The sequence below is a fragment of the Phallusia mammillata genome, chromosome 3 (genome assembly GCF_965637545.1).
Source record: "Phallusia mammillata chromosome 3, kaPhaMamm4.hap1.1, whole genome shotgun sequence".
NCBI classification, from domain to species: domain Eukaryota; kingdom Metazoa; phylum Chordata; class Ascidiacea; order Phlebobranchia; family Ascidiidae; genus Phallusia; species Phallusia mammillata.
In genome coordinates this window covers 15,365,167-15,436,197 of record NC_137254.1, presented here as the reverse complement: position 1 = coordinate 15,436,197, position 71,031 = coordinate 15,365,167, and the positions used below count along the sequence as shown (strand labels likewise).

The following is a 71,031-nucleotide window of genomic DNA, read 5'->3' as shown; positions in this document are numbered from 1 at the left end:
AACCTTGAATTTTAAATATTATTTAATGATCTTGGTGTCCATACTGTTATCCTTTCCAGAAGTCTTCATTCGGTTTCGTTTGACTTGGTTTCTTGTGTAGAAATGGCAAACGATACCATGTCTATGTTCGAAGAAAAATATTCTTGCCTGTGAATAGCTGCAAAACAATTTTTGAAGAAATACGTCAGATTTGTGCCACAAATGGAATTGCCATAAACATACCGATGGACCAAAGAGATTATAAAACATGATGAAACTTCGGCAAGTCATGTGACTATTTGCATTGTTAAGCTGATTTTAGTTTCGTACGACGTTCCGCTTCAGTGCATAGAAGTTTTGCACGTTTTTCGCTGATTTTGTATTAGTAAGATAGCAGACTACAAGTTAATAATAAGCGCGATAATTGGTCTTCTCGGGGTAGATATAGTTTTTAAACACAATGCGTTGGCATGCTTTTCTTGTTTTTCTGAAAATCAGTAAGAACTAGAAAAATATCGCTATAAAATGACTGAAACATGGGTCGAAATTTTGTTAGACGAAGAAGACAAAGAACAAAAAAGTTATCAGTAAGTTTGTTTTGCAATTGCTTAACCTTGACGAAAACAATGAAAAAATTCTTTTTTAGATGTGATGCGTGCAATCGAACGTACAAGACAATTAGTGGTTTGATTTTGCACAAGAAAGCAGTTCATGGTAGGTTTGACAGGCTTGTTATACATTTATAGGTGTAATAATAGACCATGGTGGATATTTTATGTAAATTTGTTTACACCCAGATTCAAAAAGTGAAGTGAATGAGGCAAAAATACAATCTTGGTGGTCTCAAATTGGAGGAAAAGAGGAAGAGTTGTCTGGCAGTGCTATGTTATATTTTCTAAAAGTATTTAATTTACACCCTTCAGGAGATTGTCTGTTTTAAAAGATGGTCTACATTTGATACCATCCCTGTTTAAAATTGTGCACTTTCATACTGTAAAAAAAATGTTTGATTGTTATATGTCATCAACCCCAAAAAATTATGATTTGTCATCATCAGTTGACTTGTCTAAAGATGATAAGCATATTGTTGAATATATAGGTGGTTATATTTTGAAAAGACTTTCTAAAAAAACACTTTCTACTAGCATACAGTTTATTTTGCAAAGTTTGAAAGGGGATTTTTCTTCAATTTTGGCAAAAAAACAATGACAAGTATGGTCAACTAGTTGTTCCAAATAAAAAATTAACAGACATGTTGTTGTATTTGGAATATAACTTTCGCAAACATAGTGGTTTTGAAGATGTCTTGTTGAATGTCAATTGATGTGGATATGTTGAAACAACTGTTTCCCACTTTACTTGACAATTCTGTTCTTTATGAGATTGTTGTGAAAATTTGTCGACAATACATAAAAATCCGTTGCTATCAAAAAGTTAAGAAGTTAAATTTCACACTACACTTAAATTTTGATCAAAATGTTAGTTTGCGAAAAAAAAAAAATTATGTTTTTTTTTAAGATTTTATCTTTTACATTTCCATTGTATGTATGTTTATGAAAAATATGTTGCTAATTTTATTTTTTCTAGAGCACTATTGATAATATGATCTTTTTTGATATTTACAATGTTTCCAAACAAGCAGCAATGTAGTCACCTGAATAATTTCACCATCCATGTTACCTGAATAATTTGTATTTTTTAATACAGGTTAGATTTTTTTTAATGTGTAACGGTTCTGACATGGTAAACAACTGACTATTGTTATGGTTTACCAAAGGTGATCTGCTGAGGAGCTTGGATTTTTTTCTTTTTTCCGAAGGATTGTGTAAAACAGGACCATCCTTCCAGTCAATGCATCGCTTCACATTAGATCCTTTAACCGATTTAATGTTTTCAAACTGAGAGTATTGATTTAAATCTGGCATTTCTGAACGTCGCCCAATTTGCCTCATTGCACCAAAGTAAGCTTCAAGTGGATCCTGGTTGATTCTTTTTGTCAGAACATAGCTTCCTTCTGGACTCGCCTGCAAAAGATACGGCACCATTTCCACCATTCCTTTTGTTGTAGCAACCAACCCTGTGTAGGTTTGCCATGACAAAAATTTCATGGATTGCTCCCTTAAATTATTGCTCTCGGCATTGGTCCTCCACTCATAAACTTGACAAGAAAGTGTTAAGCAGCCAATCTAGGCGGGGTCATTATTTTTGTTGAAAGGTTTTAGATCCGAATTGTATCCATAATTTAATCATGTGTTCATCAAATCGAACCACCTGTTCATCAATGCAGCAAACCAAGCACTTGCTGACATCTGTGCTGCATAACACACCCTCATTTTAGCAAAACTTTTGGAAGAAAAGTGTGCCTCTCCTTACTTGCATGAGCGCAATTCATTGGACTTGAATAGATATGGCACTTTTTGAAAGTGCTCCCACAGAATGAAGTGGTCTTTAAACTTTAACATTTTGGTTCCAGTTGCAGAGCTGGACCTGATATTATTACATGTTGTTTTCAAAAGATGTGGTGGATCACAAATAAGAAAAAGTGGAACATCTTGGCTGTACAAATTGCAACATTTGTAAGGAATTTCCAGATTTAGATTATTTAAGTTGGCAAACATTTTTCTGTTGCACGATGCACCATCAGCAATCAGGCCTGGAAAAATTGAATAGGATTGATCGGGCATAAAACTGCAATGCATGGGTTGCAGCAACTTGGTTTTGACCGCGACAAGAACCTAAATCTACAAATCCAATCATGGAATCTGAATTTGCATCGTACACAATTGATTCTTTCACTAAGATACAAAGATAAACAATAGTTCCAAAAAATTTAGAGATTTCAGAATAAATACCTTTAGAAACTGTTAAAAAGCGTTGGTGTGGTAGGAGTAACTGACATTTTTCTTCAAGATCATTAATAACATGTTGTTGTATTCCGGGTGAAGTTCGATAAACATGTCTGTAGCAATATTGGATAGCAACTTATATTTTCTATGTGCTTATGTCATGTTGCCTATTAACCTGTAGTCATTTAAAGTCCTGGCACTTGGCAAGCGAAGAATACCACTGCTGCGAAGTTCATTGTATGCAGCTTTGCTTTTACTTGCCAAACTCAAACAAAACCTGATTACAAAGCTTTGTTAAGTGGTAATAAATAAATAAATGCCCATATGTTACAAATATTCCCACTTTATAATTTCTGGGTGATATCTTTCACCACTTGCATTTTTCTTGTTCAGTTTGATTTGTTCCTCCCAAAAGATTTTGTGGAAATCATCAACCTCACCTGCTTGAGTTGCTACAAAATGTGTATAAAATGCCTAAAATGTTTGGTCAGCTGTGACATCATTAAAAAATGTCATACCACTTTCTACTATCATTTGAAAATCATTAGACATGTCATTGTCTACTCTACACCAACACAATCCTTGTCTTGTTGCAAAAAAGCCTTTACATCTTCTTCTAGTTCAGAAATTCTATAAAATAGTTAACTACCTGTGGTAAACTATCAACTTGTTTTCAAAAATTGTTACCTCTTGGTTTTTACTCTTAATGTGCCCTGTACTCTTTCTTTCAAACAATGTCCTAATTGCACTTTTTGTAATGTTGTGTTTTTTGTGTTTTTCAGATACTTCTGTCTTCTGTTATTGTTACGGTTATCGTTCATATCTAAGGATGAACAGTTGGAACACTGCGTTGAACCAGTAATAAAAATGGAGCAAGCTGATGAACTGCAGGAAAATACATTTTAAACAATGCAAGTTTTAATGTTTTACACAAAAGGGAATATTAAACCTCACCGGTTTGCTATAATTTTCACACAGGGCATCAAGTTCGTACTCAGTGGGTCTCCCTGTTTGGTGGTGTAATGTGGGACGGAACCTAATCCTGTGCTTCCTTGACAAATATTTGATGCTGATATACTTTCAAGAAGTTGGCTCATGGTTACACTCCTGACACAAAACTTTTCGATGTGACTGGCTTTACCTCCCCATCCATAATAACTGGCATTTACTGAAAATTCGGAATTAACAGCAACAAAATATTTGGACTGATCATGGTCATCTTTGAAGACTAAAAACTGAGGAGTCAATTTTCTTTCGGATGGTGGTTGCCTGACACTTTTTTCATTTTTAAAACTTTTCTGGGGCATATTTTGTGTTGGAAGGCTTGCAATCTTCAGCTGTTTGCGGCTGGCTTCTATTAAATAAAGCAATTTTTTTTTTAAACTCAACTTTGGTACTAAAATTACCAATAAGTTGAAACTGGGTAAAAAAGCAAATACCAACTTGTAACAATGTCCGCTGGTTTGAAGTGGATTTCACAAATTCTGACGCTGTCTTTTTTGTATAGCTCCTTGATGTGTTGATCGCTTCTATACCCAAGAATTATTTTTTCAAGGCTATCAGCCCATTGGAACTGGGATGAATTTGTATATTTTTTGTTTGGAACATGAAATGAAGTGAATTGTGGTGTCCGGTTGTCGCATTGTGGCAGACAGCAAAGCTTAGACATATTTTATGATTAAATTATTACCTAAAAATAGAAAGTTTTAGAACTTATTCGCTCTGTTAGAGCTCATCAGATTGCCTGGCAGGCAATGAAAGTTCAAATAAAATGGTCAAAAATACACTTACCTTTGTTGCTTTCAGTGATTTGTAGCTAAACCATAGTTTAGGTTTCCATTGAAAATAAATAAAAAATGCTTCTTGTTTTTGGTCGGAATTCTAAAATACATCGGTGAAAACTTTATGAACCTGACAAATAGGCTCTGACCCAATTTGCTTTATATTTACAAACAATTGCTCTTCCTTGTCGCACAAAACCTGTTTCAGTACGAGGTATAATCATACCACCGTGAACAATCTTTTTAAAGTTTGTTTCTTCTGCATCAGAGATGGAAACATGTGATGACAATTTCGTATCGTTTTGCGCGCTATACGCTTAACCGTTTACATTTTTAACCAAAAATAGCGCAAGAACACAAGCGAACTACAACAAAATGCTGAACAAACTTATATGCACTGAACCGTGACGCAGGACGAAGGAAAAGCCCTAAAAGTCCATTGTTACGTCAGAGGTTCCACTCATGTTTTTAATAATCTTTGGATGGACAGAAAAACTAATGTGCAGCCTCCTGACGTGGAGGCCTATACTAATGTGAATCAATTTATAAACCTTATTATCCCCATGTTTGTGAACAACTTAAAAGTAGGTTTGGAAGTCGGTTTAAAAAAGCTGCAGTCATTAGTCGCCATACGATTCCATATATAATATGAAGTAGGTTGACGCTTTTTTTATTTTCGGCGACATAATTGTTTCAGTTTTAGGGTTATTTAAACGCCGAGCCGAAAAAGGAGTTGCAGGAATTGGTGGAGTTTTATTCTATCCCATCGTATTGGCTGACATGGAAATGTGACACTTGCAAAACTAAAAAGACCAAATAAAAGTCTTTCGGCAATGGAAAACGGCAACCTAGTTTTTTACCAAATCTCCGAGTTCGTTTGTAGGTATTTGTTTACGCTTAAACGTATCCATAATTGCTAAGCTTCATTAATTACAAAACCAGATATTATCGACGATACCCGTCAGTACAGCATCGACTGAACGGTCTTTTCCAACTCTTCCTCGACCAAAAACTTACCTGCGGAACACAGTTGGCGAAGACTGCTTGAATGGCTCACACTTCCTAATGTACATTATGAAATTGAAGGGCCCACTGAAGAAGCTATTGAAATGTTTTGTGTAAAGTTTGATATTGTGAGGTGTATTTTTGTTTATTAAAGAATTCATCCGTCTCGGCACGTTTTACAGATGCTTCTTCGTTTCAGAATTTTGAAATTCAGTTCATTAGATGTTTGTCTTTACATTTTGAAGACACAATCGTGCCAGTCCCTAAAAGGGTGTTGTGTGTTAATTGTCACAGAACTTCCGGACAGAACGATTTGTCAAGTTGTGGTGTTCACATTCGGATGTATGCAAAACGGTTTGATGCAGGTAAAAACCTTGTGCAGCCTGCTTCCGCATTTTCAAATCGCCTAGGTATGTTTTACCGCATCTCTGGTAACTGCATTCAATGGATTATGTGTGTGAAACAAGGTATTCACCAACTGTCTTGACACAATTAAAGTTAATTCTATCTAAGACAAAGGGTTTATTTGCACTTAAATGCTACACAATCTACAGTTGTGCAAGTAATAGACAGAAATGCAATTCATTTAATTTTTAGTTGCGTTACAATAAGCCAAAAATAGTAATTCCGTTTTAATTGCTTGGATGTTAGTGTAAATCTAAACGTGTAAGCATTTCAGTTGAACGCCTGAGTTTGTTTTAACTGTTAAGGAAAGGCAAATATTGAAAGCTCAACGGTGTGGTTAACCAATAGGCCTAGGGCGGTTGAAAAACTGCTCAATAGGTGTGGTTCTAATACATCCAGTTTCATAGGGCTACTGGCGAGGCATCTGGGTTAACAAAAATGCCAACATCCACAAATGAGAGGCCTCATGGGTATGGTTTAAATTCCTGTGCTAGGAACTCCATTGTAATATCCTTGCAATGACAAACACGACACTACAAACAACATCACAACCTTTGTTTCTCTTCTCTCTGTCAAGTACAATAAACAATTGTTTTACCAAAAAAATATTACACATGCAAAATTCTTGTACGTAACTAATCTTGGAAATGCTCCTTAGCGCCAACTATCCCAAATTCCCAGATCGCCGTGTTGCGAATTCCTGTGTTAGTAGATCTACCGAAAACAGGCTGCAACAGCAAAACGACTATACAACGGATTTACATAGGACGTTTCTTGCCAAGTGCCTAAGAAAAATGGCAGAGATAGGATTTGGACCAACACTTGCAGAAGTGCAGGAATTCGTGGTTACAAATGAAATCAACACACCAGTTTCTGACTCAAAACCTGGCTTTGATTGGATACTAGCATGTCTCACTCTAAAACCAGTAGGAATGCTGCAGATTGCAAGAAAAAATGTGACATCGGGTCCATTTGTAATGTATGGTTTTTATGAAATGTTTTATGAAAAGAGTACCACGTGTTAGCTGTGAGTTGTGCCATTATTATTGTTTAAGGCACATCTTCACAGCACCTTGAGAGACAAAACTCTGTTCACACTTGATGGTGTGAGCGAGTCCGAATGGATAATGTTGATGTGATTTACGATTGGTTGATACAATTTGTGGAAATGACTGCCCCCATCAGACCTCGCTGGCCACCTGTCCCATATGTCCTTGCAGACTATTCAATCAGCAATAAAAAACAAAATTTCTATTTTAAAGTTGCCGGCCCTCTGTACAGATGTCGTACAACCGTTGGATGTTTTGCACCTTTGAAATGCTATATTTCGAAGAGGTACTTAACAAACAGGTGCCGGTGAACCTTTGGCCTGCAGACTTTGTTTGAGTGAAGAAAATTGATTTTTTGCCATAGGAGTGTTTCCAGTGGATGAAAAAATTTATATGGTTGCTCGTTTAGATCAACTCAAGCTCAAGACCAACAATGTGTGGAAAATTGCTGGATAAGTCATGACGGGTCTCCTTTTCTAATTCCACAACAAAATATTCCTGCAGACAGGGAGTTCGTAATAGTGGAGGCAGACGGTGAACATGCAGGTACTTCAGGCAAAACAAACATATGCACCACAAGGAATGAAATGTCAAGTAATGTTGGAATTCGCTAGTTTTGAAAAATGAAGATGTCGTAAGTGATCGACGTATTTGCATGATAGGTCTGACCAAATCTACAAATCCCTCAGTCAACAATGCAACATGGCCTTCTTTCGCTTGCATCTAAAATACTGTAGTCTCGTTTTCGGAACACTATACACGGACTTGAAAAGTAATTTAATCATAAACATTACTGCCAAAGAACTGGTGTAATAAAATACATCATGCATACGTTTCAACAATCTCTGTTGTCATCATCAATGCAGGTTGTCAGCCGAGCTGTGGAACACGGTATGTGAAGAACGGCGGCGTTGACAAAAAGATAAGGACCGGAGAAATGGGACATGTGTTGAACGACGCAGGTGCATGGAAACCGTGTCAATGTTGAGCTCCGGGTCATGCTATTGATGTGTTCTTGGCGCTCTTTTATGGGAAAAGCACGTGAAAGTTTGTTCGTTTCATGGATAAGGCGTAAGCGGATGTTGGCCCTAGTTCGACGAACAAAATGCTCCAGTTAACGCGCAATGTTGTACGGTACTGGGCCGAGAAATGGAAGCAACCACAAACCTTCCATTGGAATCTTTTATTCAGGAACCCTTTGATACACCCGTCCACAATGTTGTGGGGATATCCATTCGCAATTCTTGATCCGTTATTACGTATGAATTATTGATTCCGTACACCCTGTTTAGGAGACTATAACGGCGAGGAATAAAACTTTCCCATTTGGTGTAAAGGCCGGTGTTGGTTGACTTCCGGTAGGTGGAGGTTTTAATTCCTTTGGGGTTTTTTTTTCACCGGGACGTCGAGAAAGTGGATAGTGCCGCTTTGCTCTTCTTATTTGCTGAAGGTGATGTTGGGATGTACCGAGTTTATGTTTTTATAAAACTCGTGGAGAGCAGTTTTACAGGGAAAAACCAAAAATAGGTCATCCCGGGTTTGTTTTTCGTCGTAATAGATTTTAAAGCGGTGTCGACAGGAGAGGTGCAACGGGTGAACCAATCGCAATGGCGTCGATCTGCTTATAACTACTGCCCATTGAATTAAAAGGTGATGGTTGTACCAGCTCAATGTAACAGTTTTTTCAGACGCCTTTTGTTTCACCCGGTAAAATGTCCCGAACATCAAATGTTGACATTATTTTGTCGTAAAATGATACTTGCCTTTCAGTAAGATGGTGAAAGTAAACGTGTCTTTGATGTTAGTGTAGTTCATGTTGAAAAGAACGCTGCTAGCTGTGTTGCACAGGCATGGTTAAAACTTCCATTCGACGATAAAATAGGTCTACTTGTGTATCTTGGGAAGACCATATTGGGTGGGTGTAGTGGCGCCTAGCAAGTATGACGTTAAGATCTCAGGTCTGCTGATGAGAAATATTTATTTGAGCTACATTGGATTGATTAGGACTACAAAAACATAGTTAAAACGGTTGACTTTGTGTCACCGTTGTTGTTTGTATGAAACTCCCAAGCCCAGTTTAATTTGAGAATGACACTTCTTTTACAAATGTTGTCAAATCCAGGTAAATTGTCGGACAGAAGTTTGTTTCAATACTTATTCTGAATTTCTGATTAAAACACACTTAAATATTACTTCATTAAAACCCTATACGTAGTATCTTTTCAGCACCGACAAACGTTTGATGTTGTTTAGATATGAATCGGTTGAAAGGTCGTACGCGACTTCTATGTGGAGCGCGGAAAAAGACAAGCACGTTAAAAGGCAACCGTATTTCTTGACACTGCTTCACATTAAACGGACCAAAATAATCCACACCGAAGTTTGTAAACGGTGGTTCATCAGTTTGTAGGCGATGCTCAGGTAAATCCGACATCATCTGCGTTGCCGGTGTCGCTGCCCTTTTTCTGCAGACGACACATTTGTTTAGCACGCGACGTACAACAACGCCGATATTCACAATCCAGTATTTGCCACGAATTGCTGCAAGGGTGTGTCCAGTGCCTGAACGGCCAATGGACTCGTGATGCCATTGTAGAATAAGTTCTGTCACCTAGGAACCACAGGGAAAAATTACAGGATCCTTTGTATCATACGCAACTTTAGGTTTTCGTATGCGACCTCGCAGCGAAGAACGCATTGTAAAGCACAGGCTTCAGTTTCATCAAAACACGCGGACAGTCTTGTTTCCTAAACGTTCCACACTGTTCAAGAGGGACAACAACAGCTGAGAAATAAATTCGCTGCTCATACTTTCGCAAGTTGTAACTCTTCACTCGATAGCGTAGTCACAGGAAACCCACCGACTGCTCTCCCAATCCGTTGCAGTAGGAACAGCTTGTATCTCAATAACCAAGCTATTACTTTCTTTAATCGGTAAAACGACGAGAATCTTTTAATAAGTCGATCTGCGGCAGCCGTGGGCAAACAAACAACACAATCCATCGATAATTCTTGTTTCCTTACCGTCAAAACTCTTCTGGAATATCTAGTAGCTGCACAGGACACGCAGGCTATTTGTCTTCACTATTCCAGATAAATTTTGCCCGACCAACCAGCGTCCTGAAGCTAATTCTCCAGGAGACAAACCTCGCGAAGCGTCATCTGCAGTGTTCAGACTAGACGGCACATACTTTCAGCGTTTGATGTCGCTATTCAATCTCAGCAACGCGGTTGCAAACAAACGTGGGAAATCCCCATTCCAAGTCAACACTTGTAGAGTGCACAGCTAAGGCGAGTACGAGCTATGCACAAGCGACTGTGAAGAGCGCGGGGAGTGCGCTAAGAATGCCAAACTGTCTAAGTTTCAAAGGGGATAGAATGCTTAACCGAGAGGATTTATGGAAATTATTAAAGGTGATAAACAAGCTCGCTGAAGTAGAGAGACGACTTTACGAAAGTGAGAATTGCTGAGGCACTGAGCCAATATTGTCACAGGTATTATGTATGATTACAAAATTGTGACCATAACTTTAAACGTGGCGCCTAATGTACACGGTAACGGCTACTGGAAGCTCAACACGCGTCTGTTATCCCTACGTTAGGTGGGATGCCCTTAAAGCGGTACTTCGCGGCGTCTCGATTAAATTCAGTGCGAGACTTAAAACGGCAAACACTGCTCGTCAGAATAAACTGGACAGAAAGAAGACAAAATTTGGCGAACCAACGGTTCTCCTCGTGATCCAAATGCTGCAGTAAAATTAACACAATTAAAACAGAGTTATCCAAAGGGCTATAATCAAAAGTAGGACTCTTTGGGCCGAAAAAGGAGAAAAAAAATATTTTCTTAATTTAGAAAAACGCCACGTTGTAGAACAATCGATCAACCACCTTTATAACGGTACTATACGGACCAAAAGTCAATATTATCAAAGCTATCGCGATTTGTTGAAGACCTATGCAAAAGTAGCGACCCTAAATGTACACAGTCTCAAATCGACTCTTATTTGGCAAGCCTGAACCTTCCAAAATTAAACGCGTCCGAAACAGAAAAAAGACGAAGAGCCCATCTCGAAAAATGAAATTCAGGTTGCCTTTATCACAAAGACTAAAAATACGTCACTGGGCCTCGACGGATTACCTGCCGAGTTTTATCAATGCATCTATATTTTGCAAAGCTTGGGACTATACTGAGGAAATTGGTCATTTTAGCCAGAGGCAGGCTCAAAGGGACTCTACGACTAATTATCGACCCTTTTCGTTATTAATTATTCGTTACCAAATTATGTCCAAAATGATTAACAATAGAATTATAACTTATTGCCTTTGAATAATTCAGATAAAAACGGCTTTATGAAGGGTAGATACGTAGGCGGATAATCTTCGCATCTTGTTTGATATTATAGATTCCTGCGATTTTTATGAAGTCCCAGGGGCGGTACTTAGCATTGACATTTACAAAGAGTTAGATACAATACGTTGGGATTACATTTCTTCTGCACTAAATGCGTTTTTAGTAACAAACTAAAAAGATGGATAAAATGTTGCTACTCCCGACCTACATGCAGAATAACAAACAACCTTTTTTTTAAAAGGTTTTATAATCGAACGAGGCTAAAGACAAGGTGATCAATTCACACCAACTTTTTTTTACTATGCATTGAATGTCTGGCTGAGGCCCTGCGCCAATATACGTTTCAAGTGATAAAACTGAAAAAAAGTGTCTCATCTCGCAGATGACACGATTTCTCTTAGAGGCGACCAAACTAACTTTGATCGGGTATTTTTTTTACTCGATATATTTGGGAAACTGTCCGGATGTAAGCTTAACTTGGAAAAATCCCTTGCATTTTTTATAGGTCCAAAGCTATCGGAACTAAAACCTTACTCTGATAAAGGACTACCTTGGCCAAACACGTCGTTTCGATATTTGGGTGTCGAAATCCCGATTAAAGATAGGAAACAAAAGTTTTCTCTGAATTTTGGGAATACGATAAATCCGCGCGATTTTAAACAAATGGTCGTCTCGCAGATTAACTCTTTAGGGACACATATGTAGTTTAAAAAGCCTTGTAATCCCAACGCTAATTTACAAAATTAGTGTTTTGCAATTAACCCTTCCGAACATATTTTTACGTAAACTTAAAACAACGTTATTCCAGTTTGCATGGGACTCGATTTGGAAGCGTAACACTCTTATTGTGAACGTTATTAATGGAGGTGCAAATGTTTTGGATGTCGAGGTCTACATTTCATTCTTAAATCTTAAATGGGTTAACTTTTGATGGCTTTTTTGATAAGTTTTTCAAAAATGTCTCTTTTTGCATCAGTAACACCGTTTTGCTCAAAGGTTTTTGAAGAAGGTGTGAGTGACGAAAATGAGTCACACACACAATCTTTAACCATTGTACGTCCAAAGCGATCACAAAGTTTTGACAGTGAGCACTTTGAAAAAATGGCAGTTCATCTCAATGACTTTCGGGTAACCAATAAAAACTTTTGCGATGCAGTGCTGGAAGTGGATGGGTAAAAATTTGAAGAGACAATTAAACTCACTGAAATTTCAGCTAAAACACTGAAGTTGATTCTTAAATGTATTTACACCAGTAAAGTCACATTGGATGATGAGAATGTTTATCTGTTCTACATTTCAGCTGATTATCTTATTATTCCTCGATTGAAAGATTTTTGTTGTGCATTCCTTCTGGATGAACAAAATACTGGAAATTCACTAACAATTTGGACTTCTGCCATCAAGTTTAATGCCATAAAATTGGAAAAAAGAGTGGCCACTATATTTCTGACCATTTCATAGAAATCATTAAAGAAAAGGATTTTCTCGAACTGGAACTAGAGGAGTTTATACCAGTTGTCCAGCTTAAGGATGAAAATGTAATGATTTTTGTCATGTTTGTTTCTTGTTACTGATACTATCTTGTTTTATTAATTAAAGTTTTTGTTGCACAAACAAAGTTACCTTACAATATTACACATACACACAGTTTATGTCAGGGGTTCCCAACCTATGGTACGCGTACGCGAGTAGCTTCCGTTTTTTTTTTTTACGCGAGCAGCTTTTTTTTTCACAAAAACAAAATTCAGGTCATGTCAATTGTCAACAAGAATTGCTTTGAAAATCCGTATAAGGCTGTGGGACAGTGATCGTCAACTATGTTGCTCTTGATAGATATCATCTACTGTTTTATAGCTTAAGCTACAAACGGAGTTGAATAATGCTGGTTGTACCAGAGCCACTATATTGACGTGCCTGGTCACTCCTGCTCTAACCAATCAGACCCGTCTGCCGAGTCACGGTCCAGTTGTGTTACTTAACGCATCAACGATTGTACTTTTTAGGCGGGTGTTATGACTGGGGTACGGTAAAAATGTAAATACACCTTGTTAAGGAAGTTTTTTTGCCAAAATTAGCTAAATTCTGTTGAGCGTAATGTGGTCCAGTATGTGTTAATCAATACATTTGCTTAAATTGACAATACATTTGCTAAATGGAAGGTAAATTAGGTGAGGTTGCACTGTAGTGTTAAAATATATATGGTTTGCGAGTTGTATAATAAGTAGTTTATGTGCGACTTCAGTAGTTTCTTGCAATTCTAAGTGTTTCATAAATTAAACAAAAATGGCTCTTTTCTTCACACAAGAGGATGTAGTATGTTGTGTAGCATCACCTTGTGTTGATTCAAATTGCTGTTTTGGCTGTCATCAAAGACTTGGAAATAAAAATAGTAATTTTTACTTAACCATTGAGTTTGCATTTTGCAACCATAATATTACTGGAAGCAACTTCATTCAATCAATCAGTGTTTATAGAGACCAATGGTTGTGTGTGATTGCATGGTGCATTAGTAATCTTATTATCAACAAAAGATGATTCTGCAGTTGTCACCGTGCTGGACGGACGTGTTTTTTGGAGCTGCTGTTGTTGCTTTAAATTTCTGTTTTAACTGGCTACTTCGATGAGTTTATAGCTGTTATAACAAGTCAGACCTCCTGTAGCGGTCATATCAATATATCTTTCTCAAAAATGGAAAATATTACTATCAGGGGCAGCCATAGAATGTCTAATACTAAAGCAAGTGAAGTAGGTGAGCCAACATTACGAGACGTTTTCAACCTCATGCAGTCAATGGACAAGCGCTTGACCTCAATTGAAAACGACCTGAGGGAACGCGTCGGTGAGGCAGAAACAAGCCTCGAGGTTGCACACCATCGAATTGACGAGCTCGAGGGCAAAGTAGCTTCGCTTGAAACTCACCTAAAGGAAACTAAGACTGAATTGAATCAAAAGCGCGTTATGGACGAAATGCATTCAAAATAATTTAACCTGCTGTTTCATGGCATACCCCAACTGCTATCTCTCGAGTCACCTGATCAAACTGAACATGTAACGGAAAAACTGCAGTATTCTTCCTCTGAACTTGATAAAATACAGTTTAGCAATATTCACCGCCTGCCGCGGCGTACGTCAGCAATCAGTGGAAACAAAGATTTGTCTAAACCAGCCCCAATCCCCAATAGTTATCAAGTTTGTCAAGATGTCGGACAAAAGAAAATTGTTTTCTCTTTCTGGTCGCGCTCGGTCCTTCGATGCAAACATAACAAGGCATCTACCTGCTTCTATGCAGACTCAAAGAAAGGAATTAATTCGACATGCAAACAAATTCTACAATCAGGGAAAAACTATCAAATGGAAAATTATTGAAGCAGATTACCGTCCGTTAATGGTGAGAAGTTTACCGATTTTTAGTCTTTTATGTTGTTTAAATGGATCGATATGGTGATGGTCTAGCGCTTTTTCATATCAATGCTCGGAGCATTTTCGCTCATAACAGTTCTTCTAAACTAGATGAACTGCATTTTATAGCATCAAATCGTGGTTTCGACATTGTCTGCGTGACTGAAACATGGCTAGATTCAAGTGTTTCTAATGAACGCCTCATCATTAACGGTTTTCTGTTTCCTTTTAGAAAGGACAGAAATAGGCATGGTGGCGGGGTGTTGGCGTATGTACGCAATGATATTCACTGCGTACGCTTGTATGCTCACGAGTCTGACGATTGCGAGTTGATGTGGCTGAAAATTACCATGGTTCCCGATTGTCGACCAATAATAATTTGCGTTGGATACCAACCTCCCAGTTATAACAAAGCCTCTAAAGATCTTCTTTCCGCAAAACTATGTTCTACAATTGATTTGTTACAGCAGACATCCAAATGTGTTATTATAGTAGGCGATTTTAATGAGCCCCACGCAACTATCTTCAATTCTGCATTGTATTCTTCTGTCACTCAACGCGGTTTTACGCAACTAATAGACCAACCAACCAGATTTAGTAACATTCTAGACTGGATTTTAGTAAACACACCCGAGTGCGTATTATCTGGGGTACTACCACCACTTGCAAATTTGGATCACTGTGCCATTTATGTTATACTTAACGTATCTCGTGGCGCTCTCCCCAAACACGTGTTTTACAAATGGATTTTCGCCAATAGTGATTTTGAATCTCTAAACAATATTTTAATCGCGTATCCATGGGATGATTTGGTTGCAAGCTTATCCTCTGTGGACATGGCCCTAAACAACATTACTGATGTTGTTAACCAGACGTGCAAAACGTATATTCCACTCCGATCTTATAAGCTAACAGCGAAATGTAAGCCATGGATGAATCACGAAATTAAACACCTGTTTCGAAAGCGACATCGCTGGTTTACCAGATGGAGAAATTCTGGTGAATTGCATCACAAATTACAATACAACAAACTTAGAAACGAAATTCAACGCAAAATTAAGACCGCAAAAGCTAAATACCATGCGCATATTGTTAACGAAGCCTGCCTTTCTCAACCTTCTTCTAAGAGGTTTTGGTCACTCACACGTAAAATCCTGAATACCAATGAAGTTTCCTATAACAGCAAAACTACGCCAAGCTTTGTTTCCAACGGAGTAACTTATGTTAATGACATCGAGAAAGCAAATCTCCTCAATGAACATTTCGCCTCCATTTCCACACTCCCTTCAAATCTGCTTTCACTGTCTTTTCCTCCTTCTGTCCTGCCAACTTAACCTATCCATACCTTCCATTGACATTACCCCGTTTGATGTGTACCACATATTACGTAAACTTGATCCTAGCAAATCTTCTGATCCGCTAAATCTTCCTAATCACATTCTAAAACATATTATATCAGTGGGTATCTTCCCATCAGAGTGGAAAAAAGCTACAATAATCCCACTGCATAAATCCGGGCCAAAACATGATGTAAAAAATTATCGACCAATTTCGCTCCTACCCTCCCTATCAAAAGTTTTTGAAAAAATTCGCCACAAACACATGATTACTTATTTGGAATCAAATAAACTTCTGAACCCCAACAATTCCGGATTTCGAAAAAATCATTCAACCATCACCAATCTGCTTCACACAACCCACAATATTTACGCCGATCGTGACGAAGGCATTGATTGTCGAATCGTTTTTCTTGATATTTCCAAAGCTTTTGATCGTGTTTTGCACCACGGTTTATTTCATAAATTACAACAAATTGGGATAAATGGCAATTTGCTTCCTCTACTAAAATCGTACTTAACTGGTCGTGTACAACAAGTTCGCCTGAACAACAACCTTTCAACCTTACTACCTACAAATGCCGGGGTCCCACAAGGTTCAATTTTAGGACCATTGCTTTTTTTTGATTTATGTTAATGACATCTCCAATAACTTAACCTCCAACATTTCACTTTTTGCTGACGACACTGCCCTTTATTATTCGGATAAATCTCCAAATCAACTTCAAACATTTTACAGCGAGATCTCAACCACCTCGACAAATGGGCTTCCACATGGGCAATTAACTTTAATCCCTCCAAATCTAAAGTACTATCGCTCTGTAAAAGTTCCAATCTTCCTCAAATATTTTTCAAAGGTGTAGCTCTGCCTGAAACCCGTGCACATACATATCTCGGCCTCATATTTACACCAACACTTTCTTGGCATGACCACATTCGTTACATTTGCCACAAAGCACAAATCAAAGTTAACCGATTGCGCAAAATATCTAACACAGTCTCTCGGCATATCATCCTTACCCTTTATAGGTCTTGCGTTCTTCCTACACTTGAATATGGCGACATTTTATTCGATAACTGTAACCTCTCTGACTGTGAAGCACTAGAAAATGTGCAACACCAATCGGCTAAACTAATTTTAGGGTGTATGAGGACCACTTCGTATGATAACATATTACAGGACCTTGGATTGACACCCCTCCGTGTTCGTCGCAACGTTCACTCTCTCGTTCAATTTCACAAAGTTCTAAATCGCATAGGACCTTCATATTTACAAAGCTGCATTCCTGCATACGTTAAAAACTTAATTAAATATGACTTGCGTAACCCCCTCAAAATACATCCCATTGCGTACCGCAGAAATACCAAATATAACTCATTTTTTCCCAAAACTATCCGCTTATGGAATGAACTTCCAAAAGAAATCCGATTGATAAAATCTGTTTCACTTTTTAAAAATAAAGTTAAAAAACTTTTCTTTACGTATCCAGTCAGAACCTTACATCTGCATGGCTCTTGTCCTAAGACAACTGCCCTTCATTGCATGCTTCGACTTAACCATAGCCCACTCAATATCAATCCCAGGCACTTTCGCCCTTGTGCATGTCAGGCCGTAGAAACCACGCAACATTTGTTTCTCAATTGTCCACTATTGATTCGTCCTCGCACAATTTTGTTTTCTACTGTTTCGAATATTCTGACAGAAAACGCTAAGTTTAACGCTTCATTTCTTTCCAATCTTTCTCATGCTGCAATTATTCGTTTCATGTTATTTGGTCATCCTGATTTAACAGACGCCCACACACTGTCATTATTCCATGCCGTTCACAAATATCTGCATGCGTGTAATAGATTTTGATTTCTGCTGCCGATTTATTGACATTTTAACCTCTTTCGTTCGCTTTTCCTCTTTTGTTTACTATTATTATCGACTACCCTTTATCTGAAAATACGTTTATTTCTCGTATGGTGACACGACAAAGGACAGTTTTCAGTTTTCGGACTGTCGTCTGATTGTCGTAAAATAATAAATAATAATAATATTTTGAAAATGTCCAAACATTGTTTTGTCCCGGGATGTCCAGGAAGACGTCCTGATTCGCTGCATCATGTACCTGCAAAGCGTTTTTGCACAGGTGAAAAGCTAGATTGGGCCACAAAGTTAGAAATGGTAGTCCTATCTTGTAGAGCAGACCCAGACATTAAAAATCTTTACAAGAGGGATGCGGTGAGGGTATTTGAAAGGCACTTCAATAAGGCTGATTTTGTGACAAGTAAGTTTGTAGCTGCCTCCTATATGTTTAAGCATCAGATGTACAGATATTATCAGGAAGAGTGTATAAAGGAATTTAGAATCAGGCAGTTAACAGCAAAGTGCCATAGTTTAAACGACAAAGTGATTTTGCTTAAATAAAGGGCTCTGTAGTTAATGATACCCAGGCTAGGATGTTTTGTTTACAATAAGTTGTCATAGGTTTATTTTTTTAGAAAATGAAACAAAGTTCTTGAAGATTGGTGCTCTTCCAACCAGAAATATGCCAAAAAAAAATTTAGTTAAAAAAATAGCTTTACGCAAGGCTCCAATTAGCAGGCCTTTCACAACATCAGCAATCTACAAAGATTTCCCAGCTCTATGCAAATCAGTGCACCATCTTGTTTCAAAACCATGTAACAACTGGGTTATTCGGTCTGAAACAAGCATTGAAATATGCATTGCACAGCCTTCACAATATGTTCAGGATCAGTATTTGGTGTGCATAAATAAACATTTTCTTGTTGATGTACATTATTATGGATGGCCGGCAACTTTGACTAAAAATATCACTCTTCAAAACACTCCTGTTACAAAAATCACTGATGATTTGATAGCATTTAGAATTTGTGAAGGGATTTCAAATTTAGTTAAAGATTTGGACAAGTTGGAGGTGGTTTCCCACATGGTAACAATCAAAAGTGAAGCTTTTCAAAAGAGAAAAGTTCCCTCATCCACACTGTTGGCAAACAGGTAATACACACTGTTAGATATTAACAATACAGTAGGTACAAACTATTTTACAGTATGGATATGGTACGTACATTACAAACCATAGTAAAAAAATATTGTTTTAATAGATCCGTATGTTGCACAATTTTTATTGCAACAGATGAAGTCATGTGTACCAACTGCAAAGAAGGTTTTAAAATTGTGGAAAAGCGCCTATTGGAGCGAACCCGTTACAGCCAGCAAGTAAATGCCAAACCATTGACAAAAGTAGATGTTACCCACGCACTTCCAAATAGAATAAAAAAAACCTTGCTAGAAAAAGAACAAAGGTACTTTTGTATTGAACAGAACGTTGTGGTAAATAGTTTTATAATGTACACCGATGGTGGGAAACTTGCCAGCAAACTGTATACTGCTTGGCTATGTTTTTTGTTACTCTCCAGGAAGTTAGTGTTATCAAAATTGCATGGGTATATTTCATTAATATTGTTTACATGTATTGATCTGCAACTAAAGATTGAAGCTTTATTAAATGATTTAAAGAACCCAGTAGAGTTGGATGATGACGAGCAAAGGGATTTCGAACAGAAAGATGAAGAAGGCTTTCCGTCGAGCAAATAAAAAGAAAATGGCAAGGTGGACAACAGAAGGAGTAACAGTCATCAATTCCATCATCAATCAAGCAACCAAAATAGAATGGAATTGAGTAAAGTTAAATCCATTTGAGCTGAAGGTCGCTCTAGTGTGCGCCGCGTTGGAGGCCAGGAATGTGGAACAAGATGGGATAAACAACAGCCCACACTTTTGTCTCCATGGGTCGGCGGGCAAAGGCAAAACTCTATTGGGACAATTTTTGTTCCCAATGGAGTACGCCTCAACTTTAACCAACGACAGTCAGGGCGTAGGACAAATGGCCCTGCGTCATAAGCATAAAGTGCATGCAGGGTCTGCGTTCTTTAACAACGACGCCCTGATTGCGTCGGTAAAGTTTATGTATCATTCCAATTGGTCCGCCAAAACCCATGGGGACCGACAAGACAATAAAGCAACGATGACATTCCTGACCACCAACACGAAAAATCCCATTATTAAAATGGCGTGCCTAGGCGACCTTCAACCAATGAAACGAAGATTTATAGAAGCTTACTGGGCAGATGATGCAACAACACCAGAAACAGGTCCTCATAAAGAAATTAACACCTCAGTAAGTGACGAGATAATCATGAAGTTAGCAAAGGAAATTATGCAACAGTTACTAAAGGAAGAAATACCAGTGGACCCCATGATCTGTCCATTAGCTGACTACATCGATAATATAATAGAAGCATTTGAGGCAACAGATTCAGAAAGTAGTGAAGACGAAGAAATGGAAGAAGAAAAAAGAGGAAAGAAACGATCTAGCCAAGAAGAACCAAGCACAAGTGGCACGACACAAGCCAAGAAAAGAAGTTGTGCCAAAGCAATATGTTAATAGATGGGGTGAACCATTAGATATGCTTAATGATTCAATAGACCCTACAGTACCTCTCAAGACAAAAGAAGAATGGATGATAGAACAAGAAAGAACAGAGGAAGACAAAGAAAAAAGCTTGCTAGAAAATCTAATAATGCCAGCGCAATGGCAGGGAGATTCGAGGCGTTGTTAGAAAAGGACAAAACTACATTAGTTTTTAATTTTTGCATGAAATTAATGTACTGTTTGGAAATTGAAGTTCAGTCCAATGGACACATTGATAGCTTTTGTGAAATGTTTTGGAATGAACAAGTTAAACTAAACAACAATGAACACCACGGAAACCGGTATCATCCTCAGTTAATTAAGTATGTTGCTTAGTTATAAATTAGTCCAAAGCTATATTAAAACTTCATTTTAGGTATTGCTTGCTGCTTTATGCCAAAGGTCCCCAAGCATATCAGATGCTTAAAGATTCAAATCTTTTGGTTCTTCCATCACAACGAACTTTGCGCAGATATAGGTTTTAGAACATGATTATCAAATTTAATGCAAACAAATGTTTTGCTTCATTACAACTAAATGCTCTTTCTGGATTGTTTTTAAGGAATGTTGCACGTCCACATGTTGGATTTGACATTAGTCTTTTACAACAATTATATACATCAGGCTCATGTCTGAATCATGATCATCAAGTTATGATTATAGTTGATGAAATGAAAATTCGTGGTCAGTGTTTTGCATAATATAGGTCTTACTAAATATCTGCCTTTGCAGAAGAGCTGCTCTTTCAGTCTTCTACCAACAAACTTGTGGGTTATGTCGATTTTGACAATGACTGTCAATCACAGAGTTAGGCCTCAAATATCCTTCGGGTTTATGTAAAAGGCAAGTTATAACAAAATTAAACAGACGAAACATGTTTTTGAATGTCAAAACAAACATGTATGTTGCTGCAGGCATAACAAATTCAGCAATATCTGTAATGATTGGCCACTTTCCAACCACTGGGGCAAGGGTCTACAACTTTTATCAGTGGTTTTACAAGCCATTTCAAGACTATACCTGATTTCAAACCTCTGGTGTCTTGTTGTTATAGGTATACTTTTTTTGGCATTTGTTTCACATAGTAGGTGTAAAAAAACATTATATATATAGGTGATGGCTGTTCCATGAATAGGCAGATGTTTAGCATTCTTGCCACACAGTCAGATGGTGAACCTGACACCTACTTTGCACCCTGAACGGTATGAATTGATATAAATAGTTCAATCTAAACCAAATAATTATAAAATTTTTGTTTTGTAGGAAGTTGTATTTTATTAGTGATCCTAGTCACTTGATTAAGACCACCCGTAACAACTTGCTGTGTAGCAAGCCTGGTGGAACAAAATATCTTTGGAATGGTGCAGATCTTACATGGTCAATTATCTCAAACCTATACCATGAAATGGGTGGCACTAAATACCGCATGTGACCGCATGTGATTCCTCTTAAAATACACCATGTTATGTGAAATGTAAGAATTCCAGCCCCATTAGGGGTAAAATAGACCAGATTCTAGATTGATTTTAATTTCAAACCTTCACCCAACCCTAATAGCTCTAACCGTCAGCGCTTTCAAAAGTCCGCAAAATTATTTTTTGGTAAAAGCATATTTAAGTCCTTCACAGATTCCTGTCGTGTGATAACATGCGGTCACATGCGGTAGCATGCGGTATACCATGCGGTCACATGCGGCCACATGCGGTATTTAGTACCACCGCCATGAAATGAGCATGTCATCTGCCGACACTTTAATTTCTTTGCATAAGTTAACTGTTCGACATATATATTCAAACACATACAACAAAATGAAAGTAAGCTATGCTGCACAAGTATTATCTAGTTCTGTTGCCTTAGAAGTCAAGGCCAAAGGATTTCCCATAATGGCCAAGTTTTTAAAACTCATGAATGATTTTTGATATTTGCAACTCGACCCGCGGCTCAACAAACCCCAGTAAAGCCCCTTTTTATTTTTCGGATGATTATCGTCTCCAATGGCTTGAAATAACCTTTATACAGTTTTTTTTTAAATGGGATTCAAATGTAAAATGTAGACGTAAGCGTAAATGGGGAACGTTTCTCTGATGCGAAAAAGGAAAAAAATGAAGCTTTCAAAGGCTACACGCAATGGTTTAATGTTTACTGCTCGGTCGCTAATAGAGGTGACAAGAACTCTATTAGCCAATGGGGCAGAATATGTTATTCTACGAAGACTGTATGTACTGGAAGCCTTTTTCGGCAATGTTCGTGAACAAGGTCGCTGGAGCAGAAATCCAAATGTACCAGAGTTTAGTTAAAGGATGCATGCAATCAATCATGCAAGAATGTTAAAAAAAGAAATATCTTAAATCAGAAATGCTTGGGAGATCCAGCTTGATTCGGTGTAACGCCTTCAATAGGCCTGGCTTACTATGATTTATAAATAAGTATGCTGTGATCGCTAGACTGCATGAACTCTTTATGGCTTATCCCAGTATGTGTGTATCTTAGTCAAAATGGGGTTGTCATTTCCTATGTTAATGTAGTCTGACTGGTATTTTATATTTTTCGATTTATGGTGTGAGTTTTTGTTGCAGTGCATAAAACCTAAACTACATACAAGTTGCTCACAAAACAAAGATGTTTTATTAAAGTATTTATGGACTGTTATTTGGTAGAATTTAAATCATTCCGAAAGGAGGTTGATTGGCCTTTTCCATGTACTCTTTTATTAAGATGCACTTGTTTCCTAAACAGTTCAGTAAGTCGCTTTGCATAAGAATGCCCTCTGATGCGAACATATTTTTTTATCATGTTTTCAAGTGAAGAAACAAGGGACTTCAGATCACAGGCAGTTTCATCACTCCATTGTTGCAAATAACCATTTACACTTTCGAGAACATTTTCAGCAACTAACATTTGGTCAAATACTCGGGTGGATGATTGTAGATGTTTTTTGGTTTCTAATTCAGTTTCACTAAAATCAGCTTGTGCAATAGGACCAACACCCCAGCAATTTCACACATGATGAGGATTATCTCCTTTTATTTGTAAAAATATTTTATCGTTATGTTTGTAAAACAGGTTCCTGAGAACACTTCCTCCAATGTAATCACAAACCTGCTGTTCATGGAAAGTTAGTTTGGTTGTAGCCACACCTGTTTCACTTTTTACTTCAGATTTTAATGTCAGTAATAGAGGGAGCAGTTCAATTAGAATTGTTCTTCTTTGTGGGCATTCTTCTCTATGCATCAACTTCAAAAAATGTTGCTGAAGAAAACTGAATTAGAAAAACCGTTGAAAACATTTAAAATTTTATTACATATTTCATGAGGAATTTCCATCTCACTAGTAGCCTTTGTAAACAAAGCTACATTAGCTTTAGCTTTCTCGATTTGGGATTGTAGTTTGGGGAAGGTCATATTCGTGTTCATTACAGTATGCTTTCGATCATGTGTGAACAACCCCTGTTGAGTAGCAAACGCCTTCTGACATTTGCTGCAAGCATAAGGTGTGTCTTCCAGTGGGGACGAATCGATTTCGACAATTATCTGTGTCAACGTCTGGTCGCATGCTTCATAGTCAATTTCATTTGCCATCATAACAAAAGTATTTCACTTTTCGAGCACTACGAAACTCACATTCAAGTAAATTTCGCAACGACAGGCTACCTTGCACAGAACCACCTCTTTATGTAACACAACTCAAGCGTGAAGCGGCAGACGGGTCGAAAAAGAGCGGCAAAAGAGAAAAGAAAGAGAAACAAAGAACAAAAAAGAAAAAGGCAATAGTGACCAGGCACGTCAATATAGTGGCTCTGAAAATAAAATGTTAAATAACAGTTAGATTTGGTAGTTTATGCTTCATAGTAGGTTCTATGAAAGTACCGATACTGGTGGTAATATGATGATGCAGGAACGTGAGCAGCAAAAATGCAAGAAATTAAATTTGAAAAAGTTGTAACTAACATTTTGTTACCAACTTAAGACTACCACATTTGTAGGTTTGACTATTTTGGTGGACAGTAAACAAAAATCTCATCAAATTGAGTTGTGGTGCTTTAGTGTTATTTTATAGCAGGCCAATATTCTTCTTCCGAATAAAATATGATTCGATCAAATTAGTTGTTCTGCAAGAAGTGCGTCCAAGTGGTACGAGATCATAAAAGGTTGGGAACCCCTGGTTTATGTGTTATGTATCCTCAGCAAATGTATTTAATGCCGTTGTTCAGTTTTTTTTCTATGCTCATATATTGTTGTCTCATCACATTGTAATTGGGTTTGTAATAAGAACTTAAAAATAACAATGACTTTACATTTTTCATTAAAATGGTTGCTGCCCTGCTGCCCGAATTGGACCATACTGATGAGTGATGACCTTTCTTTAAAACAACTTAAACTTAGTTAATGAATGAAAAACTTTTTGTAACCTAAGGAATCTCCCGCAGACAATAGAATGTAAAAAAGAAAGATTCTTGCTTCTTATCAGTAGTATATTTAGACTGTTTCATGAAGAACAGGTACAAAGCATAAATCATTTCTTTACAAACAGAAATATATATTTCGCCTAGAATACACAGGCATCGTCAGTTTCTGTAAAAAAGCAGACACGTGGTGTACCCATCGCGCTACTTGGAAAATGTTTGACTGCTCTGCAAACAACGACCGAGCTGCTCTACTGCGCCACTATGCGGACAACCATAATGCAATACTAAAGCGCAAACCTCAAATCCACCTGTGTTTTTATGTCGTTTTCGTTCAAATTGCTCCAATCAATCTTTTGGATATTTATGGGGATAAATGGCTTAATAAGATCAAGGCCGAAATCAACATCCAAAAAATGATCCTACCGCGCGTGAGGTAATTGTCCATTGTTTGTTTCAACGCCCTTTATTTTTGGTTTTATTGCTTTCTCGCCCTTGGGGTTGATTACTTCCCTCCGCATGTGGTTTTTCTTGGCTTATCAGTTGTGCTACGTCTCCTTTTTCTTGTTTTTTCTCGTGTCGCTTGTTGGTACTCGCCAGTCATGGTTTGCCTCTGTGCTTCGCAGGTGTTTAAATTGTAGAGTTACAACTTTTTCAGGTGTTTTACATATTTTATTTTTTTACCACTTTATATCGACAGTCCACCACGTGTCTGCTTTTTTACAGAAACTGACGATGCCTGTGTATTCTAGGCGAAATATATATTTCTGTTTGTAAAGAAATGATTTATGCTTTGTACCTGTTCTTCATGAAACAGTCTAAATATAGTTAATGAATCCCTAGAAATACTTTAAATGTATAAAACACCAAGGGCGCTCTCTAAACAAAATAAAACAATATGTATCGGTTTGCCCAGAAAAGCAAAAAAAAAGTGGGAACGGATCTTGAGCCTCGCTCCCAATACCACCGCTTGGGAAAAGCAGTACTCAAAAGTCTATAACTCTACAATCGAAACCAAATTACGTTCTCTGCGTGCCATTGTAACAGATGAAGCATGGAAAAAATAATTCAGACCAATGTGTTTTCTGTCTAAACGGCCCTTTTATCACCGTAAACATGGTAAAAGCTACAGGGGAGCTTGGATTTCAGCAAAACTTTTAATTTTCTTGCAAGTAAACCCTGTATCTCTTATTTTTGGAACTGTCATATATCGTTGTAAGTGTGGAGGAACTTTACCAACGCTGTGATTGTTTATTTCATTGTTTAAAACGGTTAAAAAGAATATGTGAGTGCATTGCACTCTAATAAACTCCCAATTTTTAAGGTAAAGTGGGCTAGCCTTTATTCCAACTTGACGCTACTGGATTGGTGCTATTTTTATGCTCGTCCGTCTTCATTTTTTGTGTCTTGTATAATATATATTTTCAATAAAAAACAACAAAGAAAAACGGAAAAACGTGGGAAATCTTTTCTTACAATTGTTCAGAATCAGATCTGCAAGTGTTAGTGGTTGCACCACCACAAATGATCATATTCCTCTGTCACATAATAGTGAACAATACATTCTAGAATAGGGACCAAAATGCATTTGTCAATGCCACATTTTGAAATCTTTTTTTTTTAATTTTCTGTTTATATCATCATTTCGCACGTGTGCGGCCAATCTTGAAGTGAATGTGAAATTGGTCATATTCCTCCCACAAACAGAATATTTAAAATATATGCGACGAAAAAAACATTATTAACATGTGTAAAAAAATATATACCTGTCTTTTGACATCTCAGATTTTTTTTATTCACACACATTTGAATTAATCGATAGTGTACTGTTTCGAATAATTCTAAAATTGCGATTTGGATCCTTGTGTGTTTCACATAAAAAGGCATCTGAAAGGCTAGGCTAGGTATTTTCATTGTATTCCTTTTTTCTTTTAAAAGGTTTTCGGAATTCCACTCATAGCATACACTTGTTTGGTCCAAACACACATTTCTTCCTTAAATGACCGTGTAATCTGTTCTTTGAAAACGCAAACATTGCAATTATAATACACAATACTGAAAAAATCTGTGAAGCTACATCAGACACAATGAAACAATGCTTATAAGAAATGCGAAAATCAATGCACAAGTTTTGATGCTTCTATAAACTTTTGGAACCATATCTTTAAACTAAATGAGGTCGTGGAGCTGATTATTCGTATCATCTATTCTACACTTCCTGTTATTCCATAATTTTCACTAAGCTTTTTTAAAGCTGCTGAAGTTGTCTATACAACATAGTCGAATAGTCACTTTATGTTTGCTTGCTAACTTACGTCTGAATTGTGAATTACTCTCCATCAAGAAAGAATTGCTCTTGGTCAAATTGTTGAATGTAAGTCAATAAAGCAACTTCATTTACAAAAAAACTAACAATTTTGTAATCCACGAATTTATTGGGTTATAAACATCATATAGTTTGAACAGTTTAAAAAAGAAGCACTCTGTTGACTTGTAGGCTGGAAACATAATTACTTCAAACATGGTTATCATGTACGAATGCTGAGAGGCCACCTCTTTCATCTGCCGGAAATTATTCCAGCATTCACTGTGAATAACAATGTACGGAGTTTCATTGTTCCAGCACACTTTTGCTTTTGTTTTATCTGCAATATACATAAATGTATTTTTATACATGTATGTATTATATAAAACATTTATGGGACTATTGCTGACTCTTATGCCAACAAAAATGTCTTAATTACTGGCCTACCGTATGTCATTGTTTGTGACAAAACCCAATTTAAAGCAAACATAGTTTGGAAATGCAGAATTGATTTCTCTGCATCTTCTTTACATTGAAACCACTGTGAACAACAAAATCTATTTCAAGAAGCCGAAGTCAAACCGCAATCATTTTTAAAGTAAAAAATCACAAACCTTTTGAATTTGATTTTCTGTTGCAAAGTCAAATAAGTTATTTTTTTTTAAAAATAACAAAAACATACGCAGTTTCGTTGCATGGAGTCATAATTGGTTGGATTACATCCTCCACTTCCACTGAAACGTACGTGGTTTCGTTGCATACATTTTTAACTTCTGGTTTTATGTCAACCATTTTTCTAATTTACGACTTATATCAAATTTCCAATCCAATTTAATGTAATATACTAGCTAAACCAAAACAACAACAACGCATATATACAACTTATATTAAATTTACAATCCAATTTAATGTAATATACTAGCTAAACCAAACAAGAACAACGCATACATAACGTTGAAGCTTTTTTAGCTTGCGTCGTTTTGGCGCGAATGCTCCTTTACGCCACCTATCGAAAATTAAGCACTTTTGGATCAGGCGAAACGTATGGTGTTAGTAGCTCTACCAATGCTGTGTATGTGAGAAAAGATTTGTTGCAAGGGGGGATTTAACAATGCACATGACGACCCGCGCAACAGAGGAACCTTATCGATGTGATTTTTGTGAGAAATCATTATTTAGCCGACGGGGACAATTAAAAAGACACATGTTGACACACACGAGACACCATTAGGTTGCGCGTATTTTTTGGCAAGTATCATATAGTTGGTATCCCTAGTTTATCTGAGTCGAGATGAAATATAAATGAAATACTCTCGCACGAAACAAATTAATTCCTGATTGTACACGTTGGTGCTTTTTTAAACAATGAGGTACCCGCGGTTTGTTCTTCGGGGTCTTAGCAGTGTTACCGACGGGCACAAATACCCGGGGGTACGGGGAGGACGACTTTGCATTTGACCCCGCAATATTTCGAAATTTTTGTTTCGAAACAGCGAAAAACGTGTATGTACCAGTGTGCCGTGTTGACCTATCGTAGATTATTATTAGACCGTATCAAGCATAAGCGTGACATTTATTCATGATAATCTATATATATGACATGGTACAGTTGCTGTCATTTAAGATCAGCAAATCGCAAAGCAGAGATTAAAAATAATGGGAGTAGGCAATATCGTAGTGAGGTGAACAAAATCGTCCGTAAACAATAGTCAATCCATAATTATACTTACCTGCTATCCGATTCTCAGATCGCCTGCGGATCTAAACAATCCGGCATTTCGTCTGATGAGTTGCTGAAATCGGCACGCGTCGACAATGACACGTTTATTGCCGGCGACAATTGTGTCCCTTTCCTTAAAAGACTGAAAGTTCGTTGGTTCGCTAATCAAAGCAATTTGATCAGCGCTTTCGGCCAACGCATCAACCGACAAGCCGTAATCGGGCGCCAAAAACGACTGGTTCAACAACTTTTCAGCAACCGGTACTAGATCTTGGTTATCGCCCGGAGGAACCAAACTATCGACAGAGACAATAGGGCGCTTACTTTCCAACGTAACATCGGGAAGCGACTTATTTACCTTAGCAACAGGGTTTATGAGAGCCTGTTTTACATTATCATATGAAAGACAACCAACAGCACCCAAAATGACGTGGCTGATCCTCTGCGCTTGTGCCTCGTTCAACGCGGAGACAATTAAACCCATTTTCACAGCGTCAGACGTTATTCGATGGCTTTGAAAAATGTTTTCCACCGTTGTAAACCAAAATCTTACAGTATCTGTCCACATGGGGGGTAAATTAAGTTCACCAACTCCAAAAGGCGCAGAATGAACTGGATAGCGAGGCGTAAAATACTGTGGACACGGTGCTTGGCTAGGCGGCAAAAACGACGATCACTTGACAGAATAATTCGAGCCGTTGGTGCAGTCCATACAGACTGGAAAGGCGTGTTATAACAATGTGTCGCAGCGCTTACAGAAACGGGAACGAAGCTAGCAGTTCTCTGCATCATTAATTTAGGCGTTGTTTAATGCGCGGAAATCAACATCACCTGAGGGGGAACCAAACTTGTACTGACCCTTTACGGGTAGACAATATAGAACACTACCGAATATCTGACTCCTTAATTAAACAAACTAATGCTGTTAAACTAAACCTAAATGACGCAACACTTCAGTAACATTCCCACATTATATTTCGATAAAGCATGTCACAAAAGCGCCACTTGCGGCTGAACACGCAAAACAATTGTCACCGCGTCACGAATCAACTCGAATGCATACTCTCGGTAACTCATGCACTCCACTCCTATGGTAACTGTTTTAAGTTTAAAATACGTCGATTTTTATAGCGTTCAGGTTACATACTGTTGTTACGGAACTATTCTGAGCCCGAACCCTGCAATAACGGCCCACCACCAAAGCCAAAGATACCGCGCACTGGTTTAATTTTGGGCGGCGCAACTTTTTTAAAACTATAAAATAAACCACGATAAAAGTATAGCTACGTTAAAATAAAAGTATAGCTACGTCACTCTCCCTTAAATTTATCGGGTGGCACACGTTCCACCGGCACATCACAATCTCTGCAGAATTCCTTGGGTGGCAAACGTTCCACCGGCACATAACATCTTCTGCATAATTCATCGGTAGGCAAACGTTCCACCGGCACATCACATTCTCTGCAGAATTCATCGGGTGGCAAACGTTCCACCGGCACATCACATTCTCTGCAGAATTCCTCGGGTGGCAAACATTCCACCGGCACATCACAGTCTCTGCAGAATTCCTCGGGTGGCAAACATTCCACCGGCACATCACAGTCTCTGCAGAATTTCTCGGGTGGCAAACGTTCCATCGGCACATCACACTTTTGTACAACGGGCGTCGTTTCTGGCGGCGCAAACCGTTCTCGCGTTTCCTGGACCCAAGAATCGAACCTGGCTGCGCTTCGCTTTAGATCCTCATAAGGTGCAGCCTGCAGATCAGGCACAGTTTCTTGCAAATACGCCAACTGATCTTCAGCAACCAGGCCCTTCAATAGCGCTTGCTTTTCTCTTTCCGGCACTTTCACGTGATCACAATAGGTTTCTAACAGTATAGCAAAGTCATAAAGGCTTAACCTTCCGCCGTAACGCGATGATTGCGATAAAACATAAAAACATGGTTAATTTCGATCTATCCAAAAGAACAAAACGCTACAAAAAATTGACTTTTCTCTTTGAACTAAACCAGCGGGTGGTGGTAACAGGGTCCTGGCGTGCTCGCCAATTTGTTACGGAATTATTCTGGGCCCCAACCCTGCAATAACCGCCCACCACCAAAGCCAAAGATACCGCGCACTGGTTTAATTTTGGGCGGCGCAACTTTTTTAAAACTATAAAATAAACCACGATAAAAGTATAGCCACGTTAAAATGCAACAACACGTGGCGACCTTCAATCAAACAACACCTCGCGTTACACGCGCCACCCAGAGAAAAAGCCTGTTTTACAGAACAACAGGTAGCTTTTATAAGTGCCTGATTGGTAAAGCAGCGCATTCCAGGCCAATCAGCGCAACTCGTGTAGACTACAGGCAAAGGAAGGGAATGCTAACAACGTGCCACAAACCAAATAACACAAGAGAAAAGAAATGCGCGTGACGGTGCCAAATCAGGAAAACAAAGTGTACTATAGTGTTTATAAACAACATAACTGTGCATGACCAAAATATTTGGTCACACTGTTATGCGGGCTTAGTTGTAAAAACGTACGTCCGAGAAGATTAACTGAGTTCTAAACCGTAATTATTCGTTAAGTTGATTTTAGAAACGTCATGTGTAACCTGACTGGAAGCCAAACAAGACGTGGTTCCCGTTAACACGTAAATTAGAGATACAACGATAGCCTTAAGTAGTAATAAGAAAAACAGATTTAATAGCTGGTCAAGCTTTTGTGGAGAAAAAGGTGAGGTTTGACCGAGGCAAATACGTCACGATAATTACATGCAATTAAATGTTTTGAATTAAAAGTCCAAAGTCCGATATGTTTCAAATGAAAAGTCCAAGGTCCGATACAGATGCAAACTTTTCTAAGGAACACCATTATTACCAAAAGACTTGCACTTGCAGTGCTAGCACTAAATAAAAAAAAACAGTTTCCTAATTGTCATTTGGAAATCAAGGAAGAAGCTTTCAATTATTTTGCCCAAACTATAACTTTATGATCCATTCTGGTTGTGAAAAGAAAGCACAAGGTTTAATGATATGTTTCAAACTTAAGTGAGAGTGTTGTAAATTTTAAAGCTTGGAGAGTTTTGCAATTCAAAAAAAGGAATTATTAGCTATTTGCCACCAAATAATGCAGCAAGTATAGCAAAGTTAAAAACAATTAATAGTCTGTACACAAAAATTAAGAAAAGATGTTTAAATAAACAAGTTCTGACACAAATGTAATATGGTTGTCAAATGTGTCAGTTATGATACCAATAAAAAGCTTTATGGCTAGTTTGTTTGTGTGGCAATAATCTGTGAAGTGTCATAGAATATGTTGAAAACGCTGACTGTGACTATAAATTACTTAAATGAAACATGGCCATACTAATGACTAAATAGCAAGTGTGTTAGTTAGTGATCATTGTTATAACCAGTTTTTCTTAAATGTTGTCCAACTGAAATGCTTATATACACTGTTGTTGTGTTTTGCCGTATTTACAACCGCTTCGTTTCGAGTCTGTGTCACGTGTGTTTTTGTGCCACATTATTATTGCATGTTATTGAGTTTGGTTCGTCGCTGTTGAAGTAAACAAAATACACAAGTGATACCGTCTGCTGTTTGCACTCGTGTACATTATTGTGTATCAAAAATTACGTCACAATGGCTAATTAAGATTTGTGTTACTTGTTTTTCTAGACCAAACAATGGCTAGAAAACTGGAAATGTGGCTTTTCTATATACTGCCAATCACAGGCGCCCACTTGAAAAAATATGCGGGGAGGCAGAAGCAAAACTTTCTAACCTAACATAGTACAAAAAACGCCGACTCCCAGATTTTTACACAAAAACGCCCATACACGACTCGGTCACCATTAACTGGTGACGTAATAATTTCCGCACGTGGTGGTAACGCAATTTATTAGTATGACTGTAGAGGTTCATTAACTTTTGCTTTAGTTGCACACACTGAAAGTGCGACAGGACTTGACGTAGGTCGTGATATAGATGTTCGAACTCGACTTGGATGCAGTTGATGTTAATTTTGGTTGGAAAGTGTGCAAAGTCAAGACCTTTGTTGAGAAGGTTAAGATCAGATTGAGTGAGCGCGGTGTCCGAGAGATTGCAAACACAGAAGCTTGTGAAAGCATTTGTGCATAAAGATATGCAAGGATTACTCAACCGATCTTCGGTTGTTTACAGACTGAAATGTTCTTGTGGAAAAACCTACATTGGAGAAACCAGGCGAAACCTTGGAACGCGAGTTCATGAACACCAACAAATCGAAACGTCCGAGGTGTGTCAACACCTTCAGGCTAACAAAGACCATGTAGTGGACTTTAAAAACCCGGAAGTGCTTGGGACAGCCAGGGACCGCTATCGACTAATGTTACTGGAATCAATTTTCATTCAACTCTATAAACCGGAATTAAACGTTGATTCTAAGTCGGTTCCTTTGTATTTGTTTAATACCTAATTAACTTATTGCGTATTTTTGATGTGACGTGCTGTCCTACTATTGTTTCTTTGTTTGTAAATATGTTGTATGTCGTAGTTGCTCTGCACCTGTTTGGTCAGACGCACACTCGCAGGTGGCTTACACCTCGCTTCTGCGCACCTTTTTTATATCTATCGTTTTTATGCGACGCTTGTTTCGCACCTTTTTATCATTCTTTTATCCGACTAAAGTGTATATAAATGGGTGCAATTGATGTGGCCTACATATCACTGATGATGGCATGAGCATTTGCCGAAACGTTTGAACAATAAAGCATGTCGCTTTTTACGTCTATTTGGGCCGTTATTTTCACCATTAAACTGCTTTTTTTCATATAGAAACTAGTAAATTGTGAAATGTTGATTTTATTTACAAGGAAAGAACAGAAATGCTTTATTGCTCATTGACAAAATGTGTTTTGTCTAATTGGATTCTGAGCAGCAAACTCAGTGACAAGTTGATCCACATCAAGAGAGTCAACAATTTCCTTGTGGGTGCTTAAAATGCAGGTGCTGTTGAGACGTTCCTGTGACATGGTGGAACGCAAGTACGTTTTAATTCGACGTAGAGTGCTAAAAGATCTTTCTGCCTCGCAAGAAGTGGATGGCAAACACATATACAATCGAAGAAGAGTTGTCATGTTTGGATGGGCGTATTTAAGAGTCGGTTCTGTGCGAAATATTTCAATAATGTTTCCAATTATTGGTTTCGAAATGTGGAGATGCTGAAGGTAATTTCGGAAATACTGGACTTCCAAGGAAAGGCGATTGCAGTTGACGTCGGGAAAGTTTTCAATTAACTGTGCCTGGTCAACTTGTTTGCAAAGAAGTTTGTCCTCCATCTACCGAACTTTTGCCAAATTTTCTTTAGAAAATTGGTTGACAAGTTCACAGTGAAGGGGAGTCAAATTGATATCTTGCGAACATCGACGCTTTCTTGCAACAACCGATTCAGATATTTTAAGTTGATTCGCTGAATCCACTACAGATTGTACAAAAGCTTCCTCATTTTTGTCGGAAGCACTCTCCTCTGAAAACGTGTTTACCAGTCTCCCAATCATTTCCTGAACTTCGGCCACAGTTGTATTTCTAAGTTGCATTTTAGTGTGAACTGGATGAACGGGAATCAAAAATCTTTCCATTAGACGCAGCATAAAGTAAGTCGAAAATTTTTCCAGGGAAGCAAGATGAGAGCGCGCATTTGAACGTGTAACCACATCTATCGAAGTTTCGGATTGCAAACTTTCAAGCCAATCTAGAATTTTTTCATAATTCTGCAAAAATGATTCCAGAGCAGGCAGGCAGGCAAAAAACCCACCTGGTGGGGCACAATGGACGAAGACTCTTTGGCAAACACTCATTTTCATTGCCAACGTTGAAATTGGAAAACATTGCCAATCTTTTAGGGCAGGGGTGTGCAACCTTTGTTACTGTCGGGCCAAATACAATAGCCAAAAGTAGATCGCGGGCCGCACCTATGTATAACACAAGGTGATTTTACTTTGTTGCTTACCAAATATTCTTAACTACAACTAAAATTCGCATTCGAATCTAGTCACATATTGCCTGGTCGCAGAAAAATAGTATCGGGCGCATTAATTTGCTCAAAAATATATAATAGTTGGACTCGTTTGTCAGTCAATTTGAAATTCAAGCGTCTCCGCGGGCCGCACAACCTTTTTTTAAGGGCCGCAGGTTGCACACCCCTGTTTTAGGGGAAGACTTAATAAACTTAACCACACTGCTAAGGACAGATATCGCAGTAATTGCTTCTGTGTGCAAATTCAGAGCTTCTTGTACAACAAGATTCAACTGGTGGCCGGCACAGTAAATAAATGTGGCTAACGGGTTTATTCGCCGAATTCGTGCCTGCACGCCACTTATGTTCCCTCGCATGTTTGCTGCACCATCACATGACTGTCCACGGCAATTATTTATGTCAATATGATGTTCATTCAGAGCACCAATAATTACTGCAACTAGACTTTCAGCGCTAGTTGATGCTGTTGAATACAGCCCGAGCAAACTTTCTTTTATTTCAAGTTGCTCAGTCACGAAGCGTAAGCACACAGAAACTTGTTCCTTGCATGAAATGTCCGTCGTCTCGTCGCTTATAATACTAAAAAACTTAGCATCCTTCACTTCAGAAACAATTTTTTTGGTAACAGCAAATGCACAAATTTGTATTATTTCATTTTGTATGCGATGACTCAGCCATCTGTATTTTTTATCGCCGTGCAACCAATCCTTCAACTCTGTGTTGTTTTTTTCTAAAAATCTAATTAGTTGCATCATGTTGGAATTGACATCTGCTAGGCCTTGCCGTGTTAAAAAAATCACGCTTTCAAAAAAAGCATGCAGAGCTTTTCTATTACTGGCAATACTTTTTTTCCTTCGATCTGAAATTCGATCCATCAGTGCCTCATCACCTGCATCGCCGGCTTGAACCGAGGCAAGGTCCTTGTGGTGCTTGCTTTCGTGATGTTTTAGCAGATCAGGCTTTCCTTTTTTCCAATTGTTAAATCACTTAACCCAAACAATACCTTGGCCTTCCAAAAAATTTCGTGAAGCTGGTCCAACTCGGTTGTTTTCATAGGCCCCATTTACAGACCTTGCACGTCAAACTGTCATTGACTGAATCATAATCAATCCAGTGGAACTCTTCAATCCACGACTGTTGGAATTTGCGACCATGCTGTGAAGCTGGCTCTGTCTCAAACACGATATCTTGCGCGGCTTTATCTACAACCACTTTGTCACTGCATACGGGCGCCACTGTAACATTTACCTCGGTAGTTTGACGGAAAAAGCTTTTTATTGTCGGCTGCTTACTCATGATTCTGTTATAAGGCTTGATTTTAAAGAATAAACTTTGGAACATAAACTTCTGATCATTGACTTACCTTGCGTCTATGACGTAACACTATGCATTCGGGTAAATAATATATTGTAGAGAGGGTAGTAAAAGAAAAAATAAACGTTGTTTATTGAATATTAAGACGCCCGGTAAGGGACGTCGAAACGTCGGATGACTTGTACATACTTGCCGGACAAACAAAAAAAGACTTATTGTTTATTTCATTTGCAAATCTTGCTTGTGACGTGGTTGGGGATGCAAATACCCGGGGAGGCGCCCGCCTCCCCGTGAGTGGGCGCCAATGATTGGTCCTATTTGTTTTTGGTAGCCAATGCTTCAACAACACGTAAGCATTACCCCAGTGATCAGAATAGAAAATAAAAAATGTTCCAGGCCTATGCTCAAGTTCGTGTTTGTAAAGACTCATAAAACTGGTTCAAGTACTACGAAGTGGTTGCTCCACAAATTCATGAATAAACATAACGTGTCACAGGTGAGGTTTATAACTTCGGCTAACGTGGTGTACAAAAAAAGGTATCATTGCAGATTTCGGTTTTGTTCAATTGAAATAACATGAAACTTACCGCAACAACCACTACTCACTATGTTTGTTTCCTTTTTTGGCCTTGTCGACTTGACAGTTTAGAAGTTCATTAGAAAAGCACCGAATTTTACGCTTTTATTTGTGATCTGGAAAAGATTTACTTTTAGGCAGTCCTTTCGGATGCTGCCGCTAAAATATTCCAATGCTTTTGTTTTGGTACTGTTTAGATTTATAAGAACGAACTTGCATTGTATAATTTCACTCAAAGAGGACCTTGAAATGTTTTGTGTTATGCAGGCCTGTTTTCAGGGACTACAAATCAACAAATCACACCGTTTCCTTTAGATAATATCGGTTCTGCATCATATGGTTATTATTTTGCAGTTGCAGACTGCGGAATTTCCGATCGGCTTAGTAGGAGGATATCCAGGCCGCTTCAAGTGCAAGTTTAGTTTTCCAAAAGGATTTGCAATTAATGTTAATCACGTGAGGTTTGATGCAGATGAGATGAAAAGATGTTTTCATCCCGATACACGGTATATACTCGTTAATTTCGCGTACGGGGAAAAGACCAACAAATATTTTACTTTATGTATTTTACAATAATTCGAAAGCCATGGGACAATTTTCTTTCTTACAACTTTTTCCCAAAACTGAAAGCGCCTTCGTTCCACTGCGACCAGGGGCGGCTCGTGCTAGGGTGCTGCCTACCACAACAATACAGATAACTTTCATGATACTTATAAATAAGTATAATTTCTGCCTTAATCGGCATTTTTTTTCATTTAATTATGACATTAATATGTTATCTATGGTGGAACTGCAGCTTCAGTTTCATGACGAATCGTGACGTTTTGCACTTGTGCGCACTTGGAAAAGCTAAATGCCGGGCGAAATAGGCGACAGGGTGCTGCGGCTCGCGCAGCTCCACCAATCACGTAGCGTGTGAACCGGCCGCTGTAGTTGTGTTGTCTGTTCCGGGTCTATATTGTGCTCCAAAACCAAACCCGTTTGATATATTAAGTTCGACAGTGAGTACAGTTAAATAATTATTTTGGCATCTTTTAATTTATTTGTTTGAAGGTTAGTCGTGAATTTTTAAGATGACTGTAAGTGGGCTTCAGTTTTTTTGCAGTTATCATTGAGTTAGAAAGTGTATCTATAGATGGTATACCACCTTGAAAAAGAAAAAGGTCATCTAATACTTTGAAAATTCACGATTAATCTTTACAATAAAAACCTGAATAAAAAGTTAAGAAAACTGGAATAAAACATCTGCTATTCCAAATATGTCATGCAGGAATAAGCAACCACAAGAACTACTCAGTTTTAGTTTTTAATGCTAACAAAGAAACAATAGCTTTGTGACTGTGAAGTTAAATGCCTCACTGAAATTCAGGCAATATTAAATGCAGAACAAACAATTGCACAAGCAACAGGAATTTTGAAATACCTTAGTGATGGCATCACAAGCAACAGGAATTTTGAAATACCTTAGTGATGACAACACAAGCAACAGGAATTTTGAAATACCTTAGTGATGACAATTTCAAGTTTTGGAAATACCTTAGTGATGACAATTTCAAGTTTTGGTTTCTTAACACACCATGTGGACAGTATTTGCAACCAAGTGCAATATTGTGTATTGATATAATGGACATGTTATGTTTCTGTAAACAGTAGCTGCTAAATTGCTTTACATGAAATGTTTCTTAAAAATGAACATTGTACAGGGGAGATAGTAGTGACCACCAAACATAGTCTGTTGTTAAAAGTTACTGAAACTTTTAAAGGAAAGCCAGTTAGCCAGCAATTTCCATGAGTCTCTCAAAGGCAAAACGGTTCTTGTCAACACTGAAAAGGATGCAAACTTTTCTAAGGAACACCATTATTTCCAAAAATACTTGCAGTGATAGCATAAAAAAAAAACAGTTTCTTGGTTGTCATTTGGAAATCAAGGAAGAAGTTATCAATTATTTTGCTTAAACTATAGCTTTATGATTCATTTTGGTTGTAAAATAGAAGCACAAGGTTTAATAATATGATTTAAGTGTGAGTGTTGTGATTTTCAAAGCTTGTAGAGTTTTGTACTTAAAAAAGGAATTATAAGCTATTTGCCACCGAATAAAGCAGCAAGTTTAGCAGTTAAGAAAGTTACAAACAATTAATAGTTGTACACACACAAAATTAAACAAGTTCTGACACAAATGTAATGTGGTTGTTGAATTTGTCAGTTATGATGCAAATAAAAAGCTTTATGACTATTTTTGTGTGTGGCAATTATAATCTGTGACGTGTAATGGAATATGTTGAAAATGCTGACTGTAGCTATAAGATACTTAAATGATACATCACCACATTAATGAATGAATAGAAAGTGTGTTAGTTAGTAGTCATTGTTATAACCAGTTTTACTTAAATGTTGTCCAACTGAAATACTTTTGACTCATTTATTAATATTTTTTCTACATACTGTTGTTGTGTTTTACGGTATTTACAACCGCTTTGTTTTGGGTCTGTGGCACGTGTGTTTTTGTGCCACATTATTACTGCATGTTATTGAGTTAGTTCCGTCGCTGTGCAAGTAAACGAAATTCCCCAATGATACCGTCTGCTGTTTACACTCGTGTACATTAATGCCTAACGAAAATTACGTCACAATGGAGTTGCTAACTATGTCACAATGGAGTTGCTAAAGATTTGTATTACTTGTTTTTGTGCGCAAAACAATGGCTGGAAATCTAGAAATGTGGCTTTTCTATATATTGCCAACTTATATTTGTTCAATAAAGGCTAAAAATTGGAGCAGCACCCCCAGAAATTTTAGGCACGAGCCGCCACTGACTGCGACCAAATGCCATCAATTTACGTCAACCAGGGTGCAGACGCCAACACTGCTCAATTCCTTTCAAAAGCTGTATTATTGCTCAATTCGTCGGTTCCTTTCTATTTCAGGTGAGATTTGCCCCAATGCGGCAAAAAATTGTTTGAATAATATGAAATGACTTCTGGATCTGTCACAAACACTCGATTAAAACGAAACCCACTTTTGTGTCCAGGTACCGAAATTCTCAGTCATATGATTTAGGAATTGACTCGATGTTGGACGATGACAAAGAAATTAAAAGACAGATACGAGAATTGGATAAAAACATGGATCTAGTTATGCTGCTTGAATATCTTAAGGAGTCTTTCATACTCCTAAAGGCTTGTTTGAGATGCAAACTTCTATTTAACATGTTCTAACTTAAAATGTAACCAACAACGACTTCTTTTAAAAGCGTTGTGAAAGGATTTGATGCTAATCATCAAAGATAATTGTTTGTTTTTTTGCAAGAATATTTCAATGTTGAACTTTGGACGTTTTGAACCGAAAAATATCTTTTTTGTGTTAGGATCTACTGTGTTGCGATTGGGATGTTGTAAGCAATTTTGCCTATTTGAACAAAAATTTGTACAATCGAAAATCCCTAATTGATGAACAGGAGAAGAAAAACTTTCAGCAACTATATAACATTGTACGTAAGCACAGAAAAAGTTTTGTAACGCTCTTTCTGGAATCCGATATTATGTATAACACTGTTACTCGCTTCAAAATAAGCTTCTACACGTTAAGTCGCATGACTTGGCAGGAGTAGTAAACTTCTGTTGTTATTTAAGAAGCGTCAAGCGATAGTTTATAGATTCGAATACCGCGCATTCTTATTTCTAGGCTTGATTTGAGTTAAAGTAACGTTGTGTTCCGTAACAGTTGGTTTCTTTTGTGTTCAGGATATTGTACTTTACGATTTCTTCAACAAAACCCTTTGGAAACGGGTTGACGCATACGGACGGGAGAAAATGGCGAAGGATTTGGAAATACTGCGCAAAAGACAAACCAAGCCGTCAGCTGTAGGACCAAATCGTTTACCTCCAGAAGTAATTATAAATTCCTCATTAAAAGCGGAGTTGCAAAATTATATGTTCGAAAATAACGGAAAATGCATACTTCCCGGTTGGAAAGAGCCCCTGCTCATTCCTTAGATGAGTGGTCGGCAAACTTTACATAAGAAAAGTTTACGAATGAGGAAAGATTCAAGTGAGAAAAAGTACAATCGAAATTCGTATTCGACAAACCAGTTCTTGCATCATGCACGCGTTTCTGTTTGCTCAATTGTAATTTAGTTTGATGGAGCGTCATTTTTGTACCCTAATGACTAACCCACAGAGTTTTTCTGAATACGTTTTGCTACATTTTTTCCGTTGGTTATTAATTCTTGGTGTAACAATTTAAATACTAATATGATGTCATTGCCACTTAAAACACCCTAACGTCACCAACATTATTGTCGAAAAGTGATTGTTTGAAAAAAACATGACGAAGAAAAGACTGCCACTGTACGCTCAGTGACGACATGAGTTAAACCAGGGGTCTCCAACACTCTGCCCGCGGGCCACCCGCCAGGCAGTTTTCCGTGGCCCACGGCGTTATTGGCAATGAAAAGTCAAAGTAATATCTTGTAAAATTTAAAGGATGTGTTTGTTTTATTTCCCCTTCAAGTATTTCACAATTCAAAATTAAATATCAGTAAGTTAAAATACCAAATTTAACCGTTGTGATAGATTATTATTATTATTGTGATGAAATAATGCATCTCATCAAAGCGTAAAAAAACTGTAAGTTTTTTGTGCACACTATTTTTGTGTAGGTTTGGGATACGGAAATTTTCAGTTCATGAGGCCAACCAACATTTTAGTGACGTTTATGCTGGTCGCATTGACTTTTTCAGATCTGTATAGGTCAGTGGTTTCCAAACCATTTCATTTACATAACAGACGTCTCGTAATTTTCCGCGGTCCACGATCAATTCAATGCTAAAATCAATTAATCAGCTTAATCTACTAAATGTAATTTACCTTTTTGCCACTACAGCTTTATGATTTTTTACCTACATATTATCAATTGGTTACGCATATCAATGATCTAAGAGCGGATTGAGACATCACAGACAAAACTAAGATATGGAATTATGCGCAAACAATTGCTTTCTTTGTTGAATTTTGTGAAATAAAAAAGCATTGATGAACACGCAAATAAGATTGTAAAGTCATGAGCTCTTGGAGGTCAACAAAAATAACGCCGTTAGCCACTAAGGGACCATGAACTATCTAGTTTGGAAACATCTGGCGTGGAGTGTTAATTCCACAGTAATGTAATCACATATTTTTCTATGATTGGTAGCGTGTAGTATTTAGTGGCCCGCGACCTCAAAAGAAAATTAGCAAATTAGCCCGGGACAACCGTTGAATTGTAGACCCCTGAGTTAAACTATATCTACGCCATTAGGAGTAGCAGACTACAACTAAATCTTTGCATATATTGTTGTTTGTGCTGTACAATTTGATGCTTACAGACAAATTAGATCAATTGCACCGATAGCAAATTAAACTTTTTTCTAATGTGGAAGTTAACAGCACTGCCTTTTTCCGTCGGTACGATGAAGAGATAGCTGGCTTATTGCATTGTTCTGTACGTACCACAGAGTACACGCAATTTATCCAGGAGACGATGCGACTCGACCGGTCTAATTGCAAAAGCTTGTTCATATCACATCAGATATTGCTGCAACTTTAATCAAACAAGAGCAAGGGGTCTTGTCCTTAAACGACTTTTATGCATACCCATGTGCATTTAGTGACTGAATGCAGATGATTATAAATAGGAGACAACTTAAAATATAAGCTTGGCGAAAGTTAACGATTGCCACAAAACCAAGGCATTGAGAAAATGATAACTGTCGTTCCCAAATATAAAGAGTATTTGTAACAATCGAGATTTTGTAAAAGAGATGACCTGGGATTTCAAAGGCACTTGTTAAGTTTAACGCAAAATATTAACAACTCGGGAAACCGACGTATGCTCCCCAAACATTTTTATACTGCTCATATGACGATGTTACTCAAATGAGCGGAGAGTACTTTAAAGACTGTACTCGAGAGGAACTGTGGGAGTTTTCCAAGGATGAGGTTTTCGGAGAAAGATTATGGAACGAAAGTGTTGCGTTTACAAAAAAGTATCTTCCTTGGGAACTCAAGTGTAGCGAAAATGTCATTATCGACTTTAAATATCATTGTCGAATTTCGGGGACGAACAATTAACCCGAACAACACACGCATAGGCAGATAAGGCAGCTTCGTTACAATAAGTTTTTTTGTGAATATTGTACTGATTGTACATTGTGGCAATCTGTGTTTTGATTTCAAGCGACGCATGTTAAACAAAGCGCTAATATTCCATATCGCAACAATTACAGCAGGTACCGCAATCTTCGCATTAGATTGTTTAATCATATTAGTTGGCAAAACTATATTTAATAGAAGATCCAGCTATCATTCGAATACTTTAATACATAGCCGTACTACATGACACACAGTTGTATGACGCGGCGTTTCCGCTTCTCAGTGACGTAACAATCAGTCGAACCTGCAAATGCCTCCCACAGGTGTTGTTATGTTTTGATTGTAAACTCGTGGTTGTATTGTGCTTGCTGTTATAGGAAAAGGCAACTCACAGGCGAAGTTGTGCAGTCTGTTATTAGGATATTTCGTAAAAAAAGAAAATTTGTTAAGTTGGTGTAAACGGCAATGTATATTGCGATTCCATTTTATGATATAAAGCAAGAGTCATATGTTGCAGTTGGAATAAGTTTGCAAGTACTTTTTGTTGTTGACACTATTGTGTGGCATTTAGTAACCACAATAAAAACGACACTGACAGTTGCATGTATGATGTTGTGTGCCTACAGGTTGTGTATTTATTACATGCCGCTTAACAGTTTTATGCCATTGTTAGTTTACTTCTGATATCCGTCCACTTTGCGTTTACCGGCAGAGCGTCACAGGAAGCATGACGTCATCTAGAACAATGGTAACACAGCTTTACAACCGTCCATGTCCATATTATACTTGTTCACATTGAAGCAAAGCGTTTAAAAGAAGCATGCACTCAAGTAGCAGCCATGTAAAGAATCTAAAAGCTTGTAAAGAAAGTGTTTGATTTTTCTATTTTGATTTGGATGCTCTTTCTGAGACAGATAAAAACAAGTGCAGCCTTTCAGGTTTTATTCAACGTAAAGCGCGAAACAAACAAATATGTTACTTTTTTAGGCTGCATTTTCTTAGGCTAAGTAAAACTTTATTAGTTCGGTGGATTCAAACCTGATGATGTCATACAATTTAGGAGTTTTTGTAGTGATGATGGTTTACAAGCAGGGGAAGATCCCTATTCAGAAGTGGGAGTCCCACCTGCAAAACCTATTCCGGTTCAGGGTTATGTGAACTACAATTTTGAGGTAGGATACACATACCCATATCTTGCTAATTTTGTTCATTGAAATCTATCCAACTTTCGCTAATGTAAAAATATTGATGTGGAGTTTGCATTACTAAGTTGCTTAGTTTAACTTAAACCACACACACTTTATAGGTGGGGAGAAAAGGAAAGGCCCCAGGTCAGTTCGGGGGCTGGGTACAACATTTTACCACTAGCAAGGATGGCAAAATCCTGTATGTATGTGACCTTTGGAACAAACACGTACAGGTTATTGACCTGTTAAAGCGAAAACCAATGTGAGTAGCTAAGTTTAAAACATCGAAAATTACGATAGTTACGAACTCTAATTCAACAGTTGTTAATTGTTGGTGTAAAAAAAGAATTAATTTAACAAAAATGTATGATCTTGGTCTCGCATTCTCTCTTCTTTACAGAAGTTCCTTTCCGACCACTATGAAAGGATTTAACTTCCAAGCGCAAGGTGTCCAGGTTTGTAGGGACGGGAACTTATGTATTAATTGCGTTGGTTTTGACGGGACTTCGAGGATTGGGATTTTCTCTCCCGAAGGCCGAAAAATAAGCAGCTTCGGACCGGGTGTAATCGGTTCAACATCTTGTATTGCTGTAGACGATATGGACCGAATCGTTGCTATTGACAGGTAAGTTTCAAATTAAGAGCACATTCAATTAAGTTTGTACATTCGCTGAAATTTTTTCTTAGTATTCTTTAACTTTAGTTGTTAATGGTAACAGGCCAGTGAATAGAAGAAATATAAACTCAGCCCATCTATAAGTCTGGATAACGAATATAAGAATGATTTGTAAAGAATGTTGAACTTATAACGTAACATTATTGCAGTTGTGGGAAGATAAGGTTGAACATTTGATTTTTCTGTCATGCAGACGCAAGATGCGGATTTCTACGTGTTCAAAAGATGGCAGACTCTTGGAAAGTTTCAATCCGGGCATCAAGGGCGACCTCCTGCGGATTTGCTGCAACAGCAAAGGCCACGTTGTGGTGCCAAACCACCTTGAAAACCAGGTGGTGGTTTTTGACCCTTATGGGAACCCCATACACCTGATCCGCCCCCTAAGCGGTTGTGGGTACGAGATGAAGTACCCGGCCGGCGTCACGTGCGATTGTCATGACAACGTGTTCGTTTGTGATGTGGGGAATCACCGAGTTTTGCAGTTCAACTCTGATTGTGAGTTCAGGGCAGCGACATTAACCAAGCGTGACCACAAGCTATGGCGACCTCATGACGTCACTGCGACAAATTTGGGCGATTTAATTGTCAGCGAAGTTTCCGAAACTTTCGTAAAAATTTTCAATTTTTCGCCAAAAGTGTATTAGGATTTGCTTTCTGTAAAATCTCATTTTTGCTTTTGTTTGCTGTTGAACGTACTTATTTCAATTGTGTTTGTATGTTACCAGTTTTGTATGATGTGTATATCGCTCCTGAAATTATTTATCAAAATAACAGCACTGACATACAGCAAAAAAAGTTCGGGCCCAAGACGGAAAAATCACCTAAAATCCTACAGTTGACTTCATGAAGGTGAAAGCGGTTAAATAATTTGTCTTCCTCATTTTTCTGTTATTATATAACACCGCAAACAGACTCGGGAGATCTACTAGGTAAATAAACGAATGTTTTAACAAGTATCGTAATAAAGCTATACTGAGTTAACACCTCAAAATGATCGACTTGGGTATAGCAGGCACATGGCCACAAACAAAGCAAACTATCATCGTCTAACACAGGGCTTCTCAAACTGTGGGTCGCGAAACATTATGGGTTATTATGTAAGTCACAGTAAATAGTATACGTGCGTACATGTATTGTTTAAACATCATTCTCGTCTATTCAAACTGCTCTAAACATATTTTGTAGAACTTCAAAGAGTATTGCCAGCCTAGTAGCCATATGCGCCAGACTTTTTTATGCCTATTGTGCGCAAACAATGCGAAAAAGCAGATACCACAAGCGTCACAATATAGATTATTACGTCATAAAAACTAAGACTGTCATTCTGTGTATCAAGTCAGAAAATAATTTAGGCTTTTTAGGAACTATTAGATGGTATATATATATAATATAAGTATATTTCTTTACAGCATACCCATCAAGGGGTCGCGTAGAAATTTCTGTTTCAAAATGGGGTCGCAGAGCAAGAAAGTTTGAGTAGCCCTGGTCTCACAGAGATAAAATGTATTTCTTCATATGCTTTCGACACTAAGTGTGGTCAGAAACGGGCAACTGAATTGCTTCCGATTGTATATTAGCAGTAGCTACACAAACGCCATATATTGCGTGGCGCGAACTATGGAAAGGTACGTCTAGGAAAAGAAAGTGTATACCACATCCATTATTTTTGTAGAGCAGTTGCTGAAGACCGAGTTCAGGAAACCCGTATGTTATTCATAACATGGTTTAAAATATTGATGCTTTTCATACTTACTGCTATACTAAAACGTAAGGTTTTACATCGCTGTCGTATTGGTATTTTAAACCATGTTAAGAATAACTGTAGGAGTTTCGAATTTCACGTTAAAGTTTGTTGAAGTTAAAATAATTTTTTGGCAAAAAATGACCACAAAGCCTGCACTTGCGGCCACTTTTACAATAAAAGCACAGTTTTATTCCAAAGAACATACAGTATAAGGAGATTGTACGAAACAACTTTATCGGATAACGTGTAGTTAAAAGTATAACCTGCGTTGAAAAACAGACCAGTTAACCACTAGAGGTGCCATGAAAACACACTGAAGATACCCCGGTTCATTTCACGGCCGCTGCTTTAATCCGCCCCACATTACGTGCTCTGGTTTCCCCACAGGGAATTGAATTGCTTCCTGTCTGACAAGAACGCCTGCGTTCGCCGCACAACAATAGACTTATTCTGTGTGGAAAGGCAAGGAAAGGTTTTGGAAAACTTTACTACATAGAAAACCGAGTTGGGTGTAAGTTGCATGAAACTTACACTTACGATATGACTTTGCAAATGCGTACGCAACGATATGCGAAGTACCACTTGAATACCCGATGGAGCAGTTATTTTCGAAGTGACTTAGTTGGTCTACGACAAGAATTAATTTTGAATTTCGTCAGTGTCGCTCCATGTAGTAGGCAGTGTGAAACGTATGTGAAACAGTTATGGTTTTACTTGAAGATTGGTGTTGATTTTATTTCGCCATTTATGTTGTAAAGATTAGGAAACATATAAAGAACTTCCAGTTTTAAAAGTTTTACGTAGTGGTGTCAAGTTTGTACCCTGTCAGCTTGTGGCATACTTAAGTTCCGGCGCGCGGCGCACATTACGGATTTCTTTGTTTAACATCGCTGAATACAAATTTGTTTCTTATCTGCAAACTATGAACATTTGGCCCGAATTCTTCAAACCTATAAATGTATTTCACTAGAGATCTTGTGGTAATTTTACAAAAAAAGTTAGTCCCTGCCGTAGTGCAGAATGATTTTTTCACATTTAAACGAAAGAATTGGGACGCCAATACACACTTCATATTTTTCATGCAACGTAGCTTGGCGTGTTTTAGAGCAGTGTTTTTTTATCCGGTGTGTCTAGAGAGATTAACTAGCCTGTCGCAAAATTATTGTAATAAAGAATGCACCTACCACTGAATATTTCAAGGCTTAATGACAAAGACAAGGGCCTCATTTTATTTATTTAATTTTTTACCAAAATTACCGACATCTTTCACACCTTATTTAAAAATATTTGTAAACTTTTTAGCAAATGAAGTGTAATGTGAAAAATGGCTTTTTACAGCGGTAATGATGTAAAAAGCCGCATTAAATTCTAAATAAAGTTGTGGTAACAATTGTCTTGTTGGCCATTTACGCAGCTGCTTGTTTCCAACTGCCTTCTTTTGTGTATGGCCTGAAAATAACAATGGAGAAGGTGTTAATTGCCAGTCATTATCTAGCTTGCCTGTTCTTTTGAGCATTTTAAGTCACAACATCCCGGGCTCTCCATGCCGATGTGACGTTTGTGAGAAAACTTTCCGCAGAGAGCATCATCTTCAAAGTCACATGGTGATGCACACTAGAAATAAACAGTTCAATTGCGGCGTCTGCACAAAGACTTGCTACAAAATCACAAGCGACGACCCACGAGGAAAAAGTTCATTGTAAGAAAAAACCTTACCAATGCAAAGTTTGTAAAGAGAGTTTCGGATATAGTCAAACTTTGCACAACCATATGCTGCTCCATACCGGCGAGTTGCCATTCGCTTGTAAGTATTGCGAGAAGAAATTTTGTCTGCGCGGAAACATGTTGCGTCACATGAAAGTTCACACAACAGCGCAACGTCATCAGTGCACCGAATGTCCTCTTAGCTTTCCAAGAATTAAACAGTTTCAAGAACACATGAAGACAGAACATGGAAAAAGAAAGCTAAAAAACTTCACTGCCCTAAATGTACAAAGAACTTCATTTCAGCGTCTTGCCTCAATACACACAGGTGCAAAAGCATTAAAATTGTTGCAAAGTAATTTAGTCCGGATTGTCTTTAACAGGTGATTTGGTTACGTAATGTGTGTGTTTGTGCACAGAATTTGGTATATTAGTAACCCTAATTGTCAAAGTTGCTTTGTAATTACGGTTTAGCAGCAAATTACAACATTTCCAATAAGTCTTACCTTGACGCTAATTTTGTAAAGATAAAGTGGATCGCCACGACCGAACTGTTGAACGCTGCAAAGTTGATGATTCTTATCTCAGTAATCCACGTAATGCAATATGATAAAATTCACCGAGCTCTGCACTGCACTACGCATTAAAATACGGGGGAGAGCTAGCAGTGCCGGATTAACCATTAGGCAAAGTAGGCATGTGCCTACAGGCCAGTCAAAAATCCAGGCCACTTTAAAATCAGTAGAATGATTTAGGAACACTGATAATTCTAATTTTTTAGTTGGCAATCCTGATTTTCGGGCCACTTATAAATTGTGCCTACAGGCCAGCAGACCCTTAATCCAGCACTGAGTGCTAGAGAGAGTTCGGAGAAGGCTGACTGCTTATAATTTATTGCTCTGCAACTTGACGATATGAAGGGCCGTTTCCACGCAAAGTTCAAGTGTGTTTTAATTAGATTTCCTTCATAATGGAAAAAAAATAGATTCGTCAATTTTTTTTTCGAAAGTAATGTAATGCAAATAAAAACATTTAAGGTCCGCAACGTTGTAAATGTTTTGATTAACCTACTTGGTCACACTCACATACGGTGCTATTTTAATACGAAAGCAGCTGAATCGCTGTCAGATCATCTAGATTGCATGTACAATTGTCAAATGGGTTCCATTCTACGAGACTGGTTATGTCGCAAAATTCGTGACACTTGGCAATTGTTGTTAAATCATCGGTCGTTTACGCTTTTCCTTATTACATGAAGCATTTCAGTTGTGGTGTTAATTAGATACGCAGCCAGGAAGGGATTAAATACCGCGCACAAGCAATAACTGACGCAACGTATCATAAACGAAACATTCCAACACTCTTGGTTTTGCATACCATCGGAAACTGGTAATCAAAAATGGGTTCACCTACTTAGTATTCCAGTCTACCATCAATCTAAAAAAGAGGTCTGTAAAAAGGAGCATTTTGAATACGCGTAGGCATATTTTCAATTTTTCCGCAATGTTTTGTTTGTCACGCTTAGAGATTTAAATAAATGCATAAACTGCGCAGCCGGGTCAGTGAGAGCCACACATTGGCCATCGAGTCACTTAACCGATTACTCCTTACTTAAGAATAAAAGGTGGGAAAGGGACGAAAGGTAATAAATGGACATGCGGAGTGTTGTTGAAGCAGCAAACAAAATGAAAACTACATTAAGCAATAAGGTGAAACACAACATGCAATATAGAACATAGATAGTACCAAGAACATAGCAATTGTTACAGAGTACGAAACCCGAAGTGTCATACAACGGTGTAAAACGAAATGCACGAATCGCTTATTTCGGAACAATCTCGTAGATAAGCCCCTTTTACATAGAAGGCAGGGTTGCATACAGTAAAAGCACAGATGACATGAACTACAAAATACACATTGGTATGTACAAGAAAAGTGGCGACTAATACGCAAGGTGAAACATACTAATCCTTTTGCTTGCATGTTTTTTCCGAAGTTTTGATTGTGGTAGACACATTTTCGCTGTGACTGCAAATGTCACTTTTTTTGTTGAAGATTTTGAGACATATTAATTTTATCTCGTTTAACTCATTGGAAGCCGGCTTAACACCGCTTTTTGGAAATATAAACGTTTTAACACTGCGAATGACATCAGTGCACAAACCTACATGTTAAATGTATCGTGACTTGGATGAAAGAATTTACGAACTTCTCATCGGGTTTCATAAAAATAAAACAAATATGGCCAGAAACTTCAAGTAGAATAATGTAATAGCTGCATATTGTGAAATACGCGTAAAAATCAAAATCAGTTCATACGCCAACCTAATTATTTTTTTTAAGAAACAAACTAACCTTTTAATTGGCTTTAAGTTTAAAGATTTTTACGCGTATTTAAGTTTCAAAGATATAAAATTCAACAATTAAATATAGTGTTACGCTAAACATTTGTTTGATCTCCTGATAGTAAAAAACGCACAGACAATAGACAAAAACGTAAAACTGACAAATTTGGAGATATGTAATGTGCTTGAAATTCATTGCACAGTCTTTATGCTGAAATCCAGGATATATACAACCAAATAATCCAGACTTGGGAAATCGAGCAGTTTCATTAAATGCAAAATAAAGGATGATTAAGTAGGATTGTTATTATTTCCTAAATTGAGCGTATGACGTTAGTGTAAAACTGATTTCTGATCAAAACTTTACAATATGCAATGCAATCAAATCACAACAACGAGAAAATCAGGATACAACCTCTGCCTGTTACGGCAAGCCGTAAGCTGTGTTGACTGGTAGCAAATTGCTGCATAGCGCGTAACGGTTTCCGCTCATGCATTGTGTATTGTTACACGATTATATGTTGGTACATGGGTGCTGTTAATATGCCACACATAGCTTTACAACCTGCCCTCAGCTAAAAATTAAAATTGTTTGCCAACCTCACATTTTTTAGCCTTGGGAGGAAATTTGTTTGTGTTCATTGCATACTGCCCAGCTTTTGGTATGTAAACCAGAACCAAAACGTTTTTATCAACAACAGTGGTTTTATTATTTGTCTCTGTTGCTAATTTTCATCATGCGAATTTATTGCTCTTAATACCTTGCTTTATCCAAAAGTAATAAAAGACAACTTACCAGGGCAAGTAAATTGCTGGTGGACAAATTGTCCCCTCGACGTTAGTGCAGATGATAAATTTCTGAAGCTAATGGCACAAACACTAATCTTGTTCAGTGATTTGTTTTAATTCCACACCAAACCCAAATACACTTTGCATCTTTTGACCAAAATAAAATCTCTAAACAAAAATGTTTTCAGAAAACATTTCACTCCAGTCAAATTGTCCGGCGTAAAAACTTCCAGGCCAAATCTTTTTTGTTGCAATGCTTTATCTCTTTATACTAGATTATAAAATATAATTCCAAATTTGAAAAATCACTGAAGGTGACAAACCTGTAAATGCTTTGTTGTTGAATCCAAAAATGTTTAAAAGGCTTTGAAGAATGTAAAACTTACTCTGTTTTTGGTAACTGTGGTCAAATGCACATAACAAACAACTGTAACAAAATTGATTTAAACTAAAAAAGCTACAAACGTTTTAACTTTCACGTTCTAAAAACTACCACCTTAAAGTTATGGGTGAAATTGATGTTGATAAACCGCGCCAAATTTTCAAAACATTCTTCACGGTTGAGTGATTCGTGGACTAGGTTTGATTTCTATGACGAAAAAAATCTCCAGGAACCAATTTCTGTTTCCCAAATGTGCATAATTAGTATTATACCATGTTTGATGTTAGTGTTTTTCCGAATACTTCGTTTTCTTGAATTGAAATAGCATATTTCCAATTATCATAGCAGTAAAGGTTCCTGTAACCCTAAATTATATTTCCAGAAAACTTCTTAAAACAAACCAATTCAAGTGAGTTATTTTTGTATTGAAACAACCGCACGAAAATTAAATGCATTCTGCTTAAATATAAACTATAATGATCAGTTTGTTTTTCAAGTTGTTTATCATGTCATTTTTATTCTTCCACTTTTCATTCTATTTCCCATTTCTTAAAATCCCAATCTTCTTCCCATCTTTCTCCATCATCGTGACAACAATCAGAATGAGAATGATCAACATCACCAGGCAGAGACTCGAGATGAGAGAGACCTCCATCAGTGACTTAATGCCCCGATTGACCCCTAACAAATATGTGTAAGAGTAAAAACTTGAGATGGATGTTTACAATGACTCACAGATTGGACTAAAAGTTTGAAGGACCCATGTAATTGTGTTTTCAACAAAACCTAACTTTTAAACAATGTCTCACCAAGGCAAGTCTTCCCGTCTTTCATCAAGAAATACCCTTGAGGACAATAGCAGTAAGCTGTACCTTTAGTGTCGATGCCACACATGTGAGAACATCCCAATTCCTCCTACAAAGCAATCTAAAAAAGTTAGACCCAACCAATTTATACAAGAAGTAAAAATACAAGTTTACCCTGTTGCAAACAAGTTGGTCATCACTATCAAATTCATGTGCAAGGATAAAGGGTCCTAGAGAGATCTTCTTAGTTGTATCATCAGTTTCATCTGGGATTGATCTTTTGACTAGAATATCAGGTATCGGTTCCGAAGGACAGTCCTGATTAAATCAAGTGCGAGATATAAAAATTAAACAAACAATCTACATATGGCATGTAACGAAGCATTAAATAGATAAAAGTAGAACATAGTTCTTGGTAAGGTAACAGTTAGTCGTTGTAGCAATGTTAATAAAATAGCAAGCCAGGATATAGTCAGGTTAACAAAAAATCTGATTACAGTAAGATTCAAAAAAATGATCCGAAAAATCATACGATTTTGCAATCGTTGTCTTTCGTTTTTTTGCAGATTTTCATTCTGCACGAAAGCCATATCTCCTGGTCCGAGTCTTGTACACCAAACCAGCTGAATCCCAAGAAAGAGAAATCAAACTTGCGAGGGTCGGTCACATTGTATATTACATTCCCATCCGCATCAAGAGGATCAGGCGCGACACAACTGTGGAAAATAAGTTGAAATGGATCTTTCGTCACCCTAAATTACAAGCGCTCACCCTCCGATGACAACAGGATAAACAGTTTAAATTTCATTCTCATCGTCCGCCAGAATACAGTCTATTCCCTAAACATTTAAAGTAATGAAACTGGGTGGGTATTTAAAGGGTGTTTATGTGACATACCTGCAAAACCAAGCTGGTGTTAGCTTCCCCATCGATGTAGACACCGATGTAAACAGAGGATCCAATTGTTATCGTTTGTTCAGTTTCAATTGTAGTAAAACTGTCCGATGTGTACCGAGCCATTTCCAAGGTGAATGATGACGATGTTTTGCCCAAATCCACCTCAACGTGACTACATAAGAGGATTTAACCGGTTAATATTTGTCACTGCGACTGGCAATCGTGCAAAAGGTTTTAATCCAAAACAGAAACAACATTACTGTTTTTAGAAAGTAAAGAAATCGCCTTCTGGATATTTTTTATTGATAAATAATATACAAACACATTATGCTCACATACAATAACTGAACACTTATTTACCAATCACGGTAGGCTATACTAGTCCGTCAACCAGTTGTAAGTGACATAAACACGATAAAAAAGAGATGTACAGACTTCAAACCTGATCATTGCCAACAGAGATTGGTCCATTGTCGCTATTCCTGAACGGTTGTAAGCACATTGAAACACCACGACTGCCGATTTCCCGTTGCGAGTTATTATTTGTGACAACGAGCCAGCAGCGACACCAAGCGAGACTTTGTATGTTACCACAATTTCTTTGTCGCTCTCCTTGAATTGAACAACAAAATGTGTAGATTTAAGACCGGAAGCTCGACGGCGGACTCAATACGACTATAAAGTCACTCACTATCACTAATAATATATGACAGATTTGTCACTCAAATAAATCAGAATGACACCTGAAAGAGGTATGTACTAGTATATTTAAATCTTACGTTTATGTTTGCAGAACATTGTCTAATTCCAGCCAGGACATTTATGTTATACTTGTCAGCCTGGTTGTCCTTCACTGCAAAGCAATTGTCAAGTGGCGTCGAATCGTCACGGATCATTTCAAGGTGTTCGCCAGCTCCGGGGAGCAAAGATCGGACGTAACTTCCTGGGAGGCTGCGGAAACCAACGAAAGTTGAATAGAAAATACTTGGGGCGGAATGCTGCAGAATTGTTTGTACATGATGGAGAGCGAAAAATTGATTTTATTTTTGATCGAATATACTGTGTTCATTCAATATAATCCTGGCAAAACTAACCTCGCCGAAACTCCGGTAGTTGTGCAGTTGGTTGTGATCACTGAAAAACAAAAAAAAATGTTTAAAAAAGGTGGTTAGTGCAACCGCCTTGCAATCGTAAGGTTGGTGGTTCTAATCCAAGCTCGGCCTCTAAGAGATCCAGTGGTTAGTGAAACCGCTTTGCAATTGTAAGATTGATGGTTCTAATCCCTGCTCGGCCTCTAACATGACCCAGTGGTTAGTGTAACTGCCTTGAAATCGTAAGGTTGGTGGTTCTAATCCCTGCTCGGCCTCTAAGATGACTCAATGGTCAGCGCAATCGCCTTGCAATCAACGTACAGTTTTAAGATGATGCAATGGTTCAGTGGTTGGCAACTGAAATGCATTTCTAATGTTCCTAAATCAATTTCAGCTTTCCAATCGTGTCGCGGATCTGTTGAGTCTACAGTTCAATCCTATACAATTTAACTGAAACAAACCTGGAACTTTGGCGGGACAATTGGCTTCGTCATCGTCAAAGTCAAAACAGTCGTGCCATCCGTCGCATACATATTGTTGTGGAAGACAGTAACCAGATCGGCATTGATACTCGTTAGGTCCACATGCTCCTGTGATGGTTAAATGGAAAAAAATGAGATGAAATAAGTGTAATTGATTTTTGTCTTTCAGTAAAACATGTGGGATTGTGGGATAAGCGTGAGGCTAATAGGATTAATAGGCGGTTAGCGAGATTAGCATAGGGCTAGCGAGATAACCAAACAATCAGTGGGATAACCAAGAAGCTAACGGTTTACCACAAGACTACTACAAGCGAGATAATCAATAAACCAGAGAAATAACCACGAGGCAAGCGAAATAACCATCAAGCTACCGGAATTATCATGAGGCTACCAGGATACACATGAGGCTAGCAGAATTACCGTAAGGCTTCAGAAATAACCATGAGACTAGCGAGATAACCAAGGAACCAGCGAGATAACCATAAGGCCAACTATCATGCTATACAGGAGAGAAATAAATAGGGACATTTTCTCGCCCTGACTAGCATATGTAGTAATTTCAAAAGTCTGTACAAGACACGAGTTTCGCTCAAACCAGAGGTAAACAGTTGGGTCAGTTGAGTTGCAATTTTAGATTGGATTTAAATTAGGTATCACAGAAAGCTACTCGCGTACCACCCAAAAAGTTCCGGCGAACCAACAGTTTGAGAACCACTGAACTGGAGGGATAACCTCCATCAGCTGCTGGGGGAGTGGGGATGCACCTGAACTTTACCACTTAAGAGTGATGCAAAATAATGTATTACGAATCATGACACCCATTTACAGCGAGCTAAAAACTTTAAAACTAGCCGATATCAACAAACTTCAAACAGCACAAATTATGCACAAGGTCCACCACCATAACCTCCCCTCAACATTCGATGAGTTTTTCACTAAAACTTCACAGGTTCATTCCCACTTCACGAGACATGCTGATGGCGAAAACCTCTTTATCCCTAGATTTCAAACAACCCTCGGCATATAGTCTCTGCATTACCGTGGTCCAAAGATTTATAACAATATTCCTACCAAACTGAAAAACCTTGGTTTACACTCATTTAAAGTTCAATTTAAAGCCATAATATTGCAAAACTATGAACGTTGAAGGTCAAACCACTATTGTTTGCAAATTACACCACGTGCTGTTTCTTTGACTCCCTTATCAGTAGTTGGTTGTTTGTTGTATTGTACGTACAACGGTTCGTGTTTACTAAGTTTATGATTTTGATAGCGTAATGCTTAATGCATGGTTTGGATTGTTTGTCTCGTGTTTATCATTTATTTATTTTTCATTTTTGTTAAAAATGTGATTTGTTATTGTCTTTTAATCAATTCTACGTCGTTGATGTTGTGCTACTTCCCTGTTACAATGTTAAATACCTAACTGCCAATCCTATACATTGCATTTTTGTCTTCTTCAGCTTGTCTCCATTATTTTTCTCTTCTTTGCAAGACAACGTCTTGTAACTCTATTTGTTTAATGACGTTTTTGAGGGGGCATCTTAACTCGAAAACCGAAAGGTTAAACGATGCCTCCTTACCATCACTTTTCTTTTCAATTTACTATTTGCGTTTGCGGGTTAAAATAAACGATTGATTGATTGAATGATTGATGTGGCTGGCGGGATAACCATGAGGATAGCGAGATAACCAAGGGACCTGCGGAATAACCATAAAACTAGCGGGATAACCACGGGGCTAGCAGAATAACCATGGGGCTAGCAGAATAACCATGGGGCTAGCGGGATAGCTAACGAGATACCCATTGAACCTGAGGGATAACCGGTAGGATAGCGAGATAAGCATGTGGCTAGCGAGATATCCAAGAAACCTGAGAGATAAACATGGGGTTAGCAAGACAACCATGAGACTAGAAGGATAACCATGGGGCAAGCGGGATAACCACGAGGCTAGTAGAATTATCGTGGGGTTACAGAAATAATCACGAGGCTAGCGGAATTGCCACAGGGCTACAGAAATAAGCATAAGGCTAGCGAGATAACCAAGGAACCAGCGAGATAACCACAAGGCCAACGGGACGACGGGATAACCATCAGGCTTTACAGGAATTACCATGGGGCTACAGCAGGGGTCACCAAACTTTTATCACTGCGGGCCGGATAAGTTTAATAATCAATCGCGCGGGCCGCATAGTTTGCATGCCCCAGCGCCTTCTTTCCAAACTTATTCCTCGAGGCGATTTTTATAGGGGGCCAAGAGATGGTCTTTCTACAATCCTATTTAAAATCTGGCAATGCGACTGTTAAATTGTACAGGCGATTATTTGCGCACATGTAAAACTTGTAGTCTTGTTTGTGACGTAACAAACCGGGTTGGATCAATCTTGGGCGTTGTAATTCTATGAAACTATAGGTAATATCAATTCTACAAATCGCGACAAGAAAACTTTCGTAAGGAGTAGATTAATTTTTGAATGTTACAAAGTTATCAATTCGATTTGGCAAACCAAAATAGTGTTCGCGGGCCGGATGAAATGACCTCGTAGTTTGGTGATCCCTGGGCTACAGAAATAATCATGACGCTAGCGGAGTCACCATGAGGCTGAAGCAGTTGTTTTTAACCCGCGGGTGGTCATTTTGCCGTAGGTCGCGACATTTAAAGAAAGTAAATGTTTGACAGCAACCACAAAATAAAAACATCTAAAAGCAATAGAAAGTCAAACTATTTGATTCAAACAGATTTTAAACTACAGTTAAATGTTTGCGTGCTGGTACACAAAGCGAGGTCCGTAGAACTGCCAAGAGACCAAGGTTCTACAATCTTACTTGTGTTACAAAAGAACAATTGTTTGCGCATAATTGAATTAGATTGATATTGATAAAGTCAAACCATTTGATTCAAACTTATTTTGTTTTCCATTATGACCATTACAAAACAAAGGCGATATTACGTTACCATACGGAAGATAATTCAATACAACTGCCACCATCTCGTGGACACACGAACGTCAAAACATCAAAACATTTATGGTAGGTAAAGCGGGTCAGTGTGTTATGAGAAGATACTTCTGTGAAAACCGAACGGACCAGCAAGCTAAGACCTATTCTCTTTGCCCAAGGAGAGAGTTTATTCTACTGAAATAACCATGAGACTAGCGGAATTACTTTGGGGCCAGCATGACAACCATGGGACTAGTAAGATAACGATTGGCTATCGAGATACCCACTGAACCTGACGGATAACCATGAGACTAGAGGGACAACCATGGGGCTAGCGGGACAACCAAGAAACGTGCGGAATAACCATAGGGCTACCAGAATAACCATGAGGCTACTAGAATTGTCATGGGGCTACAGAAATAATCACGAGGCTAGCGGGATAACCAAAGTACCTGCGAAATAACCAAGAGACTAGAGGGATAACCAAGGGACTAGCAGAATAACCATGCGACAAGCGGGATAAGCATGGGGCTAACGAGATACTAGGCTATAGAGATAAGCAAGGAACATAAAGGATAACCATGGGGCTAGTAAGATAACGAAGGGCTTTCGAGATAACCAAGGAACCTGAGGGGATAACCAATAGGATAGCGAGATAAGCATGGGGCTAGCAGGATAACCAAGAAGCCTAAAAGATAACCACAGGGCTCGCGGCATTAGAGGGATAACCATGGATAACCATGGGGCTAGCGGGATAACCAAGAAGCTTAAGAGATAACCCATGAGACTAGAGGAATAACCATGGGGCAAGCGAGATAACCATGGGACTAGTGGGATAACAAAGAAGCTTAAGAGGTAACCGTGGGGCTAGTACAGCGGTTCTCAACCAGTGGGCCATGGAAGCATTTTGATTGGGCCACAGACCAATTAAACAGAAAGCTTTTATTAAGAATTTACTTTCAGCTGTGTCACTACACTGAATTTTACAAGAATAATGGCTTGGGTAGGAATTGAAAAGGAACGTAAATGAATTTAAATTAATCAATTTGCGGTTACTTTGAGTTTCTGCAACCCTGTATGTTTATGACGTAATAAACTACTTTGAGATTACAATAAAGCCAGCAGCATAATAGCAGCATATCCATTGTCCAATTACTCGATCATAACTGAACATGCTTGATTAAAGAAGGGAAAGTGCTGTTTTATGATTTTTTTAAATTAAGTTATTTTGAACTTATAATCTTGTTTGAAATATGTTCTGCATTTTTTTTGTGCTGAATCGATTTTATAGTTGTTTTCTTTCATTTATAAAAATTTACTGGGCCACAGAATTTTTGTGCAATGAAAGTGGGCCACGAAAGAAAAAAAGTTGAGAACCACTGGGCTAGTAGGATAACCATGAGACTAGAGGGATAACCGTGGGGCAAGCGGGATAACCAAGAAGCTTAAGAGATAACCGTGGGGCTAGCGGGATGACCATGGGGCAAGCGGGATAACCATGGGGCTAGCGGGAATACCAAGAAGCTTAAGAGATAACCGTGGGGCCAGCAGGATAACCATGAGACTAGAGGGATAAACATGGGGCAAGCGGGATAACCAAATAGCTTAAGAGATAACCGTGGGGCTAGCAGGATAACCAAGAAGCTTAAGAGTTAACCATGGGGCTAGCAGGATATAACCATGGGGCAAGCGGGATAACCAAGAAGCTTAAGAGTTAACCATGGGGCTAGCAGGATAACCATGAGACTAGAGGGGTAACCATGGGGCAAGCGGGATAACCATGGGGCTAGCGGGATAACCAAGAAGCCTAAGAGATAACCATTATTAGGATAGCGGGATAAACATGGTGCTAACGAGATGCCCATTGAACCTGGGGGATATCCATTAGGCTAGCCAAGATAAGCAATGAACCAGCGAGATAACCATAAGGCCGACGGGACAACCAACAGGCTATAGATGAATTACCATGGGGCTACAGAAATAATCAAGACGCTAGCGAAATTACCACGAGGCTGGAGCGGTGGTTTTCAACCCGCGGGTCGTCATTTTGCCGTAGGTCGTGACATTTAGAAAAAGTAAATGTTTAAAAGCAATAACAAAACAAAAACATCTAAAAGCAATAGAAATTCAAACTATTTGATTCAAACAGATTTTAAACTACAGTTAAATGTTTGCGTGCTGGTACACAAAGCGATATCCGTAGAACTGCCAAGAGACCAAGGTTCTATAATCTTACTTGTGTTACAAAAGAACAATTGTTTGCGCATAATTGAATTAGATTGATATTGATAAACAAGCGAGTTTCTATGTTAATAAAATCCCGAACGTTGTAGTGAGGGTGGAAATGTATTGACGAATTTTATTTTGCTTGGACCGCAAGTCCAATAGCACATCAACCATTCTGTAAGACAAAAAGTTTGAATGCCACTGTACTTGGCCTGAGAAATAGTCTGTGCGGCCTGAACGAGTGTCGTGGCCTTCACAAACAAAAAGGTTCCCCACCCCTGGGCTAGCATGATAACCACGGGGCTACTAAAATTAGCATGGACCTAGCGAAATAACCATGGGGCTATCGGGTTAAATAAGGGGCTAGCGGGATAACCATTGGCTAGCAGGATAACCATTGAGCTAGCGGGATAACCATTAGGCTAGCGAGATAAGCATGAAACCAAGGTATAAGTATTGGGCTAGTGGGATAATCATGGGGCTAGCGAGATTGGCATGACGCCAACAACAGGACATAGGAATAACGGTTTAATCAGGGCATAAAAAATAATTAAAAGCCAAAAATTGAAATGATTCAGGGCTCCATTATATTATTCGGTTTATTACCAAAGCACGAGTCCTCGAAATCGGGGTGACAGTCGGGTTCGGTGCAACCATAATGAATGTTGTTGCAAGAAAAGCAGTAGGACTGATGCGCAGTGCAGTTGTCGGCATCTGTGAGGAAAAAATGTATCACAAGATTGTTAATTCAATTCACTAAAAGCGAACCTACGAACTTCAAGGGGTAAACCAAATTGTTTGTTACATGCACGACTTTGCACGCTTAAAGCGGGTTTTCTAACGGGCTCCGTGCAGACAACCATGGCGCTTGTTACATGCACGACTTTGCAAGAGTGATTTGGTGAATTTCACAAAATATTTCCATTTACTATGTAAATAGAAGCTTACTTGTGTGATAATCATTTGGAGCGCATCCTATTTCATCGCCCTCACAATCCCAGATTTTGTCGCAGCGGTATTGTTGCGGGATACAGGCTCCGTTATCGCACTTAAACTCATCGGGACCGCAAATACCTGAATTACATTACGGTTTAATGCTTCGTAAGGGTAATTTCTGAGACTATTAAGTCGAGTGGAGCCGACATGAGCAAATTATCCTGACTAGTTTAGTTGATACTGTAGCACTGAGCGGACAGCACTTTGTTAAAGACAAAACGATCGTACCATTGCATAAAGGCGGCTGGTCACCAGGTGGACATGTGTTTGGTTTGCACATGTCCCAAATCGGACGGCACTGCTTTGATGGAAAACACTGAAATTCGTGATATCTGCATCCGTCTGAATCTAAAAAGAAAAAAATAGTTGAGGGATGACAATAAATTATTCACAACTAAAGTGCATTCACTTCATCACTTATTTTCAACGCCTACATCTGTTAATTCTTTAAAGACGAGTAAAACTCATTCAAGATAAGTTTAAACACAGAACCATCGAAAATACTCAAACGTTGAGGTGGGTTTATTTCCTTTGGTGAAAGAAATCATAGGGACACAATTGCGCTAAAACCCACCAACAAGCCGGAAATAGCTGCGCAAGGTTAAGACGTTATGGAGCGCGTGAAAGAAGAGGGCACAATTGGTGGATGTTGGCTAAAAGCGCTTCAGCTACACTGTATTCTAAAGAGTTATTTGACTGAAAGGAAGAATAGAAGTTTGGCGCATTGAGGATAAAGACGACTGGGGGTGGGACGTTAGTGGAACGAGTCGAGAAGCCTTCAAACATTTTAAAGCAATTTCAAAGTGATAAAGTGATGCAAACATTGACAAATGGAGTAGAAAAATTGATGGTCTGTTTGACGATTTTGAAAACCTCGGTTAATTCGGACCCGTTTGGATCACGCAATTTGTCCGGATTAGGCGAACATCCCAAAACCGAGGTTTGCTGTAATTACAAATATCAATCGGAACATTAAAGTCATGCTCTCTGAACTGCTTGAAAAGTAACTGCGGTATACATTTGAACTACTAACGTAACTGCTACGCAACAACCTCTTAATTGTTATGAACTAAAATTCCCTGGTGTTCTTGCATGAGTCAGCGTTACTTGCCAAACATGCCACATTCTCAACCTGTCAATCAGTCTTATCGCGTTTTAAAACGTGTCTTGAAACTAACAATCAAATTCATATTGTTGGCTTTTAGCGGAAACCGTTTGTCAATCGAACTGAAATTTGAACGATGGGCCGAGCCGAGCCAGAACCGAGAACTCGGTATCGAACATTGCTGACTTTGATGCTCAAACGAGCAGCTGCACAAACTGACCTAAGCATTAAATTTGCATAACATGCGAAACTAGTGTTCGAAAGGGTATCCAAGAACAAAAAGGAGGGTTTTCCTGAATGCGTTAGTCGGTGGAAAACGCGTAGTTCTGGGGCCTGTACAGCTTAATACACTGCTGGTAACGCTAGGGACCTTGGAAAGCTACAAAACTAGGGTGGAATTGGTAGTGCTTGTGACGTTGAACAATGGACGGAGCATTAACGTGTTCGGCCAAACATAACATTTGCTGTTTCGGCCCATCCCCACTGTTTGAGTACAGCATTAAAGATTACATCACAGGACGGCGCATACCGGTTAAGCACTGCAACATGTTTGAACTGGTTTTAATGAGTTGCAACAAAATCAAAATCTTTAAATTACTTGGACATCCGGCTTCGTCATCCCCGTCAGCACAATCGTTCCTCCTGTTACATTTCATATACAGAGGAATACAGGCTCCAGATTGGCATTCGAATTGGTCAGCTGCACAGTTTCCTGCAAGATGGAAACAGAGTTGAATTGATGCTACTTCGTATTGCCTGGAAAATCTGTTGGATGTAATCATGCACTACACTTGTCAACGCCCAAGAACCATACGGAAGAAAAACATTCCCATTGCACATAAACTCTTCTTTTATCAGAAGAAACACATTTAAATCAACGAGACATTGTGGTAAAAACGTGAAAAAGTGAAATGTGCAAAGCGCAAAAACTAACCGATATCATCTTGTAACAAACTAAATTTACTTTAAACAAAACCAACAGTTTACCGTCACAATTCATTTCATCATCAGAACACTCGGAGCTTTCATCACATAGCTGTGATCGTGGAATACAGGTCAGGTCTTGACATTGAAACAGGTGGTTGGGGCAATATTGGCAAGATCCTGTCAACAAAATAATTATGGTCACAAAAACTACCAAAAGCTTACATTTAAACAAGCGCAATTATGAGATAATACTGATTACAATGAGTGTGTTCCACGATATCTTTTACGTTTACTTTATATCCTGACTTATATGAAAGACTTAATAAACTTTCTCACCGGGTTGTATAAAGAAGAAAACAAATGTGGCCAGAAACTTCAAGTAGAATAATGCCATAGTTGTATTTCGTGCAATGCGTGTAAAAATAAAAACCAGTTCAGTCGCCGATTTGATCAATTCTTTCAGAAACGAACTAACTTATGATTTGACTGTGAAAAAAAAACTGTGAAAAAAACGAATCCTGACAACCGTAGTTCACAGTCGATATCAGCATCTCCACTATATTAAACCGCTCACTTTACTGTGGAGGTGCAAACTGCTACGTGGCTATGATCCAATGCATCGTTCAACATCCAATGCATCGTTCAACACCGAATGCAAAAACAGGAAACCATATTGTGATCGTAAAACAATCGTCGAGTCACAATCCTGATCAACACGTTTAAACGTATGCTCATGTGTTAAAATATCCCTTCTTTGTGAACAAGTGTATGATAGTTGTGCAACCTAGGTGTAGTTTTCCATTTAACGGTTTTAATCCCAATTTGACACCGAAGATGACCCACGTTCATACAGCCCACGTAGAAACCAGAATGTAACGAATGTACGCAACATGTAGGAGCACAGAATGTAACGGTTGCGTAATACACCGGCAAGCTCCGGTGACTGGCATCTAATTGCTGCCGAGCGCGAAACGATTTTCTCGCGCACATCGCGTATTGTTATACGACCCTGTGTTGTTAGCGGCATGCTGTTAATATTCCACCCGATGCATTATAATATGCATCATATAAGGGTACTGAATAACTTTCCAATTAAACACCTAGAATCGCCAAACTCACTTTTTATGCCTTTTTATGGAGATCTTAATCATTATGGACTTCAATCCCAACCAATGCTTGCTTTGTAAAGTTGTATTAGCTCGGAGAGAAAATATGTTTGTGTTTGTTTCAACTGCCCACAAAATAAAGAAAGAAGACAGAAAAACGTAACTTCTGTTTGTATTGATTCCTACTGGAGTAGAAATAGGGTAAGAACCATTATCTTCTAAGTTTTAGTGGATCTAGCCCATTTTGTTGCTCTAAGATGGCCCATTGGTTAGTACATCTGAATTTTAATTAAAAGGTTGGTGGTTCTCATCCCAATTCCGACTCTGGGATGGCCCAGTGGTTAGTGCAACCCCCCTGTAATCGTAAGGTCGTTGGCTCAATCTTTAACAAGCCGTAAAACGGAGCAGAAACATGTTATAGACTATTTACAGCATGGCTATAGCTAATTGATAGTCCATGCACATTGTAAGTACGAAAGTCCCTATTGTCAAACTTCAATGAAAATATAAAAAGGGATAGCAAAGGTTCGTTTGGATATACAAGTTTACAACATCATTGGTTGATAGGACATAACTATAGGTATTATTTCGCATTAGGAACACAGCATGTAACGGTTGCATAACGCTACGGCAAGCTGCAAGCTCGGGTGACTGGCATCTAATTGCTGCCGAGCGCGAAACGATTTCCTCGCACACATCGCGTTTTGTTATACGACCCTGTGTTGGTAGCTGCTTGCTGTTAATATACCACCCAATGTATTATAATATGCAACACATAAAGCTACTGAATGACTTTCCAATTAAACACCCAAAATCGCCAAACTTCGAATCCAACTCAGTAAATGCTTTGTAAACAACTGTGTTGGCTTGAAACGAAAATACGTTTGTGTTTATTGCAACTGTCCACATCTGATAGAAAGTGAACAGAAACAAAAACGTTGTGATCTGCACCTATGTTTTCATTTCTATCATCATTGGCTCAGATTTATTCATGAGAATTTATCCGCTGGGAGGTATAGTGCAAAGAATTCTAATTTTCTGGTTGGTATTTTACTAAAAAATGTAAACCAAATGTTAATTGTTCAGGGCTGGTGTGTTGATTTTACTCGATAGCTCTATTACTTTGTGATACAAAGGCATTAGAAGACCAACTTACCAGACTAAACAAAGGAATGTAAGAGAAATTATCATCCTTATGGGAATTAACAAATTGCTCATTGGATTTAGTAGTGGGTTCCATAGCTGATGTAGAGATTGGTTATTTCATTCTGAAAAAAATGCATCTATGAATATATTTGCAAACTAAGAAACTGTTTGTTGCGTATAACATGAACTGTTTTTATGGGCATTCTTTGTTTACCAGTTCTATATTTCGCAACAACAAACATCATTTGTCAATGTTTCTGCATGTTGCTATAAAACAAAGAATATCAGGCCTGAACTACAAAACAAACTCACATAGGAACGAAGACAATAAAATTCTTCACAACGGAGCAAGCTGTAAGCTCGGGTGACTGGTATCTAATTGCAGCAAAGCGTGCAACGATTTCCTCGCACACAACGCGTATTGTTATACGACCCTGTGTTGGTGGGCACAGGCTGTTAATATACCACCCGACGCATTATAATATGTATCACATAAAGCTACGGAACCATTTTCCAATTAAACTCCTAAAATCACCAAACTTACTTTTGTAAAACCTCTTCTGGAGATCTTATAGATTATGGATTTAAATTTCCAGTCAATTGCTGTTTTGGAAACAGCTGTGTTGGCCTGGAAAGAAAACATGTTGGTGTTTATTGCAATTGCAACCATCTGATAGAAAGTAAACGGGAACCAAAACGTCTACAGCATTGTTTTTACTCTTAACATCTGTTTCTAATCTGTATTTTGTGAAAAAAAACTGGATCAAATAGTTTCTGTTCAAGGCCCGTCTGATGATTTTAATTAGCAGATCTATTAGTTTCTTACACGAAAACTTGGTACATAAATGGCTCAACTCACCAGAGTGAAGAAATTATCTACCCTGAGAGGCTGATCTACAAATCACTCATCGGATTTAATATTGGGTTTCTATGCTTGCTTTTGCAGAGGAGAGAAACAGATTTAATGAAAATCGTCTCTGATAAAAAACATTGGTTATTCACAATTTCGGAAATCAATGCAAATATGACATTTACGAACTGAGATGCCCTTTGTTTTACATTACATACACTATTATTCTCAATAGCAGAGTTTAATATAACAAAATCAAGCAAGGAGGCTTTGCAAAATACTGCATTTCAGAAGCTTTTTTGCTAATAGATGTTTCTAAATTTCACAAGCAGCCACAGAATAGCAGTCCTGAACCACAACACAAACTCAGATAAGTAAAAGCCGAAGCATTTGTCTCTTTCTAGTGTAAAGTTTTTACACATACTTAACACAGCCGGGTTTGCCACGCATATCGTTTATATTCAGTTGGCACCAACAAAGTGGTTGATTATTTTGAAATTCATGTGAAACCTTCATTTTTTTTATTTGTGAATGGTTACAACTTCATAATCAACAGCACGTCCTAGGACCAAGTATATATCATAATTGAACATATTTCCCGGATGAATTTGTAACATAAACACTATTTATGTTCAACTACAGTCTAGTTGACTAACAAATACAAATAGTTACAAATAGATTTATTAACGTTTTGTTTTGCAAACATTTAAAACACTGCGCCAAAATTTTAAAACAATTATCACGGTTGAGTGATTATTTGATTGAGTTTGATTTCTATGACTTTCTATTTATTTCTATTAATATCGTGTTTGGTGTCAGTGTTTTTCCTAAAACTTTGCTAAAGTATTATTTTCACAAAGTAAATTAGCGTATTCAATATATATTCAAGGAGACCTGCATACCATCAACGTGTATGCGCGGTCTTCACGTACTGGTAATGCTACTCTCGCAATTTAACAACGCAATAGGTTTGCGCTATGAGCCTCACTAAGTTTATAGTTTAAACTGCTGCCTCAAGATTCCTTGGAGATAGACTCCAGAAAACGCCACTTGTATAATCCGTTGACTACATTGTTGGTTTATTTGGTTATCAGCGACAGAAATATTTCAAGACGTTTTATTCAAATAGAATGTAATTAAAGAGAAAACGGTAATTAGCAATTAACACCAAAGTCACAGTACGCCAGGCCCATTCTGCTTGGTGACCGGCTGATTCGGTATAGCGCCTTCAATGGCCCTAGCGTACTGTGATTTATATATGAGTGTGCCGTAAACGCTGGTCTGCATAGACGCTTCAGGGCTGATCCCAGTTATATATTTACATTCATCTTAACACCAAAGTATAAAAGTGAAACACCAGCCTCCTTAGAGCCTGTTGGGCGGCAGGTATGGCGTCTCAAGGGAATGGATAGATTGATAACGCAAGATTCCTCTTCGTTAGGACGCGACCACAATGGCCTTGCAGGTGCTGCGTGCGTTAGAGCGATCCAATCTAATTGCTCACGATTGACCCGTTGATAGAATCTCACAGCTTTACTTATTTCGTCTGGGTTGTTGCCAAAGCTAGCCTGTTCAAGATCTGTGCTTGCAATTAAGCCTTGGATGATTTCACACCTTGTCTCCTGCAAACGTCGTCGTAGACCTTCAGCTAGAAATTGATCTCTGTCACTTGTGAATTCGGCTAGAGAGATCTCTTCCTCCAAAGAACAAGGCTTGAACTTCAAATCAAACTCTCCAAAGTTGGAATTCCAGACGAAAGTTGGAACAGCGTTCTGAACCACAGTCAAACGATTTATCTCACGCTTAGCGACGGTAGAAAGTTGCAGTGTGTGATTACGGACACGATTTATTTGTTCTTCTTCCTCCTCACGAATTCTGGAATGTCTGTACTGTCTGGAATAATTAAAGAGTCTTGCGAACCGGATGGAACTACGTCGGAATGAGCCCCTCGCTCGATTCATAGCACTAGCTCAAATATTAGGCACACCAGAGTTGATTAACACTCTGTATTCTTGAATATTTGCTTTAGGCGATATCGTCAGATTAGCTCTTGACCAGCTAACAACAGCAGTGAGATAAAAACCACAATTAGCATCCACAAATAGAACCCACAAATAAAAACGGCGAAAACATCAAAGTCTACGCTTATATAACAATGTGAAACCTTGGCCGGTGTACGAATTCTTTTTCTCATATTACTTATATTATTTATTTTAAGGTAGCCATGTAATTTATAGTGCCATAGCGCCTTTTGGTGAACACCATATGCTTTTTCACAGGGTGGAAACGACGCGTTCTAATACGAATCACAACTGCGGAAACATTGCAAATACCGACGGACATATGTGTCATAAGGGAATAAACACTATGTTTACTGTTAGATCTTTCTGGAACCCGAAAAATGGCTGAAAATAACTTATGACTACCATAGAAACGGAAATATAAACATTAGTCTATGCAGAAATGAGGGTAAACATTTCCATTTCGTGGTGTGAAACGTTATTGCGAAATAGCATGCAATAATTTCCATAAACATTGCACAATAGTGTCGTAAACGCTACAAAAGCTCCCCCCCAAAAAGGGTGCACAATGTGTTTGAATGAAAAACACATTTTATCAATGTTAATGGTCGTTAGCGACACGCGACAAGAGAGATTGGTCAATAGATGGCGGTAGGTGCTGTTACGTGGGGATTTATACGTTGGGAAAAATATGCACAATTAAAGACGAAAAATGAACATAACAATTATATCTCTTGTCAATAAGGGTATGACTCTTCAGCTCTTTGGATAAATATCATAAGGAAAAATGATTAATATCGTCAAAACAAGGGCGAAAGCAGAGAATATAATCTGTAAGTATAGACTGGCGAAACAAAAGTTGACAAAATTGCACACAAGAATGTTTTATCGATTATAATGCGGTTTGATAGCTATGATATATATATATATATATATATATTTTTTTTTTTTTTTTTTTTTTTTATAAGTATATGCGATTCTTGTATAAATATATTGCTTTTACACTATTGTTAAAAAGGAATGGGCGGAAAAATACAATGCAAATTCATACAACAAGTGATGTGTGTTATTGAAATCTCCACAGGTTTCGAATTTTGAGTTTTTAGCCTTATATACAAGCATTGATTATATATTTTTGTAGTGGAGACACAATAAGGGTTTCTGCACTTGAATGAGAAAGGCGGAGACAAAGAAATATTTATATGTTCAAAAAGAAATTGTCATACAGAAACAAGGTTAGTAATATACACGCATAAGATATATATATTGGTTTTCCTTAAGCAAATTTTGGTTGACTATTCTAGCAGAATGACAAACGTGAAACGTTAAAGTTAATGTGTTGTGGTATGATCTGCCAAACGGCTAGAGTAATATTACGTTCAGGCTTAGCTGAATGTGTGAAATGTTTAATATAGTATAGTGTAACATATGCTGTTCGCTCAGCAACTAGTCTGGAAACAGTATTTCAGGCTTCTGATTCTGTGTTAATCGCTTCCTGAAACTGTCCATTCGTGTCATCATCGTTGTTTTGTTGTTGATGACGTAAATTCCAGCGGCGTTGTAATTCTGCAACTGCCTGGTTGATTTTTGGTCTTGCTATAGGTTGAATACGTTGAAAAAGATGCTTTAATGTTAACAGGGACAAGGCTATTCCCCAGAACAAAGCTTGGATAACGAGGAAGGAGATGAATGCATTTGCAGCAGGACTGGTCACAGAAGATAAAAGGGTGATGAAAGCTGACTTGAGAAGATTTTGCGGCAGAACCTTGTCATCAACCCCCCCTTCTGTGGAAAGGTTAGTTTGTGAATCGAAGAAGATATTCATTCGTTCGTTGTTTAGTTGAGTGCTTGAGAGGACGGCTAGAACGTCCGATAATGCTCGATTTTCACTAGGTATATATTTAAGAAGCTGGGCCGCTTCTACGAAATCATAAGATTGAAAAGATTCATTTATCATCTTGATAATAGGAGAAAGTAGCTGGATATTGGTTTCGACTCTTGCAAGAGTATAATTGACGAATAAGTAATAAGTATTATGAACTTTGAAAGTGAACATTCGGTTGGCCCGAAATGTTTCCTTGTAAACTAGGTCTGGGAAAACATTACTCTGGTCATAAAGTTGGTAGGTCTTTTCGTCGATGTTCACATGGCCAGTATGAACTTTTTCGAAAAGAGGCCTTGTAGCAAAGTAATTGCTATTCTTTATTCGCAGACTTCGCAACAAACGCATTTTTGATGTGGTACAAGCGGTCTCTAAGAGTATGTCGCCGTGCGTTATCGCTGCTGTGGGCTTTCCCTTCAGGTAGGATAATATCTGGCTTGGGGAAATGTGCGCACTGACCCCAGCCAGTAATGCCGTTATTTGTGTAGATTGGCATTGAAAGTATAAGATGTCTGACAGCTGTTTTCTTCATGTTTAGGTTGAGTCGTAAATGTAGGATTCAAAAATATCGTTTGTAGACTTGTGAAACATTGGAGCTCGTAGCTCATAATTTTGTAGACTTGTAAATAGTTGGAGC

At 38.2% G+C, this 71,031-nt stretch overlaps 6 protein-coding genes, 2 long non-coding RNA genes and 2 pseudogenes across 11 annotated transcripts in view; 6 read left to right on the top strand and 4 right to left on the bottom strand.

The window, feature by feature from the left end:
- The first annotated feature begins 455 nt into the window (after positions 1–455).
- LOC145220397 (zinc finger protein dpff-1-like) lies at positions 456–1,016 on the top strand. The gene is made up of 3 exons (XM_080087643.1): positions 456–566; positions 626–693; positions 777–1,016. The coding sequence occupies exons 1-3, from the start codon at positions 505–507 to the stop codon at positions 917–919; spliced, it is 273 nt and encodes a 90-aa protein (XP_079943769.1). The 5' UTR covers positions 456–504; the 3' UTR covers positions 920–1,016.
- Positions 1,017–1,629: 613 nt separating this feature from the next.
- Positions 1,630–3,454, bottom strand: LOC145219663 (uncharacterized; the record flags this gene model as incomplete). Its single annotated transcript, XM_080086996.1, has 9 exons — positions 1,630–1,659; positions 1,752–2,165; positions 2,251–2,293; positions 2,353–2,535; positions 2,633–2,774; positions 2,832–2,938; positions 3,001–3,102; positions 3,169–3,299; positions 3,401–3,454. Coding segments are annotated over 9 exons (1,206 nt in total), but the record flags the coding sequence as incomplete, so codon positions are not given.
- A 4,424-nt stretch (positions 3,455–7,878) lies between these two features.
- Positions 7,879–9,570, top strand: LOC145220442 (uncharacterized). The gene is made up of 2 exons (XR_013858183.1): positions 7,879–8,715; positions 9,319–9,570. It is a non-coding gene; the product is annotated as an uncharacterized LOC145220442 (long non-coding RNA).
- A 4,392-nt stretch (positions 9,571–13,962) lies between these two features.
- On the top strand, positions 13,963–19,756 carry LOC145219662 (uncharacterized; annotated as a pseudogene).
- A 5,248-nt stretch (positions 19,757–25,004) lies between these two features.
- On the top strand, positions 25,005–26,514 carry LOC145220438 (uncharacterized). The gene is made up of 2 exons (XR_013858179.1): positions 25,005–25,661; positions 25,694–26,514. It is a non-coding gene; the product is annotated as an uncharacterized LOC145220438 (long non-coding RNA).
- A 2,746-nt stretch (positions 26,515–29,260) lies between these two features.
- LOC145220379 (uncharacterized) lies at positions 29,261–29,852 on the bottom strand (annotated as a pseudogene).
- A 13,022-nt stretch (positions 29,853–42,874) lies between these two features.
- LOC145219661 (uncharacterized) lies at positions 42,875–46,034 on the top strand. Its single transcript, XM_080086994.1, has 5 exons — positions 42,875–42,984; positions 44,151–44,262; positions 44,397–44,539; positions 44,678–44,902; positions 45,147–46,034. Exons 1-5 carry the CDS (start codon positions 42,875–42,877, stop codon positions 45,595–45,597), a joined length of 1,041 nt encoding a protein of 346 aa, XP_079943120.1. The 3' UTR covers positions 45,598–46,034.
- A 6,268-nt stretch (positions 46,035–52,302) lies between these two features.
- Positions 52,303–53,315, bottom strand: LOC145220384 (uncharacterized). Its single transcript, XM_080087621.1, has 4 exons — positions 53,256–53,315; positions 52,898–53,041; positions 52,727–52,832; positions 52,303–52,598 (listed from the first exon to the last, which is right to left on the bottom strand). The coding sequence occupies exons 1-4, from the start codon at positions 53,295–53,297 to the stop codon at positions 52,453–52,455; spliced, it is 438 nt and encodes a 145-aa protein (XP_079943747.1). The 5' UTR covers positions 53,298–53,315; the 3' UTR covers positions 52,303–52,452.
- Positions 53,316–53,375: 60 nt separating this feature from the next.
- On the bottom strand, positions 53,376–63,118 carry LOC145219660 (uncharacterized). The gene is made up of 11 exons (XM_080086993.1): positions 63,061–63,118; positions 61,586–61,705; positions 61,310–61,435; positions 60,968–61,075; positions 55,173–55,301; positions 54,715–54,754; positions 54,400–54,571; positions 54,063–54,232; positions 53,621–53,792; positions 53,495–53,562; positions 53,376–53,439 (listed from the first exon to the last, which is right to left on the bottom strand). Exons 1-10 carry the CDS (start codon positions 63,116–63,118, stop codon positions 53,521–53,523), a joined length of 1,137 nt encoding a protein of 378 aa, XP_079943119.1. The 3' UTR covers positions 53,376–53,439; positions 53,495–53,520.
- A 5,332-nt stretch (positions 63,119–68,450) lies between these two features.
- LOC145220380 (uncharacterized) overlaps positions 68,451–71,031 on the top strand; it is a 6,968-nt gene continuing 4,387 nt past the window's right edge. For 3 of the 4 annotated variants that reach the window (XM_080087616.1, XM_080087618.1, XM_080087619.1), the window contains exons 1-4: positions 68,451–69,345; positions 69,654–69,747; positions 70,152–70,307; positions 70,725–70,814. In XM_080087616.1, the coding sequence (XP_079943742.1) occupies positions 70,198–70,307; positions 70,725–70,814 (200 nt within the window). In that variant the 5' untranslated portion in view covers positions 68,451–69,345; positions 69,654–69,747; positions 70,152–70,197. The remainder of the gene's footprint in view (positions 69,346–69,653; positions 69,748–70,151; positions 70,308–70,724; positions 70,815–71,031) is intronic. The other variant, XM_080087617.1, reaches the window with a different exon arrangement.

What these genes read in the sequence shown, in the direction of transcription:
- LOC145220397 (XM_080087643.1), top strand. Translation starts at nt 505, where the DNA reads ATGACTGAAACATGGGTCGAAATTTTGTTAGACGAAGAAGACAAAGAA. An exon ending in AAAGAACAAAAAAGTTATCA is followed by an intron (nt 567 to 625) that starts GTAAGTTTGTTT and finishes ATTCTTTTTTAG; the next exon opens with ATGTGATGCGTGCAATCGAA. An exon ending in GCACAAGAAAGCAGTTCATG is followed by an intron (nt 694 to 776) that starts GTAGGTTTGACA and finishes GTTTACACCCAG; the next exon opens with ATTCAAAAAGTGAAGTGAAT.
- LOC145219661 (XM_080086994.1), top strand. Translation starts at nt 42,875, where the DNA reads ATGAGCGGAGAGTACTTTAAAGACTGTACTCGAGAGGAACTGTGGGAG. An exon ending in AGTGTTGCGTTTACAAAAAA is followed by an intron (nt 42,985 to 44,150) that starts GTATCTTCCTTG and finishes CATACAATTTAG; the next exon opens with GAGTTTTTGTAGTGATGATG. An exon ending in CTGTTAAAGCGAAAACCAAT is followed by an intron (nt 44,540 to 44,677) that starts GTGAGTAGCTAA and finishes TCTTCTTTACAG; the next exon opens with AAGTTCCTTTCCGACCACTA.
- LOC145220384 (XM_080087621.1), bottom strand. Translation starts at nt 53,297, where the DNA reads ATGAAAATCTGCAAAAAAACGAAAGACAACGATTGCAAAATC. An exon ending in AAGACAACGATTGCAAAATC is followed by an intron (nt 53,042 to 53,255) that starts GTATGATTTTTC and finishes TGATTTAATCAG; the next exon opens with GACTGTCCTTCGGAACCGAT. An exon ending in ACCAACTTGTTTGCAACAGG is followed by an intron (nt 52,833 to 52,897) that starts GTAAACTTGTAT and finishes ATTGCTTTGTAG; the next exon opens with GAGGAATTGGGATGTTCTCA.
- LOC145219660 (XM_080086993.1), bottom strand. Translation starts at nt 63,118, where the DNA reads ATGAAATGTAACAGGAGGAACGATTGTGCTGACGGGGATGACGAAGCC. An exon ending in CCAGCCGCCTTTATGCAATG is followed by an intron (nt 61,436 to 61,585) that starts GTACGATCGTTT and finishes AATGTAATTCAG; the next exon opens with GTATTTGCGGTCCCGATGAG. An exon ending in TCCAAATGATTATCACACAA is followed by an intron (nt 61,076 to 61,309) that starts GTAAGCTTCTAT and finishes TTTTCCTCACAG; the next exon opens with ATGCCGACAACTGCACTGCG.